Source organism: Dipteris shenzhenensis, chromosome 7 (assembly GCF_047967505.1).
Source record: "Dipteris shenzhenensis isolate YYH24624 ecotype China chromosome 7, Dip_SZ_1.0, whole genome shotgun sequence".
Classification (NCBI taxonomy): Eukaryota; Viridiplantae; Streptophyta; class Polypodiopsida; order Gleicheniales; family Dipteridaceae; genus Dipteris; species Dipteris shenzhenensis.
In genome coordinates this window covers 53,894,960-53,960,116 of record NC_141602.1, presented here as the reverse complement: position 1 = coordinate 53,960,116, position 65,157 = coordinate 53,894,960, and the positions used below count along the sequence as shown (strand labels likewise).

Here is a 65,157-nt window from a genome sequence, read left to right as displayed (position 1 = left end):
GATAATTTTAAGGCGACTATAAATACACAGTAAGATTTCACCTCTAGAAACAATACAATGAAGTACTTTATTTTTTACATAGCCATTTATTGGAGAGTGTAAGGAAAGCCTTAACAATTAAATTCAATGCATTGCTTTTTGGTACATACAAGTAGGGATCAAACACAATGCTAGTGGGTAAGACCTCCCCTCTGTCACTTTTATAGCTCCATCTTGGATATAGTTTGCACACATTTTGTTAGTTGAGATGAATGATTATGTGAACATGTCTATCAAATAGTATGACAACCTATTAATGTTTAATTTGGAGCAAACTATATTAGTTTCTAAATGCTTGATGTTAGCCATGGCCTTTCGCATGCTCTTCCCTTTCCCGTATTGAAGTAGGACTAACTGTTACTTTTAATGAGGCTTTCTTGTTGGCTTTTCCTTGCATCCATTTATTTTCTACTGAAAGAAGCCTTGAAATTATTGTCTCAAGTTGGATCTAGCCTTATACTAATAGAGTGCACCATTTTTTTGGGTAGGGATCGGCTAGTTGGCATAATGTGCTCTTGGGTAGTGGCTGCCCTCAAATCTTGGTGGGTATAGATTAAACCCACTAATTTTTGGGAACATTGGATGATATAGAATACTTGCATTCAATCACTTTCCTACACACACAACAAAATCTTAGTTGAGCAGGAAGAGGTTTAATGTTCATTACATTTAGGGGAATATCTCTAGGTAGGACTTTCCCGTAAGAAGAGGGCTGTCAAGAGTGCACATGCTGTGTATTGCCATTTTCCAAATACAATATATATTTCCCCAAGACATTTGGTGAACATGCTACTAACATGAGCACTTAGAGGTCTATGTGGGCCTTGCTTTGCATTTTAAGCACAATGACTCATAGTTCAAATTGGTAAGGCATCTTGAAGCAATCAATGAGATTTGTATGGATGTCTATGGAAATGTAGTATCCCTCATAGCTTTATAGTAGGTGCCACCATAGTCATTCAAGGTGAGGTTGTACCTCCCTTCAATCAAACTAGTTGTTGGGGGTAGGGAGGGAAGGGGTGCAAAGAATGGAGGAAAGAGGACCAGGAAACAAAAAGTGGGGTGCTTGCTGTATATTCTAGGGGTCGCACCTCTTCTATCAAGGATTTGTACATAAGGAATAGTGATAAGGTTTTTTTGAGTTGACCTTTATATGATGCAGATGTCTTATTCTAAGCTAGATAATGTGCATAAGACGAAGCTAGCTGCTAGTTGAGTCAGCTTTCAATGGAAAACAAGAACATCGTAGTAGTCATAGCGTAGGGTGTGTGGCCACTCCTTTAAGGCATTCCTAAATTGAGGTTAGGCTTTTGTGCAAGTGTATGTGTGGCCACTCATTGCGTGGGGCTAGGCTTTTGGGAAAGCGATAGGAGTCGGCAACCCCTATACAGGATCTCAATTTATAAGGATATCAATTCTTTTAAGAGGGGGTGAGTGTCACATAGTGACACCAAAAGTCATCCTTGCAGTTGGCCTACCGATGAGCTTAGTAGTGTTGGTGACAAATCGAGCTCCTTGTGCCTCTGTGCCAAATTTTACTATGTGGGAAGGTGTGAGATCTCCCACTTGAGGTGACCCTTAAGCAAACTACAAATACAGCTCCTTGTTGCCTATTGCTTCTAACTACTATCTTGGAATACAAAGGTCTTTACATGTCCATCTTGCAATCTTGTGGCACAAGCATGTACAAAAAACCAACATTGGGAGGCTTGATAACATATAAGGAATGATGGGAAACAATGAGGGCCCTTGGTTTACCACACTGTGCAAACTTGTGGCCTATGAAACGTTTGGTGACCAAGTAGTCACACAGAGGGCTACTCGAAGGGATAAAGAGGATGACCCAAGCCCTAAAAGCAAACCATGAACTATGAATATTTCAGGAGCACGTAGCTAGATAGATAGCTACACAGGAAGAGGTCGAGGAGGAGCCCCCTAACAAGTGTAACCAAACTCAGGTTGATGAGCTATCGTTGAGTAGAGCAGTCCAAAGTGGTCAAGTGCATGCCGTCTGAACAAGTGGGTTCCCAGGATCAAGTGTGAGGCCTATAAGTCTAGAGGACTGAGTCCAGACGATGAGGAAAGGTGTACAAAGGGGTGAACTTGAAGGGTACATTTGGCACAGGTAAGAGCGAGGGCAGCTCGAGCAAGGAGTGTGTCAAGTGAGCCTAAGGCTAGAAGTAGTGCAATGGGATGAGCCTAAGAGCGAAAGGATCCGAGGAGCCATGCATGGGGAGTGAGCACGCGTATTGGAGCCAGACCATGAATAGTCATTGAAGGAAGGATGCACTCGAGGTCCTGAGTAATGTGCCAAGTAAAAGGAGCTAAGGGACAACCAAGTGGTGTGTGGTTCAAAGGAACCAAAACATTAGCGTAAGATGAGCCATAGTGAGGAACCAAGGAGGTCGTCTAGGTAGGGATGTGCCAAGTCTAGGGTTAGGAAGCTAGCTTGAGGTTATAGGAACTAAGAACGAGGAATGCTGTGTCAGCCCACAAACAGGGCGAGCTTAAGCCAAGAAGCGAGCCCAAGAGCTAAGAGAATACATAGTGCTTCTACAGTACAATGAAGGATAAAGGGAGTTGAGCTGGGATTGGTATCAGACTTGTGTGCTAATGATAAAGGGATCATAAAAGGCGACCCAGCTGAAGTTGCAAACCTCTATTGTGCTTGAATGGGTTGTGAAAAGTTTAATGGAAAGGCCTGTCACAATACACTTGGAAAGAGGACACTGATTTATAGTAGCCAAATAATCTTGGTAGAGGTCTTATAGCCGCTTTCCAGACTTAGTGAAGAATTCTTCCCAAGCATGTAGCATTGCTCTACCTACATGCATATATCACCCCTCCCATCTTAGCGAATGCCTTTTCAATATATAGTTAATAGTTATTGCCTCTTCGCATGAAATCTTGGATTGTCTTAGGCCGGGTTCACACCACCCGTCCGCAGTCGAGAAGGAAGAAAAGTAAGATGATGGCAGGCGAGTGGGGTGGTTCACACCGCCAAGCACCTAAGTTATATGTTATGATGCACCCTTTAATTACAACATAGCATGATTGGTCTACTAGTTAGTCTAGGCGATCCGGTCATAGGGTGGAACAAGATTTTTTCACAAGCACATCTGGGCCTATCGGCTTCCCTATTGGGCCAAGAAAGCCCACGACCCTTTCCTCCACTTTTCTTATGTGTTCAAGCGGGTGGTCTCAACTCACCCTTAGGTTGTCAATCAAGATCCCCTACTACATGACTAGATGCAAGCTTACTAGTATTGCCACCCAAGTATTTGGCTAATTTACTTCACATATTTCCCTTGTCCAAAAAAGAAACCTTGATGTCCACATATTTATAAGTTTTTTCTTTAGCAAAATATAAATAGAATGTAGCATAGCGGTAGCTTAGGTGGTTTGGGCATTTGCTCACCTAAGCAGCTACTCGCTTTGATTCCCAAGAACCTATTGGTGGTTGTTAAAAAAGAGAGTTTAAAAACTAATAAAATGACACAATTTGTGAGGCTGATTACACACCAACTCCTCTACGACCGATGTACAAAGTGGTCTTTCTCGCCTTTCACCTCCAAGAACCAGTGTGTAACAATGGGGTGTGCCTATTCTAGACTACCTATTAGTGCCCACACATTGGGCCACCCTTTGGTGGTGTGTAAAGAGCCACCAAAAACATTGGTTGGTGGATCGTGGTGGAGGAATTTTGGTGGTGTCGGGCACCTTTTGTATCAAATCAGTGTGCGACCACTTAGCCAACACTCCTTCCATTATGGCTTAGTGAACATGCACTCAAATGAGCACGGTTAGCTGTGCACGACTTCTATGCACGTGAAAGAATTGAAGCGGCATCCAAAGCGTCATAGTGCTAATAAATGCATCCTCCATTGTGGAGGTGCCAAAAATCACTTTGATGCATAGGCCACTTTGCACTAGCAAAAATCAATCGGGGAGGAAGAACTACTCCCATTTGGGAGTTGGAGAGGGCGAAAACACCCAGCTTGTGAGTGTGCACTAGCCCTATGTGTGGACCGATACAATCAACTTAGGGGCTTATGTCATGGAGGGGAAAAAGGAGGGAAATAAGGATGGCTATTTTGGATGTTTTTCCTTGGAGGAGCCTAGTTTGGACGTTTTTCCCTTGATGCATGACATAATGATCCAAGGGAAATGGAGGGGAAATGAGAGAGAACTATAAGGAAATGTCACATCAATGGTAGAGAAATGACACATCAATGGTTCTCAAGAGTGTGGGAAATAGCACCTTGAGGTCTAGAGCATGGAGTGCTATTTCCCATGGTCCCACCCTTTTTATAATAATAAAAAAACCAAAAATGCCGAATATATTAAAAAGGGAGGTTAGCCTTGCAAAAAAAGGGGAAGGACCATATTACAAAACTTGACTCATGGAAGGGGCTAGCCGCCCGAGCCTACACTATGCCAACACATGTCACCCATCTTAAAGATGAGTCCCTATATCTATCAGGGCTTGACTCACAAAACCGGGTCCCACAACCTACTAAAATTCACCACGTACATCTTCACAAGAGCTACAATGGCGGCATATCCAAGACCAACTTGAACTTCATGTTGGAACACCATCTAGTTGTGGACGTCCCAAGTTGCCAAAAAGACTGTTGTTCTGACACATGGCCAAGTGGCAGCTAGAATGGAGGGCAGTTTGAATGAGTCTCCGAGGAGCACAATGCGCCATCTTGTACCGAGAGTGAAGCGGAATATCAAACCAGAGTTGCAAACAGCCTTTTCAACCCTTGACCACACTTCCCATGTGATAGAGCATCCCCAAAACAAATGGCAAACAAATTCGAAGGCCTTACCTGTTGGTGGGCCAAGAATCAGGGATCCTATCGTAAACCACTTGGATCAAGTCCCTCTCACCGTCTATCATGGAGAATTTAACCCGCATGTGTCTCTATCGATATCCCGTATGCTACGTGCACATCCTAGATGTCAGCCCATGTTTTCAAACCTTTTCGAAATAGGCTTCCAGCTCTTCGTTGATCGTGAAGGGAAAATGGGCTGCCCGACCTTGATAGGGCTTTACTCCACCATATAGATTCCATGAGGCTAGCATCTCCACGCAGACCCTTGCACCCTTTCCAAGTTAATTGTTCCACACAAACTTTCTAGGCAGACATCATCCCCGCGATTAAATCAGACCCTATGATTTTTATAGGGAAATTGGAAAAGAGCCTATTGTACCAAGCCAAGCCCGCAAAGCCAACACCCTTGCCCTTAGACTTGGCAATGAAGAAGTGATTACCGATGCCCACGAGGTGTGACTTTCGAACATGTGAGGAATCCACTTACTGATCAGAGAAATATTTTTCACCTTGCAGTCTGGAAGGCTCACGCTGCCTAGATTCTTTGGGGCCTTCATTGTCAAATGGAGGATACATATGTGGTCACCGCGGAGAGGATATGCTTTATGATTAGCAACCTAGAGTTCCACCTAAGCGTGACACCATGCCACCGTCGAAGTTTCACCTTGATCTTTTCTTTGAACCATTCGAAGTGTTGTCTTATCGAGACATCTAGATCTAGGGGAGCGCCAAGGTAGCGGACTATTTGGCCTCTGGGGATACATTTGAGATTCAAGTTGGTGAGCCAGTTGGGGGGGAGGAGGAACGTTTTGGACCAGCTACATTTGGAACTAGAAGCCGTGCAGAAGATGTCAAAGATTTGAAAGAGTTGAGTAATGGACTCTTGGTCTTCCTAGATCACCACAACTATGTCGTCCACGAACATTTGAGCGCATAGTTGGTCCCCAGAGGGCAAATATACTTGTAGTTCTTCCTACCATCTGCTCTCTTTTTAGCATAGTTAGTGGCGGCACTGTCGTGATAGCAAACAAGGAAGGGGCTAGGGCCTTAGCGCACAGATATGTGAAGATCGAATCTGCCGACCGCTCCACCATTGAGGCACAGGACTGCACCCGCTGTCCCAAAGAGAGGTGACACTTTTCTAGTGAAACCTTGGCTGAACTCCAGCCTTAGGAGGACTTCTTCGGTGTAGTCCTAGCAGATCCTGTCACAAGCCTTGTTCAGGTTGATCCCCAAGATGAGTAAGTTCTGGCTAGACGCTAGAGCATACTCAATTGCAGTGCCTACATTGAGTATATTCTCAAAAATACCCTGATTCCTCACAAATCCATTTTGCAAAACGGTCGACCGTTTTGCAAATGTCAGCGGTTCTGATGGGGCTAGGGATTTTTCGATGATCTTGTAGGAAGTGTTAAGCATGGTTATCGAGCCCCAGCCCCCCACTTTCAGCCTGTCTTGCAACTTAGGGAAGAGCTTCATGAGTCTTGTGTTGACATCTTCAGAAAGAGAGCCCGCTGAAACTACCACATTTGCCATCTTGGTCAAGTGGTCTCCAAGCAAGCCCCAAAAAGCTTTAAAGAATTATGAGGTCATGCCATCCGGTCCTGGGGCGCGTTCATCTACCATAGCATTTAGGGTCTCCTCTAGTTCCTACGTGGTGTGTGGCCGTGCCTAGAGATCCTCAAGTGAACTTCACAGGTCCAAGTTTCCCCACCAGTTGTCGTCCTGGATTGCCCGTTCTCCCACGACCGCATTGAGCTCGCTATAGAAGACTTCTACAATATGCCAAAACTCATTAACTAATTTGCTGTGAGAATCCATTATCTGGTCGATCGTATCCCTCTACCTGTTGAGTTTGACTGCTTGGAAAAATGTATTGGATGGGCAGTCCTCGACTGCTAGCCGCATGCGATAATACCGGTTCATGATGCTGTATGGAGGGTTTTCCCTTCGGTCCGACCACTGTCCAATTCTCCGTCACTTCAGCTGGGACATTTTGGTGCGCTGGGACGGATGTCATGCATCAGCTTCTTGCCCTTTGTAGCCTCATCTTTGGGAGTCGAGGGATTTGGGCGAGTCCCGTCTTTGAGTCTCCATCGTGTCCATTGCTCTGTCCTTCGCCACGATTCCCGTGGGCTCGAATCATTCTCCCATTGCCAGAGCGGTGTTCGACGACTTGTGAGGGCAATTCCTTGGAGTGTCCCAATCTTTTGCATACGTAACAAGCATTTCAATGCTCCGACGCTTAATTAATACTCTCCCCTTAAGTTTAATTATTCCTTATGCCCCTCCCCGTAACTAATTAATTAATTGAATTTTCACCGTAACTAATTAAATAATTGATTTTTCACGCCATGGTGCAGCACCATTTACGTATTTCCCTTCCATGACATAAGGCCTTAGGAAACCTTGGTTTTCTCGTAGATTACCCTTTGGAGCGTTGGCCGCAGTTGGACCTCACTCGGCAAAGCCTCGGGAGTGACGGAAGATCACAAGAAGCTTTCACAAGAGTGCGGACGATTTCGCAACAATCCCCTGCCCACGCGTGAGGAGCTCCTGTAGAGCAATGGTGATGGCGAAGGCTTGAAGCACTAGCAGCAGGCTTGGGAGAGCGACTTTACAGAGCTCAGGAAGGAGGAGGACGACGGATAAACGGAGGATTGAACAGAAGAGCTTAGATTTTGCACGAGAGATTGATCAAGGCGTAGGATTTTGCGAGAGATTCATACTGTCAACAGAGAACGATCGGAGAAGCTCGGCGTTTGCAAGACAGGAAAGGAAGCACGGCGAGCTATGGACGACGCTCACCAGATCGTCCTCCAAGCCTTGGAGCAAGCTGGCGTTCCCTTGCCCCCTGGCGTCGACTCCGTCCAGGATCTCCCTTCCTCCTCCCTTGTCTCCATCACTTCCAAAGCCCTTGCCCTCATCCGCGGTTCTCCGTCCCCATCCTCCCTTCCCCAATCCATGTCGGAGCGGTTTCGCATTTGCACCGACCTGGCCTCTGCCATCAAGGAACTCGGCTATCGAGGAGATCTCAGCTTCCACCAAGCAAGTATCTCCTGCCTGTCGTTCCTTCAATCCCCTTTTCTCTCACGTGCTGCCTGCTCTGCGTGTGTCCGGTCTCTTGCGAATAGATGTGCGGTTTTTGAGCGTGTTGTAGGCATTGAATTAGGAGGAGTGGATGCAGGTCGGAAATGGTGATGACACATGGTGCTCGGCGTGCAGTTCCTCTATCCTTCGGCGGAGGAGACGCACAAATTGCTTCGGTTTTTGCTTGACAATCTCTCCAAACCTTCTTCATCGATTAAAGGCCGGGGCGGCAGGAGAAGTCGGGGAAGCAAATTCGCACCCGAGAGCATTACCATTTCAAAAACTCTGACAACAGCCAAACATGCTCTTTCTCTTTGGTTAGAAGAGGCTAATCAGACAATCAACGATGAAAGGCTCTCTGCTGTCGCACAGCAAGGAACCGATTTTGCTCTCGGAGATGATAAATCGCGGCGCTTCCAGGACGTCGCTGCTCGGGTACCGTTCGTGACTTGCCCTCTGCGTCTTGGTAGCTCACGAGGACGGAAGACTCCTGCTCTAATAACTTTGCAGGCCAAACCTAGAGTCCGTTTGGTACCTTCGGTGTTGGAGCTGAATGTGAAAAATGCATTGAGCGCAGCGACATTGCTGGACGACCGGTTAGCTCATATTGCCCGAGGTCCAGACGATTCCGCAGCGGAGGTGATGGGAAGCATAAAAGTTATTTCTAAAGGTTCCCTTCGAACAGCAACTGGAACAGCACATTCTACTACCACAAGCAGCTCGTGGTCAGGTGCGGCAAGTTTCAGTAAGGAAATAGATGCGATGCTTATGCAGGAGCGAATTCTGAGAGGAGATGCCGAAAAAGGCAATTCAGAAGAAAAACCTACTTCCGATGCACAAGGGGAGTTGACAAGGCTTGAGGAAAAGCTAAGCAGTCTTACAATCGACAACTCAAAGGTAGTTTGCGTCCGCTTCCTATGTTCTGTTGCTTATGATACAGCTTGCACCTAGTCTGCAGATAAAACAGCCTAAAATGGATAAATTTACTGATGTCTACGGAAAACACATGGAGTGTAAGGATTTGGATATGATTTCCTTCTGGCAAATGTTGATTTCGGGAAAGATTTTTTGCCTAGAGGATGGTTTTTTCCCGCATGTCCTTCCCCATAACAAACTGTTGTACGCAACCACGTACTCCTTCAAGAATTGGAAACGAAGGCGATTTGATTTCTCTTCGGTTTACCTATTGCATACTTTCTTCTTCTTATGTGTGAGTTTTAAGGAAAGTTGGATACATTCTAAGGAAAGGTGCTTACATGGCAGCACTCCTGTGGTCAGAGACTTTTCCCACTGCTATGAATCCTGAGTGTTGGTTGACTCAAGCACGCTGTCTTTGGGTTTGGAAAGCTGAGTTGCCATGGCTCTTTGAATCCTATTTGCCAGCTGTTGCTGCTGTGTAATGTTCTTGCAATCGATGACTTCCTTGACCTTTGATCTCTGGTCCCCTGCATGGAGCTTTGAGTTGATCTCTGGTCCCCCTGCATGGAGCTTTGTTACAAGACAACCTTGTCTGCGTGGGTTTTGTAAATCAACGTAGTTGTTGTATCGTATTTTGTGCACCACATTTCTTTTTGTGATGTTTCAAAAGGATATTGAAACCGTGGGCCTACTGAGTGCTGTAGGTGGTGAAGGAGCTAATGCATGGGGTGGGACATCGTCACTAGTGTGTAAGCATAATCCCCCCCTCCCCCCCTTCCCGCCCCCGCACTGCCTTCCCCCTCTCTCTCTCTCTCTCTGCAAAAGAGAGAAGAGTGATCTATTATATGTGGAAGAAAGCAATACAATGCCAGCTATCTGTTCTGTGAGGTGCTGAAAATAAAATCTAGCTGTAATGCAGCAAGAAGGGGTCATAGTTAGATCAATAATAACAATTTGAGGTTACATCATATCATATCGTGGACATGGCTGTCAAGTTAACCACCATATTGATAGATGGTATTTAAGTTCCTTAAAACTCAGAGCATGGATAGCAGTCTCCAAAAACGAGCCAAAATTGTATGCATATGTGTTCATTGTGGTAACAATTTCTTGCTAATGTGCTTTTTTTTTTGTAGTTATTAAGAGAATCTGCAGAGTTGGATCAAGGCGGTAGAGAGTTGGATTTGGAGTTTGGAGTTTCATCTGAAGAATTGGCAGCCTTGAAGAGAAGATACTCTATAGTTAAGCTTGCTGTGGATATGGCTTTTGATAGCACTGTCTCTGAAGACTTGAAAATAAAAAAGCTTATGCTCTCTACTGAAGCAACCCAGCAACAAATTGCTGGTTTGAAGATGGAGTGGTGAGTACACTTTCTCGCCTTGCTGTTTTCCAAGTTGGTCACATTGGGATGTTAGTGTCTGCTTGCAAAAGATGCCTTTTTGGTTGAATATGATTTGGGCTTCTTGTTTTTCCAATATGTGTTCACCTCTATTGGGTGGATTGTTGTGGCATGTTATAAGAGTCTCTCTCTCTCTCTCTCTCTCCCCCCCCCGCTCCCCCTCTCTGTGTCTGTCTGTCTGTCTCTCTCTTCAGTCTCATAGACCCTTTGGTCTTTAGAAGGCTCTTCTTTCTTTCTTTCTTTCTCTAGTGCATGCATGTGGCAGCAATTAAAGCCAATATGAGAGTCTTTTGAAATGACAAATTTGGGATTGATGCACTGTTGCGTGTGCATTGAGGTATGGAAACCTAAATCGACGGGGATATACCTTAGACCAATTGCCTGAAGCCCCTTTAAAGAGGTGCAACATGCAGGGCTATGAACTTTTAAAAACTCCATGCAGTGATAAGTTGAACAGGATTCCTATAATGTTGCGACTCATCAATCGCTTTAACAGACGGCGGGAATGATATGTCACCAGCTGTCACCTTCTTAGGACAGCTTATGATGAGCCAGCTTACTTGGATGCAACTATGTATAGATAGTCTGTGGGTAGTCTATGACTACTACCAAGTGAGGCATATTCTATACTGTGGACAAGCAACATATTCAGCTTCAATAGATGATCAAGCAACATTCTTCTTTCTTACGTCACCAAATCACTCAGACTCCTTGTATTTTAGTGGTGGTTTGCTTGAAGCCATCTAAAAATTATTATTAATGATGATGTGGCTGTCTCCAAGAGTCTTCCACTGCTCGTGCTTGTTTTGATGAAGATCTGTTGGCATCCTCTCCTTCCATGGAGCCTACACAATCTGCATCAGTTAACCCATGCAAATCAATGTCATCAAAATTTTGGTATATCAGGCTGAGTGCATTATATCCTTTAGGTATCACATTTTTTTTTCCTCCTGCGGAGGCTTGTTCATCCTCTCCCATGAGAAACTCCAAGTTGTGGTATAGCTGATTGGCCTTCGGAGTGCACTTTCCCTTTCGAGACAAGTTCCCATTGAATGTATGCTGGGCCTGGCAAATGATATTAATTTCACTAAGGACGGCACTAACTTTCTTATTGGAGTTGAAATCCGATAAGAGATTACTTGCCTGCCCGGACAACTTGTGGCATCGTTCATGGAAAATTGAGCATCGCTACAACTATAGTGCATCCCAATAGACTATTCCCTTGCTTCAAGCTTGCAAGGCCAAATTCTATTAATGCTTGGAAGCACAGAAACAATACAAGTCGGCTGTCCCAAAGGCGCTGACCGGAAAGGGAAAGGCCAGCCTGCCTCTCGAGAACCTAGCTCACTCCCTGGGGTGTCTCAAGGACAGGGGCTAACAACCAACGGGGGACTATACAGCCAACGAATCCCTTGCGGCGTGATGATGTAGAAAACTTATGTAGGCCAGGCCTTGAAGAACCACTCCCGCCTTTCAGTGGTTGCTCTAGAGTGTTGGGGTAAAGGCACATTGCCTACCCTTATATTAAAGAATTAAAGTTAGGACACCTATGACTGTCTTAAGACAGTCATAGGGTAAACCTAATCCTAATAAAACTTAAGTGAGTTTGTGGTGTGGCTCACTCAACACTTCACACCCGCACTATTGTGTCTCTCTCTCACTCTCTTGCTCCCTTTCCACCTCTCTTCCCCCTCTCAACTGGTATCAGAGCCTACTTAGCTCCCCTCTTCCCTACCCAGCCCCCTCTACCTCGACCTAACCCGTACCGTACGGACGTACGGACAGTTCCGTACTGCCGTACTTCGTCCATACGACCGTACGGACCAGGCGGACCAGGGCGCAGAGCCGTACGGCGGTCGCGAACTGCAGGGCGGCCAGATCTGCGCGGGCATTGTCAGAGCATCAGGGCGGCGCAGCAGTCGATGGCGCGGGAGCAGTCCAAAGCGGCGGCGAGCAGCTAGGGCATCAGAGCGGCGCGTTTTCGAGGGCTTCACAGGTGGCGGCGGCGCACTTCGCAGCTAGGGCTTCACGGGTGGCGGCGGCGCATTTCGCAGCTAGGGCGAACTGCTACAGCTGTACAGCAGCTGCTGTACACCGCAACGCTGCATCTGCAGCTGTCTAGCTGCTGTGTGCAGCTATTCCTACTACAACCGTACGGGCTGTCCGTACAGTCGTACGGACTGCCGTACAACTGTACGGACGACAGTTCTTCACCCAGGAAGCTGGATCTCCTTCGACGTGCGTGTGTGCGCGTAGGGAGCCAGGCAGAGACTTTTTTTTTCTTGGGAAGTGTGCCTACAGCAAGTCGAAATTCTTTTTTTTTGGGGGAAGGTGTACCTGCTGCAAGGACAGAAGTACAGCAGGACAGCCGGAGCTTCTATGCATTTACTGAGGAAAAATCTCAGTTTTTGAGTGAAATTATCAAGGGGCTTTTGCCCAGACTTTGTTTGATTGCACTTGGGTTACCGACAGAGATCTTCAGATGCATTTTCTCCCCTTGGTATAAGGGTGATTGCTTGGGATTTATCCCATTTCCTGTTGCAGGTTTTGTGTGACAGGCTGAAGAGTCATTTACTGTTTTTGGGGTGTCAGTCAAGTATTTTCTGCAATTTGAGACAGTGACATACCTCATCTGAGGTGGGAGAAGTGATCAGTACAGTCAGTACAGCAGTGTTTACAGCAGTCTGAGTGGTTTTGTCAGATAATTATGCACTGTTAAGCTCTTGTTGAGCAGCAGCAGCAGTCTGTAATTACTGTTTTTTATGCCTCTTTGAGCACAGAACAGTTTGTCAGAAGGTACAGTACTTGCAGGGACATTTACTGTTTTGCTGCAGATTTTACTGACAGTAAAAACAGCACTTTTGAGAGTGCTACTGGCTCTTGAATAGAGCAGGCTTTTCTGAGAAATCAGAACTTTATTATTCAGTCTTTTTTTTACTTCCAGGGAGTCAGGTATTTTCCTCATCTGATATGGCATCAGGAGGAGGTGATTCTTCAATTCTGAACATAAAGAAACTGGAAGGAGCACATAACTATGCATTATGGGCAGAACAGTGCTTGAATGTTCTTCTGTTAAAGAAGATTGCTAAGCCCATAAGGGTAAAGGGTGTCAAGCCATCTGATATGGCAGCTGATGATTGGGAAGAGCTTGATTTGTCTGCGAGGGCAGCTATTATGCTTACTATTTCAGACACTCTTGTGTTCAATGTACAGGCTGAAAAGACCTCTTATGGTCTATGGCAGAGACTAGAGGAATTGTATGCCCAAAAGAGCTCAGCCAGTAAGGTTTATTGGCTGAAGAAGCTGGTCGATCTTCGCATGAAGGAAGGTACAGCTATGACCTCACACTTGAGTGAGTTCAATGCTATCTTTACACAGCTGATTGCACAGGGGTTGAATCTTGATGAGGAGTTCAAGGCCACTTTCTTGTTGTGTACTCTTCCTGAGAGTTGGGACACTTTCAAGACCACCCTGTCAAACTCAAATGCCACTCTTATTTATGCTGATGTAGAGAGCTCTCTCCTTATGGAGGAAATGAGCAGGAAGAATAATGCGGGCAGCAAGTCTTCAAATGCTTTGCAGGTACAGGATAGAGGCAGGACTCAGCAGAAGGGGAGATCTGCTAGTAAGTCCAAATCCCGCAGTCAGTCCCGTGGCAAAAAGGACATTGAATGCTTTTATTGTGGCAAGAAGGGACATGTGAAGTCGAAGTGCTTCAAGTTCATACGGGATCAGAAAGCCAAGAAGGCTGAAACACAAGATGCAGGAAATGCAAGCAAAGGCAAAGGCAAGGCCAAGATAGTTGAATTGGATGCAGTGAATGTTGCAGCAGAGGACAGTGACAGTGACATACATGATGTTTTATGCTCTTCTGCTGTAATAGCACATGCTTTAGTTATTGATGGCCATGACATGCACACCTGGCTCTTGGATTCAGGTGCCTCTTTTCATGTTACACCTCATAGGGAGTGGTTTACCTCCTACACAGGTACTCATGGAGTTGTTCATCTTGGGAACAACTATGCATGTCAGATTGCAGGGATTGGCAGTATACAGGTAGTACTTCCTGATGGACAGTCATTTATGCTTGATGGTGTTCGCCATGTGCCGGAAATCAAGAAAAATCTGATTAGCACTGGCTTATTGGATGACAGTGGTTACCACACCACATTTGGAGATTCCAAATGGGTGATTACTGATGGCCATACTGTAGTGGCTGAGGGTTTTAAGAGTGATACCTTGTACCCTCTTTATGTTTCCAGTGTGGGTAATCATGTTGTTGCCATAACCGAGCTGCCAAAGGTTTCATTGTGGCATAGCCGGTTGGGACACATGTCTGTTAAGGGAATGCAAGAACTGTCACGTTTGGGTTATCTGCCGCCTCTCTCTTTTTCAGATTTGCCTACTTGTGATCATTGTATTTTTGGCAAGCATTCTGTGACTCCTCATAAGAGGAGAACTCCCCAGAATAGAGCACCACTTGATCTAGTGCACACTGATTTGTGTGAGATGCCACAGTTATCACTAGGGGGTGCCAAATATTTTATTACTTTCATTGATGATGCCACACGTAAGGTGTGGGTCTATTTCTTGAAGCATAAGGGAGATGCCCTAAATGCTTTCAAGAGGTTTGTCGCTCAGGTTGAAAATCGGACAGGTCGTAGGCTGAAATGCCTCAGATCCGATAATGGGGGTGAGTATGTGTCACATGCTTTTGTGCAGTTTTGCCAAGCTAAGGGCATCAAACAGGAACTCACAGCCCCTCATAATGCATCTCAAAATGGTGCAAGTGAGCGGATGAATCGAACTGTTCAGGAGAAGGTTCGATGTATGTTGTCTTATGCTGCATTACCCCATGGCTTTTGGGCAGAAGCCGTGCAAACAGCAGTTCACATTATTAACAGGTCACCAAATAAGGCTTTGGAATTGAAAGTGCCAGAGGAGGTGTGGTCTGGCAAGCCACCCTCATATAAGCACTTACGGGTCTTTGGCTGCGAGTGCTTTGCTCATGTACGCAAAGATCTACGCACCAAACTGGATCCAAAGTCTATCAGATGCATCTTTATGGGCTATGGTGATGAAGGTGAAATGGGGTACAGATTATGGGATCCCGTTAAACGGAAGATTATACGCAGCAATGATGTCATCTTTAAAGAAGATAGTGTACACAAGGAACCCGTTCAACCTGTGGAATACAGGCGGGTTATTTATGATGATGTTGGACAGCAAAGAATGCCCATTTATATGCAGCAGCAGCCTGCTGCAGATCACCCTGTTCAAGAGGGTATACAGGCTGAAAATCAGCCAGAAAATTTTGCCAATAATGCACCACTGGATGTGCCAACTGATGGGGCTGTAGAACAGCCAGATACGGTGGTACAGCCACCTGTTATGCATGAAGACCAGGCTGGACAGCAGCCTAATCCGGAACAGTTTGTTAGGAGGAGCACCCGTGCACAACGGCCTCCTGTCAGGTTTGTTCCAGGAGCCAATAATGTGGCTGATTTTATCATGCTGACAGATTGTGGTGAGCCTTCCAGCTTCAAGGAAGCTATGGGAAGAACAGAGAAAAAGAAGTGGGAGAAAGCCATGCAGTCAGAAATGGACTCTCTACTTCAGAATGATACATGGGACTTGGTGCAGTTACCTGCAGGCAGAAAAGTTTTGCCATGCAAGTGGGTTTACAAAGTCAAAGTGGATTCAAATGACTTACCTCGGTATAAGGCCAGATTGGTTGCCAAGGGCTTCAAGCAGGAGAAGGGCATTGACTTTGATGAGATCTTTTCCCCTGTAGTCAAGATGACTACTTTGAGAGCAGTGTTGGCTCTTGTTGCTCATGCTGACATGGATTTATGTCAGATGGATGTGAAGACAGCTTTTCTTCACGGAGATCTCCATGATGAGATCTATATGAGTCAGCCAGAGGGATATGCTGTTAAAGGGAAAGAGCAGCTTGTGTGTAAGCTCAAAAGGAGCTTGTATGGACTCAAGCAGGGACCAAGAGAATGGTACAAGAAGTTTGATGCATTCATGGAGTCCCAAGGGTATCATAGGTGTGAGACCGATCATTGCTTGTACACCAAACGGGCAAAGGATGGCAGTTTGATGCTACTCATTCTATATGTGGATGACATGCTTATTGCCAGTAAATCTCAGCATGAGATTAGTGCTTTGAAGAAACAACTGCATAAGTCTTTTGACATGAAAGACTTGGGTGATGCAAATCATATTCTTGGCATGCGTATTACTCGTGACAGGTCCAAGGGACTTTTGTTTCTGTCACAGAAAGAGTATATTGACAAAGTACTGCAGCGGTTTAAAATGGAGGGGGGGAAGTCCATTAGTACCCCGTTGCCTCCACATTTAAAACTCAGCAGTAAGGACAGCCCCAGATCACATGATGATAAGGCTGAAATGGCCAAGGTTCCGTATGCATCTGCAGTTGGATCTTTGATGTATGCCATGGTTGCCACTCGTCCGGATATTGCTTTTGCGGTGGGAGTCATCAGCAGGTATATGGCAAATCCAGGCAAGCGGCATTGGGAAGCAGTGAAAGGTGTCTTGAGGTATCTCAAAGGTACCAAAGACTTGTGCATATGCTATGGTAGGCAGGATGCATTGGTGCATGGTTTTACAGATTCAGACTATGCAGGGAATGCAGATAACCGGAAGTCTACTACCGGTTATATTTTTACATTTGCAGGAGGTGCTATATCATGGGTGTCTCGGTTGCAGAAATGTGTTGCACTATCAACCACAGAAGCTGAATATGTTGCAGCCAGTGAGGCTTGCAAGGAAGCAATCTGGCTTACTCGGCTGGTGGGAGATTTGGGCATTACAGGAGATATGCCAGTTCTGCATTGTGATAGTCAGAGTGCTATCATGTTGGCAAAGAATCCGGTCTTTCATCAGAAGACCAAGCACATAGAAGTGAAATATCATTTCATCAGGGAGGTACTGGAAGACAAGCGTCTTGAGCTTGTGAAAGTACATACTGATGATAATCCTGCAGATTTGCTCACTAAGAGCTTGCCTACAGAGCGGTTTGCACATTGCCGCCACATCATGGGATTAGGATGAGACCATTCTTACTTTATGGTCTTTTATACAGTAACTGTATATTGCTGTATTTTTATTCTTTTCTCCCCTTTAGGCACATTGGCCTTTAGGTGGGAGGTTGTTGGGGTAAAGGCACATTGCCTACCCTTATATTAAAGAATTAAAGTTAGGACACCTATGACTGTCTTAAGACAGTCATAGGGTAAACCTAATCCTAATAAAACTTAAGTGAGTTTGTGGTGTGGCTCACTCAACACTTCACACCCGCACTATTGTGTCTCTCTCTCTCACTCTCTTGCTCCCTTTCCACCTCTCTTCCCCCTCTCATAGAGTTCGATGCCCTGCACTCCCAGGTGGCGCACAGCATGATATTCTGTTAAATAGCGACGAGAGTGGTTGACGAAGGAACCAGAAACTCGGCTCGTTGTACCTCCGTGGCCTGTGCCTTGCGCTCTCGTATTTGTCACTAAGCCACTGAGAACGAGGTTCCTGCTCCCTAATGGCGCTCGATGGAAGCAAGGTCCTGGCGTAAGGGTCTCTCTCGCTCCTGAAGGACGTGTCGCCTCCAAAGGTTCTGGGACTGCAACTCAGTACTACTCCTCTGTATCGTCTTTGCCACCCAAGAGAGCCCATCCTAGGTTTCTCAACTTGCTGCTGCTAGATCTCTGCAACTACCTGCTGCACGTCCTCATCCTGGAGAAGGCTTTCTGGTATGCAAACCCCCTTTGGGGGAGTCCTCTACGGGGCTGATCCAAGTGAAGCATCACGGGGGCATGGTTCGACACTGTGGTACCTGCCAAAATCCTTGTGGAGCCTCCTCTATGCATCGCCCAGTGCCCGACATAGAACCTGTCCAAGCTACCGAACTCCGCCTCTCTTCACAGGTCCCTGCCAAGGACCGTGAAGATAAACTGCTCCAAGGTGCTCTTTTCTACTGTCGGCATCTTTGCATATGAGGCTTCTCCGTGTTTGTCTTCTGCAAACTCTAGATTGTTGAAGTTGGCCCCCACAAGCCAGGAATCCACATTTGGGAGGCCCTTTGTCACGGGTCCCCCAAAAGCCGGCCGGTGCATACACATTCAGGATACTAATCCTAGACCCCCCATGCGGAGGCCCATCCAAACCGCTCGACCTAGAATCACCTCTCTTTGCTCAAAAACCTCAGAAGCCACTGCCTGGGACGCCGAGATGCAAACCCATTCGCTACGGCCTACTGCGGAAGACCAAACCTCTGGGCCACGTCCCGGAAGCAAGTGATGGCGGCGGCTGATGTCTCCTTCTGAGAATATGTGCTCCTAAACCAAAAAGATAGACTAACTCACTCTCTCTTGTGCTCACTACTAACTGAACTGTGAGAATGCTGCGCTCAATACACAAGTGATGCTGTGGATGTGAGTGACAATCAGAGGGAGAGAATATAGCGGGCCTCCGAAGAGGAAAAACTGAATGAATAAATGCCCAAAGGCCTGAATACAACGATGAAACCCTCACTACAAAATTGTAATGGAAACTAGAACTGTGGAGAGGAGGTGAATCCTCACCGAGATGATCCTTGTAGGTCCAGGCTGTCCTGCTGGTCTGCTGCTGCAAGTTCTGGGTGTTGAGCTGAGCATTGAAGGCTCAAGAATAGAAGTTCTTGCTGCTGAGCACTGAAGACCAAGGGGCTTCCTTTTATAGGCCCCCTTGGGAATAAAAATGGCAGATTGACCTACCCGACCCATGTTGCTGTTGCACCGAATGGAGAGAGGCGCGCCAACCTGCTACTCTGCCCCGACTTGCCACGTGGTAGCTGCCATGTGGCTACTAACGTCTGTCGCTGATGTGGCACATGTGTTGACGTCGCCGCACTGCTGTTGCCTGCGTCATTGCACGTGTATCTGCACTGGGTTGGTGCCTGCTGTGCTGGCAGTCAGCCAATATGCCCACAGGCTTATGTTGGTGACATCCCCTTCTGCTGAAATTTGAACTAGGGTAGGATAAAGCAGCCTTGTACGTGGCAAGGAGGTCTGGATAATCTGTGGAAAATTCCTCTTCACCCATGGTGCTTCGTGGGAGCCCCTGTGCTTGAACTTGATTGCATACAAGCGTTGTCAATTGTCTGTCCCTCTTTTGAATTGATGAAGTAAAATTTGCTTAGGTTCAGCAACCTCGGCCTCATTGACAATTTCAGGCTGCTCCACATCTGGTACTGTTGTAAGTGCCGGAACCACATATGACATGAGCCATGACACATGAAAATTTGGATGCATGGTCCTTGTCGAAGGTAACTGCAACTTCATGGCGACATCATTCACTACTTTGATTATTGGAAAGGAGCCAAAGCTTCGAAGAGATAGCTTTGGGCACTTCCTCCAATTTGCTTAAGGCGTTTCTTCATGATCGAAAGATAGACCCACTGCCCTTCCTTGTAGCTCACGTCACGCCTGTGCTTGTTGGCTTGCGTTCGCTAGGTCTCTTGGGTTTGGCAATGCACTCCTTTGTTGACTCCATGATCTGCTCATAGGTCTCTGTAATGCGATCGGCATTGTATACCGTCTTGGATGTCTTGAAGAGAAGGGACTTGAATTTCCAAGATTTGAAGAAGCACCCACACTTCCCCTTCTGCCTTCGAAGAAGGCCAATTCCTTCCAATCTCGCATTACCTGTGACAGTTGAAGAGCAGATTCTCTCCACAGCATGCTATAAAGGCTCAAATTAAGAACATCAAGTATATACCAGATCGTTGTACTGCCTGTGTGCTTGCTCTGAAAGCAAACCACGCACCTGGTCGAGGCACATACCAAAAACTTGTGTAATCCTGTACTGTCCCCTTTTGAAGTACAACAACCATCTAAACATGAAACCCTAGGGCACTCCGTGAATCCACCCTTGTGTCAGTATCAACAGCCACACACCTGGAAGATACCAAGCACTCCATGCTGTCCTTTACCTTCACAAAGGTCTCACAAGGTATTTCTACTATCTGCCGGATATATCTTGACTCTAGCCCGTGTGCTCCACCTCGAGCGTATGTAGACTCTCCATCCTTTGACCTCAGCTCCTTGCTGCCCTTAGGAGACAGCCAAGGTACGAGCCCTCTTGAGCTCAGTATGCAACAACTCTTTGCCCTTGCTTTGCCTCCTGAATGTAGGCCCAAAGGTGGGGCTTGTGCTGCTCCTTTTGCTCCTGGATTTGCCGGAGTGCTGGATGCAAAATGAGGCCCAGGGCCTCTCCTTTTATAGGCCCACTCCCTACCAGCCCAACCAGATCTAAGGGTCTTTCTAGGCCCTTTTGCAGCCTTTGTTCCAGTGCACAGAGCCCTCTATTTCACTGCAAGGTCCAGCCCAACCTGTCCTGTCTTGGTTCAGTCCTGGTAGGCTGGCTCTGACCAGCCCTAGCCGCGCTTTATATGGCCGACCAGGTTTCCTGGTTCCCCCTCCTTCAGCCATATACAGGCGCCTCTGCTGCCCTGCTGGTTCTGCCTCTTGCAAGGCTCCTTCCAGCCCCATACAGCCACGTGGCATCCCCCATACTGTTGCTGACGTCGCCGCCACATCAGTGGCTCCTTTCTTTCTCTGATCTCTACCCCCATGGCAGCCATGCTGCTGCTCATGTGGCATTCTCTCAGTTCTAGTTCCCCCCCCCCCCCCCCCCCCCCGCCCCACCGGTGCTCTCCTCATATGGGGGCTTACAGATGGGGAGGTGACCTTTCCAATAGACTAGGCCTAGCATGTGAAGTTGTCTGAATTTTTGGCCTCCGTTTCTTTTGCTCAACATGGCACAGAAATAATACAAATGATCTTCTTGGTATGCTTGCCATGGAGCATAGGTTGGATGGCAACCAACTATTCTCTCTGGAGTTTTATCGCTGTGGTGACACATGGGGATGAGGGAACAAGCTGCACCAGTTGAGCAAGCACAAAGCGCAAGCACCTGCATGTTTTACTCCTGAGCAGAGGATGCAAAAGCCTTGTCATTGATTTCACTTTCAAAGAAGTTTATTGTACCTCATATTTGGTCCTGTCGGGACTTCGAAAGCTGCTTGGGATATTTTGGAAGCGATGTATCAAGCTCGCAATGAGGCTAGAGTCTCATTCTTGTGCTTTAGAACAACAAAAAATCTAAATTTGTATGATTGGATATATTCTAGTCTTACAAAGGTATATCATTCTTGTGCAGGGAGCTTGATTCGGTGCATTTGGACGAAGGGGGTTTCATGCAGGACCATGTCACTAAAATTTAGGATTTGTGTTAGCAAAACTCTTGAATATAGATGAAGTTATTTCAGATGTGTAGCTAGTATCCACTAGTATGAATCTCTTCCCGGAATCCTATCTTCCTTTCCATATGTCAGTCAATTTATCGATGAGGGAAAATCACAATCCTCTCACGTTTCAAGAGTCGGTGGGACCCTCGTTGCAGGAGGAGCAGACTTGAAAGAATATGTCATCACATTCTCGTAGTCCCAAATATGATGCTGTTCATAATTTTGGGAATACTTCTACTTCTAGACATGCTAGTGCTAAAGATAAAAAGGATTCCGGGAAGAATTTCAAGAAAGGTAATGCCATTACTGTAAGAAGTTGGCCTAGATCAATGCGTGCTCGAAGAGGATTGCAAAGGAAAGAAGAAGAACGTTGGTATGGATGTTTCAGGTTTAGCACATAATGTAGGAAGAGATGATACTTGAGCATGGCTGGGCATTTTTTACTTGCAGCTATGATGTCTCTTGAGAGTGTGAAGATCCACACTTTTCGAAAATGCAAATGTGTGCAATGCATGTAGAATTTGAATGCCGATTGGCCCTCCAATGGGGAAGAGCACCCTCGTGAGAGTACTTGTTTCTTTTTCGACCTACATGCAAGGTGGGAGAGAGATGACGGATGAATGCAATGTGGTAGAAAGAATGCTACGTGAGATTCACAATGAAAGGGTGATACCCTTTCATTAATGTCCCTTGAGATCACTCAAGTTCCATCTTCCCATTTACACCTACCCTTAGCCTATGACCCATGCACCTACCATTCAATGCACTCTAATGCACCCTTTCCCTTTCTTATTGCCCCTAGGACCTAGACACGTGTGTGCACATCTTTATTACTAATCATTGGCCAATGTTACATAGTTTTGGTGGTACTATTTACACCGCTTGATCGATCATAAATACAAACATATAACCGCACCATCAAATTGGCGCCTAACAATAATAAAGTTCTAATGACTATTAATTAACTAAATAATCAACTCTCTTGTCATGACACTCCCTCCTGCTTGAATGAGCAGAAGTCCTCTTCTGGATTATTGCTTGTCTCTTCCTCTATGTGCACTTTCTCTTGTTACTTCTGCCATTGCATCACCTCTTTGTAATCTGCGAGTATCTGTGGAAAATCTGTAAAGAACTCTTCTTCCATCCATTGTGCTGAGATTCACAATGAAAGGGTGATACCCTTTCATTAATGTCCCTTGAGATCACTCAAGTTCCATCTTCCCATTTACACCTACCCTTAGCCTATGACCCATGCACCTACCATTCAATGCACTCTAATGCACCCTTTCCCTTTCTTATTGCCCCTAGGACCTAGACACGTGTGTGCACATCTTTATTACTAATCATTGGCCAATGTTACATAGTTTTGGCGGTACTATTTACACCGCTTGATCGATCATAAATACAAACATATAACCGCACCATCAAATTGGCGCCTAACAATAATAAAGTTCTAATGACTATTAATTAACTAAATAATCATTTCTCTTGTCATGACAGAGAGTCACACAGTTTTTAGCGTGAATGAGACGAGAGAAATATGGTATTTTGATAGCGGTGCTTCCGACCATATCACGTTCAGAAAACAGTTGTTTGACCCTTGTGAGCCCCCAAATAAAAAGGATATGGGGGAGGATGACATGTAGTAGAAGAAGGGTCCAGAGAGAACCCATGTGGGCAGAGAAGAGGGCTGCCATGGGGCATATCAGAGAGAAAGAAAGTCAATATAGTGTTGGGTTTATCTGGGCCACCTGTGAGCCCCCAAATGAGGACATGTGAGAAGTGTACCAGCAGCATATGGGAGATGGGCAGAGAAATGGTATGCCAGGGGGGAAGATCTGAAGGAATATACAGGGCTGCCACATGGACAGCAAGAAAAGCTGTCAGAATACGGCGACTGAGGCAGCAGCAGCTTGGAGCACAAAGACCCTGCAAGGACTGCCAAACGGGGGCTGTCAGGGCGAAGTCAGAGGGCTGGAAACAGATGTGAAGCAAACAGGTGCATGTTGGAGCAGATAGATCGGTCAGGGTAACTCAGCAACTTGCAGCAGACACTGCGACGTGGCAGAAGGTCACAGAGTTTCAGCAGGACTGGGTTGGGCCAGAGACTGATTGGCCAGCAGTCTGCAGACTGGCATCTTCCAGGGGCCTCCAGCCCTATATAAAGGGCCCAAGCCCTGGGCATTTGAATCCATTATCTATGCCTCAGAATAGGCTGTCTTAGAGAGCAGCAGGTAGGCCAGCTGTCAAGAGTGGCAACGGAAGATGTAAGCAAACTGAAGCTACAGAATCACACAGAGATCACTAGGGACAACAAGATGTGCCACAAACAGATCTGCTGTAACTCAGCCCATAAACCAGGGCAGCAACTGTAATACAAGGAGTCCTGAACAGGATGAGAAACAGGAGCTGCAAAAGGGGCTGAACTGGAGCAGAGGATAGGGGCACAAGGAGGCTGGAGCCTGAGAGCACGGAGGCTGGAGGAGCCTAAGGCGAGGAGGCTGGAGCCTAGGAACGAGGAGGCTGGAGCCTAGGAACGAGGAGGCTGGAGGAGCCTGGAGCGAGGAGGCAGGAGCCTGGGAACTAGGAGGTTGGGAAAGTGAGAGATGTGACCCAGGGGATGGAGGTGTATATATACCCTCCAGTGGGAGGGTCGACTAGAAGGGGGTCGGCCTTGGGAGCTGGTCGGCCAGGGGCTGTCGGCTAGGGTAGGGGCCGACTGGGCTAGCCCCAGGTTGGGTGCCTCTGGGTGCCCCCTCTGAGTGTAGGAATAGCCTCCGACCGATGGGAAAATAGTGTCAGATACAAGTGCGGAACCGGGAATGAAAGAACCTTACGAGGGGCGGGCACACCCACAAAGAAGCCCTCACTCAGAGCAGTGTGCACACAAGTACACTGTAGACAAGAGATGCATATAATGCTAACACCCCCTCTCAGCTCCTGTCGAAGAAGCAGGGAGCTGGGTGAGTCCGCAAGAAGCTGGTACTGTCGATGACGAGCCGGACTGTTGAAGGATGGTGAACGGGAGAGTCCCCTTTGAGAGAGTATGTTCCCGGTTGGAGCCATGTAAAGAAACAATCCAAGACTCGGAGTTTAGTGCAAATGAGGAAGGTTTGTCGGTGAAGAGAATCCGGTAGATGGGAACCTGTACGAGAGAGTAAATGGAGAAGAGGATGTCTGTCCCCCTCTGAAACTGCTACTCAGGTTTGTATTGGCTTGCAGGGCTGTGGAACAAGAGCCTAGGCAACACGAGGAGTCGGCCTGGGAGCAGGGAGGCTGAGGTGGGCTGATCAGAAGGGTGGAGGTAGAGAGGAAGCTGCAGGGGTCGAGTCATCCTTTTTGTTGTAGACCCTCTCAAGGTATTCCCAAAGTTCTTGTGCTGACAAGTACAAAGGTAGCTGATGAAGAACTGGGAATCTGGATTCAGGGGCAGGATGGATGCCGACCAAAATTGGTGCACAAGAGGCACTGCCGACCAAGGAACTGGACAGATCTCGGGAAGAAGCAGGCTGCCGACCAGAAATAGAGGCAAGTTTGGAGCAGGAGTAGGCTGGGGTACCGCCGACCACCACGGGGACCACCCAGGGTACTGCCGACTGGGAACAGGGGCAGATCACGGAGCAGAAGGTGGCTGAGGTGTTGCCAACCAGCACTGGGCATGCAGGAGGTACTGCCGACCAACAAGACAGGTGCCTAGGAAGATGCCGACCAGCAAACTAGGAGCCTGCAGTGATGCCAACCAGAGGGAGAAGTGACCAAGGTGCCGATCTCAGGGCAGGAGGAACAAAGACTGCTAACCAGCAGAAGGAGAAGGCAAAGGGCTGATCACAGAGGCAGGAGGAACATAGGCTGCCGACCAGCAAGAGAGAGGCAGAGAAGAAATCACCCAGGTGTTGGTGGATGCTTCAGTAACCAAGAGGATGGGGAGCACCTAGTGCTCTGATACCATGTCAAGAGTGGCAGCGGAAGATGTAAGCAAACTGAAGCTACAGAATCACACAGAGATCACTAGGGACAACAAGATGTGCCACAAACAGATCTGCTGTAACTCAGCCCATAAACTAAGGAGCAACTGTAATACAAGGAGTCCTGAACAGGATGAGAAACAGGAGCTGCAGAAGGGGCTGAACTGGAGCAGAGGATAGGGGCACAAGGAGGCTGGAGCCTGAGAGCACGGAGGCTGGAGGAGCCTGGGGCGAGGAGGCTGGAGCCTAGGAACGAGGAGGCTGGAGCCTAGGAACGAGGAGGCTGGAGGAGCTTGGAGCGAGGAGGCAGGAGCCTGGGAACCAGGAGGCTGGGAAAGTGAGAGATGTGACCCAGGGGATGGAGGTGTATATATACCCTCCAGTGGGAGGGTCGACTAGAAGGGGGTCGGCCCTGGGAGCTGGTCGGCCAGGGGCTGTCGGCCAGGGCAGGGGCCGACTGGGCTAGCCCCAGGTTGGGTGCCTCTGGGTGCCCCCTCTGAGTGTAGAAATAGCCTCCGACCGATGGGAAAATAGTGTCAGATACAAGTGTGGAACCGGGAATGAAAGAACCTCACGAGGGGCGGGCACACCCACAAAGAAGCCCTCACTCAGAGCAGTGTGCACACAAGTACACTGTAGACAAGAGATGCATATAATGCTAACACCAGCATCTACTGTTAGTGAGACAGAGATTGCGCATCAGTCAGGAGCAGCAAAGAAGGCGGCCACGCAATAGGCAGTCCAGCCTGCAGATCATCTGAAGGGTGAAGGCAGAGAAAAGTTCAAGGAGTAAAGGAGAGCAAGAACTGGACATTCCAATTCAGCACACAATTGATCACCTAGTTGAACCAAAGGCATATATATATTTGTGTGTGTGCGCGCGCGTGTGCGCGTGTGCACAATTTTCTTAAATAAGCAATCTTTACGGACAATCTTCCAAATTGCATACTCTTATATTGTGACACACTCATATGTGATCACATTGAAGGGCGTGAAGGGGGAAGAAGAGCAAGAGGGAGAGAGTGAGAGAGAGAGAAGACTCCAATGTGCGGGTGTGAAGTGATAAGCCACACCACAAACTCTTTAGTTTTATTAGGATTAGGTTTTACCCTATGACTGTCTTAAGACAGTCATAGGTGTCCTATCTTTAATGAAGGGTTGGCAATGTGCCTTTACCCCAACAACCTCCCACCTAAAGGCCAATGTGCCTAAAGGGGAGAAAAGAATAAAAATTACAGCAATATACAGTTACTGTATACAAGACCATATAATAAGAATGGTCTCATCCTAATCCCATGATGTGGCGGCAATGTGCAAACCGCTCTGTAGGCAAGCTCTTAGTGAGCAAATCTGCAGGATTATTATTAGTATGCACTTTTACAAGCTCAAGTCGCTTGTCTTCCAGTACCTCCCTGATGAAATGATATTTCACTTCTATGTGCTTGGTCTTCTGATGAAAGACCGGATTCTTTGCCAACATGATAGCACTCTGACTATCACAATGCAAAACTGGCATATCTCCTGTAATGCCCAAATCTCCCACCAGCCGAGTAAGCCATATTGCTTCCTTGCAAGCCTCAGTGGCTGCAACATATTCAGCTTCAGTAGTTGACAGTGCAACGCATTTCTGCAACCAAGACACCCATGATATAGCACCTCCTGCAAATGTGAAAATATAACCGGTAGTAGACTTCCGGTTATCTGCATTCCCTGCATAGTCCGAATCTGTAAAACCATGCACCAATGCATCCTGTCTACCATAGCATATGCACAAGTCTTTGGTACCCTTGAGATACCTCAAGACGCCTTTCACTGCTTCCCAGTGCCTCTTGCCTGGATTTGCCATATACCTGCTGATGACTCCCACCGCAAAAGCAATATCCGGACGAGTGGCAACCATGGCATACATCAAAGATCCAACTGCAGATGCATACGGAACCTTGGCCATTTCAGCCTTATCATCATCTGATCTGGGGCTGTCCTTACTACTGAGTTTTAAATGTGGAGGTAACGGGGTACTAATAGACTTCCCCCCTCCACTTTAAAGCGCTGCAGTACTTTGTCAATGTACTCTTTCTGTGACAGAAACAAAAGTCCCTTGGACCTGTCACGAGTAATCCGCATGCCAAGAATATGATTTGCATCACCCAAGTCTTTCATGTCAAAAGACTTATGCAGTTGTTTCTTCAAAGCACTAATCTCATGCTGAGATTTACTGGCAATAAGCATGTCATCCACATATAGGATGAGTAGCATCAAACTGCCATCCTTTGCCCGTTTGGTGTACAAGCAATGATCGGTCTCACACCTATGATACCCTTGGGACTGCATGAAGGCATCAAACTTCTTGTACCATTCTCTTGGCGCCTGCTTGAGTCCATACAAGCTCCTCTTGAGCTTACACACAAGCTGCTCTTTCCCTTTAACAGCATATCCCTCTAGCTGACTCATATAGATCTCATCATGGAGATCTCCGTGAAGAAAAGCTGTCTTCACATCCATCTGACATAAATCCATGTCGTCATGAGCAACAAGAGCTAACACTGCTCTCAAAGTAGTCATCTTGACTACAGGGGAAAAAATCTCATCAAAGTCAATGCCCTTCTCCTGCTTAAATCCCTTGGCAACCAATCTGGCCTTATACCTCGGTAAAGCATTTGAATCCACTTTGACTTTGTAAACCCATTTGCATGGCAAAACCTTTCTGCCTGCAGGTAACTGCACCAAGTCCCATGTATCATTTTGAAGTAGGGAGTCCATTTCTGACTGCATGGCTTTCTCCCACTTCTTTTTCTCTGTTCTTCCCATAGCTTCCTTGAAGATGGAAGGCTCACCACAATCTGTCAGCATGATAAAATCAGCCACATTATTGGCTCCTGGAACAAACCTGGCAGGAGGCCGTTGTGCACGGGTGCTCCTCCTAACAAAATGTTCCGGATTAGGCTGCTGTCCAGCCTGTTCTTCATGCATGACGGGTGGCTGTACCACTATATCTGGCTGTTCTACAGCCCCATCTGCTGGCATATCTAGTGGTGCATCATTGGCAAAATTATCTGGCTGATTTTCACCCTGTATACCCTCTTGAACAGGGTTATCTGCAGCAGGCTGCTGCTGCATATAAATGGGCATTCTTTGCTGTCCAACATCATCATTAATAACCCTCCTGTATTCCACAGGTTGCACGGGTTCCTTGTGTACACTATCCTCTTTAAAGATGACATCATTGCTGCGTATAATCTTCCGTTTAACGGGATCCCATAACTGTACCCCATTTCAACTTCGTCACCATAACCCATAAAGATGCATCTGATAGACTTTGGATCCAGTTTGGTGCGCAAGTCTTTGCGTACATGAGCAAAGCACTCGCAGCATACACGTAAGTGCTTATATGAAGGTGGCTTGCCAGACCACACCTCCTCTGGCACTTTCAACTCCAAAGCCTTGTTTGGCGACCTGTTAATAATGTGAACTGCTGTTTGCACGGCTTCTGCCCAAAAGCCATGGGGTAATGCAGCATAAGACAACATACATCGAACCTTCTCCTGAATAGTTCGATTCATCCGCTCACTTGCACCATTTTGAGATGCATTATGAGGAGCTGTGAGTTCCTGTTTGATGCCCTTAGCTTGGCAAAACTGCACAAAAGCATGTGACACATACTCACCCCCATTATCGGATCTGAGGCATTTCAGCCTGCGACCTGTCCGATTCTTAACCTGAGCGACAAACTTCTTGAAAGCATCTAAGGCATCGCCCTTATGCTTCAAGAAATAGACCCACACTTTGCGTGTGGCATCATCAATAAAAGTAATAAAATATTTTGCACCCCCTAGTGATAATTGTGGCATCTCACACAAATCAGTGTGCACTAGATCAAGTGGTGCTCTATTCTGGGGAGTTCTCCTCTTATGAGGAGTCATAGAATGCTTGCCTAATATACAATGATCACAAGTAGGCAAATCTGAAAAAGAAAGAGACGACAGATAACCCAAACGTGACAGTTCTTGCATTCCTTTAACAGACATGTGTCCCAACCGGCTATGCCACAATGAAACCTTTGGCAGCTCGGTTATGGCAACAACATGATTACCCACACTGGAAACATAAAGAGGGTACAAGGTATCACTCTTAAAACCCTCAGCCACTACAGCCTGGCCATCAGTAATCACCCATTTGGAATCCCCAAATGTGGTGTGGTAACCACTGTCATCCAATAAGCCAGTGCTAATCAGATTTTTCTTGATTTGCGGCACATGGCGGACACCATCAAGCATGAATATGCGTCCATCAGGAAATACTATCTGTATGCTGCCAATCCCTGCAATCTGACATGCGCTGCATCCAAGTCATCTGCCTTGGCCTTGTCTTTGCCTTTGCTTGCATTTCCTGCATCCTTTGTTTCAGCCTTCTTGGCTTTCTGATCCCGTATGAACTTGAAGCACTTAGACTTCACATGTCCCTTCTTGCCACAATAAAAGCATTCAATATCCTTTTTACCACGGGACTGACTTCGGGATTTGGACTTACTAGCAGATCTCCCCTTCTGTTGAGTTCTGCCTCTATCCTGTACCTGCAAGGCATTTGAAGACTTGCTGCTCGCATTACTCTTCCTGCTCATCTCCTCCATAAGGAGAGAGCTCTCTACATCAGCATAAATAAGAGTGACATTCGAATTTGACAGGGTGGTCTTGAAAGTGTCCCAACTCTCAGGGAGGGTACACAGCAAGAAAGTAGCCTTGAACTCCTCATCAAGATTCAATCCCTGTGCAATCAGCTGTGTAAAGATGGCATTGAACTCACTCAAGTGTGAGGTCATAGCTGTACCTTCCTTCATGCGAAGATCAACCAGCTTCTTCAACGAATAAACCTTACTGGCTGAGCTCTTTTGGGCATAGAATTCTTCTAGCCTTTGCCATAGACCATAAGAGGTCTTTTCAGCCTGAACATTGAACACAAGAGTGTCAGAAATAGTGAGCATGATAGCTGCCCTTGCGGACAAATCAAGCTCTTCCCAGTCATCAGCTGCCATGTCAGATGGCTTGACACCCTTCACCCTTATGGGCTTAGAAATCTTCTTTAATAGAAGTACATTCAAGCACTGTTCTGCCCATAATGCATAATTGTGTGCTCCTTCCAGTTTCTTTATGTTCAGAATTGAAGAATCACTTCCCCCTGATGCCATATCAGATAAGGAAAGTATCTGACTCACTGGAGGTAAAAAAGACTGAATAAAAAATTCTGATTTCTCAGAAAAAACCTGCTCTATTAAGAGCCAGGAGCACTCACAATAGAGCTGTTTTTACTGTCAGGAAAATCTGCAGCAAAACAGTAAATGTCCCTGCAAAGACTGTCCCTTTTGACACACTGTACCGTGCTCAAAAAGGCATAAAAAACAGTAATTTCAGACTACTGCAGCTGCTTAACAAGTGCTTAACAGTGCATAATCAGCTGACAAGGCACAAACACTGCTGTAAACACTGCTGTACTGACTGTACTGATCACTTCTCCCACCTCAGATGAGGTATTGCACTGAGTTAATATGCATAAACCACTTGGTAAACTCCCAAAAAAAAAAAAAGACACTTCAGCCTGTCACAAAACCTGCAACAGAAAATGGGATAAATCCCAAGCAATCACCCTTCTGCCAAGGGGATAAAATGCATCTGAAGATCTCTGTCGGTGACCCAAGTGCTATCAAACAGAATCTGGGCAAAAGCCCCTTGATCTGACACCTGAACCAAGTGAAAAACACCTCAACACTGAGGTAGTATGCAAAATGAAAGTCTCTTCGACAAAATGAACCAACAGTGTAATGCATATACTGTCCTGTGTAAAAATGACATACACAGATCCCAACGTACAAACACTCAATGAGGAACCTTTTGAGCACTGTCAACGATGGATAGTTAGGGACCGAGTAAACTCGATGCGCCTTGGCCAAGCGTGGCTCAACTGAGGTTCTCTGAGTGTTGCACAAGAAATGTGACCTGCAAGAAAATGTCACCTCGACACTGCGGAAATCAAGACAAATGTGTGCTCTCTGGCACCACACTGCCTCAAGGCATACAAAGCATCACCTGCCGGGCAAAAGCCCTATGATCTGCTCACCTGTAAACTGAGATTCAAACCCAGTAAAAGCATATGTCCTCTTGCAAAATCAAGGCATTACCTTCCCAGAACAAAATAACTGTGCAATCAACCACACACTGTGGTTCTGTTTTCCTCAAGCACGAGGTAAATGAAGGTACTTGCTGTACTTTCAAGAAAAACACAGTTCTGAAAACTGAAAGATGATCCTGAATCAAGAGGAATGAAGAGCAGAGTGCTCTTTCTCCTCTCTTTCTTCCCCAAATAAAAAACAAAACTGCACCTGCTGAACTTCTTGTACCTGCGCAGTGTACGGAATCCCAGAAGAGGGAAAACAAAAAATGTCGAAAGTTTGCCCTGATGTAACTCCCTGCAGGTGCGGCGGCATCGTCCGTACGACGGGCGTCCGTATGATGGCCGAGAGCTGCTATACAGCTGCTGTGCAGCTGCTGGTGTGACGCGTTGCTGCGCCGCCCTGACCTGCGCAATGCGCCGCCGCCCTGGCTGCTCGACACGCTGCCGCCTTGCGCCCAGATCCGACACGTGCCCACGCTCGTAGCCCGCACCCGACGTGTCCACGCTCGTAGCCCGCGCCCGCTCAATGCCCGTCCGTACGGCTGTACGGACGACGTACGTCCGTACGGCACTGGCTAGGTAGAGGTCAAGGGGTGAGGGCAAGGCTAGGGTAGAGAGGAAAGGTGGCTCTGATACCAGTTGAAGGGCCTGAAGGGGGAAGAAGAGCAAGAGGGAGAGAGTGAGAGAGAGAGACGACTCCAATGTGCAGGTGTGAAGTGATAAGCCACACCACAAACTCTTTAGTTTTATTAGGATTAGGTTTTACCCTATGACTGTCTTAAGACAGTCATAGGTGTCCTATCTTTAATGAAGGGTTGGCAATGTGCCTTTACCCCAACACACATATCAATACTCTATAATGACACCAACTCAGTCAAGTCAATAGACCCTTCATGGACATAGTCCATCTTCAAGTCTTAAAGACATTCAAACATCAGTACAAAAGAAGTCAACCAAAGCTTCTTAATCAAATGTAGATATTTGATCTAGGAGGAAGGCAAGATAAAGAATTTATGGTTGAAACTCCACAAAAAATGGTTCAAGGTGAATGATCCTCAACATCAATAATTTTCAGCAATACAATCTTCCTTTGCAAAAGAAGGTTAGCCATTGCTGACTTTGCCAAGAGGATGGCTTTCCCTCCATAAATTTCAGTCTTTTAAACAATAGGGGGGCTATGAGAGAAAAAAATCAATAGTAGATGGGTATGGGGGGCAGGGGGGGGGGGGAAAGGGGCAAGGGGGTAATAAGGGGGCGATTCACGTGTCTCCATGGACACGTGTGCGCGCCTATCCATATTAAGCAACTAACAATCCCCAATTTCTGGGGCAATCTAACAGCCAATACAGCTTACAGGCCAGCCAAAAGGCCAGCCACCTCAGCCAAACAAGTGGCCAGAAAGACCAGCTGGTCTGGCCGACCAGAATTGGCCGACCAGCTGGCCGACCAGCTGGCAGGTCCACCGACCAGCTAGCAGGCCCACCGACCAGCTGGCCGACCAGCTAGGTCTGGCCTATAAAAGCACAAGCCCTCACACTCCTTCAGACAGGACAGGACCTGCAGCTGCTCCTCTTCTCCTCCATGCTTTGCTGCAGCCCCACCTGCTCCACTTCTACCTCTCCTCTTCAGTTCTGCTCCTCTCTGCCTCCTGGCTGCTGCCTTCTCTCTGCCTCTCCTTCCTGCCTCCTGGCTGCTCCATCTTCTCCTCCAGATCTGCCCCAACTTCTCCTCCTCTGCTCCAGATCTGCTCCTCTGCTTCAGCTTTGTCCCTTCTGCTCCAGATCTGTCCCATCCTCCTCCAGATCTGTTTCTTCTGCTCCTCTGCTCCAGATCTGTCCCCTCCTGCTCCAGATCTGCTCCTTATCTTCATCATCATCAAGCTACACGGAGGACTGCGTTACGCTCCCTCTGCTGCTATATCTCCTACTGTTTCTCTACATGGAATCATCTTTCTGATTCACCTCAGCCACGGTCCTTGAGACACGACAGCTTGAGGTTCTTGTATTCAGTTTTTCATATTACCGATAGGGACTATGTTTTCTGAGTTCCGTTCTTCGGTTATGTCTGAGTATTGTCTACTTTTTGATCGCTCCATTGCAAACCCTATCGTTTCTCTATAATCCATGCAAGTCTAGAGAGTTCCAGTGCAAGGTCTAAATACCAAGAGACCCTATCCTCCCTCAGTGGTGCTTGGCTTCTCTTGCCACCCCGTCCTTGCCACCGAGAGGTAGGATCCATGCAGCATTGCAGCTTCAATCTCGCCTCGCTTCTGCTTCAAGCCTCCATCCTTCCTGCCATCTGCGCACTTTGTTGAACCTTCAGGCCTTTGTCCTTGGCATCCGCACACTTCCATTGAGCATTCTACTCAAAGAATTAGTTGTCAGGTACTATGATGCAATGATCCAGCGCTCCACAGATTCTTGCTCATTTAGCAGCAGCCTTCAGATCCATGCTGGTGATTGTAGATGACTGCTTGGCAGCTTGCAATCGTAGACGGGTCAAGGAGGAGGAGTGGTTATGCGAGGAGGTGATTGGCTTGTGGAGGTGGGTAGACGCACAGGGGGGAGAGCAGGGTGGCTGAGAGTGAAAAACATTGTTGAAAGGCTCCAGAATCTGGATTAAATCACGAGATTACAGCAGCTCTGCGTGAACTGTAGTGAATAGAACTCAGGGTGAGCGATGCAAAGGGGGGGGGGGGGGCTGAGTGGAGGGGGAGTGAGAGTTGCGGCAGGGTGAGCTAAGCGGACGGAGTGAGAGAAAAGGAGGGACAGCGAGGTGGACGGGAGGGAGCAGCTGTTGCGAGGGAGTGAGAGAGGGGGGGATGAGCGGAGGGTGACGAGTTGCAAGGGAAGGGAGGGTTAATTTAGATTAGGTAAATCAGATTAGATTAACGAAGGGCTATTAGAGTTACCAAACTTTTTACAAATGGATTTTCCAAACATTCCTTTTGAATTGTTAATTTTGCTTTTGTAAATCTAATTCTTGAATGCGGAGTGAATTAAAGCACAAAATTATGAAGCAATTGCAACAAATCTTATGAAAATCTGATGTGGGAATGCAGAGAAATGGAATTTTTTAATAAAGTAGACCCATTAGTCACTTAAACTCAACAATTCAAGAGGGGAAAATGATGGTGAAGTTAAACTTCTTGTGTAGACTTCAATTGCGTAGTCACTTTGCTCAGTCACATACTATGATCTTTTCATTATCAATTGCAATTTTTCGTTTTAGAAAATCCAAAGCGATTTTTAAGTGCACTCTCTACTTATGCAATGAAATTTAAGAGGGGGTGTTAAGAACGGTGTAAATTGCACCATAGACTAAGGTCTAGAGAGGACTCTAAAAGTGGATGTGGGAAAAGGATGTTTGTGAAGGCCTTTGACTAAAAGGATGTTTGGGCATATGCATGCTAAGCATGAGTAGGGATGAGATTTGCATAAGCACGAAAGGAGCCTGTGAGAAAGAAAGAGAGAAGTAGACAAATTGGGATCAAGTGTTGGAGAGCCAAAACATGAAAGATGCAATAGATAAGATTAGCTACAAAGTAGTGTGGAGGTTGCTTTGTCTAAGTGACAAAACCACACTAACCCACTAACTGTGGTTAGGGGGAAAAACCTCTAGTGAGGGAAAAGTGCCTCTAACTCACTTATGGATTACATTGGTCAGTGCCTAGAGTTATGGCTTCTAACACCCCCCTGCAGTGCCAATGTCATGATTTACAAGGAAGTGATCTATCACCAAAAGGAGATAAGTTCAGGGCACTGCGAAATGCCTCAAACTTCTCACGTGGAAGTGCTTGGTGAAGGTGTCTGCAACATTGTCATGTGTTGACACATAGATCATACTGATCTCCCCTACATGCTACTTCTTTCTGACATAATGATAATGAACCTCAATGTGCTTCGTGCGAGCATGAAACATAGGATTCTTTGGCACTGCTATAGCACTTTGACTATTAGTGAGAATCGGAGAAGGACCTCCAATGAGAGATAAAGATCATCAAATAAATGACGCAACCAAACACATTCAACAGTTGCTATGAAAGCTGCGCTGTACTCAGCTTCACATGAGGACGTAGCCGCAGTAGATTGTTTCTTGCTCAGCCAAGAAATGCAAGCTTTGCCCAAAAAGAAACACTTACCACTTGTGGATTGTCTAGTGTCATAGTCTCCAGCCCAATCTGAATCACTGTAAGCATGCATCTGCAAGTCACCCCCCTTGGGAAACATCAAGCCATAAGACTTTGTGCCTTGCAAGTAACGAAAGATGCGTTTCATAGCCTGCCAATGTGTTGTCTTTGGGCTGTGCATATATTTGATCACCTGAGATACTGCATAGTGAATATCGGGCCGTTTATTGCACAAGTAAATGAGGCATCCAACAGCCTTGTTGTAAAGTGTGGCATCCACTGATTCACCTCCATCATACATAGTAAGCTTCAGCCTTGGCTCCATGGGAGTGGCTGTAGGCTTACAATCTTGCATGTTGAATCTATCCAAGAGCTTTTGCACATATTTGGATTGAGACATAACAATGCCACGCTTGTCTTTCTTTGGATCCCCAAATAGAAATTTAACATGCCCAAATCTGTCGTCAAATTCAGCTTTCAATTCAGCCTTAAAATCGGCAATTATTTCCTCATTTGACCCTGTGAGCAGCATGTCATCTATATAAAGAATGATGACTAAAATATCCCCCCCCCCCCACCATCCTTCTTGATGTAGAGGGTGCTTTCAGTGGGACTATTGTGTAGCCCCTTGCTTGCCAGGAAGGCATCAATCATTTTCGTGTCTTTGGATGTGTTGCATATGCCCTTGTGCCTATGGAGTTTCGACATAGGTTGTCAGATAAGTTACTAAAGTGTATCTTTGTTGGGTATAGTGCAGAAAGCAAAGGCTATCGTCTCTACAATCTTGCCACACGCAAGATTTTTGTGAGTAGAGATGTATTTTTTTAGAGAATTCAGCTCATACACATGCTGAATTCACTATTCCAGCTTCTTCAAATGATGTTCTTGAGGGGTTCCTTCCTATTGCTTTTGGTTCCCCAGCTGATGCGTACGCTGAAAATTAGCATTTACAGCAGCCTTCTCTTGCTCCACATGCCCCGATTCAGCCACCTGCTGATTTTGTTCCTCCACAGGCAAAGGATGATGTTGTCAGGCAAGAGATTCAAGAGATACATGCTGCAAAAACAGTTCTGAACTGGTTGCTACAGACTCTCAGGGAGAGTAGACTTGAGGCATCTTTACCTGGCAAGACTCGTAGTGCAGCAAGACACGCAAGGGCGGCTCTTACTGTTGAATCAGCTTATGCAGGTACTCTTCTTGATGAAGAAGAACGTGATACTTTCGAAGAAGCCAAGGATAATGTGCATTGGATGAATGCCATGCACAATGAATTGTAGTCCATTGAGATAAATCCAACTTGGGATGCTGTGGATTTACCACCAAGAAAATATGCCATTGGTACCAAATGGGTTTTCAAAGTGAAAAGGAAGCTAGATGGGTCCATTGATAGGTATAAGGCACGGCTGGTTGCCAAAGGCTATGCTCAGAATAAGGGCATAGATTATGAGGAGACTTTTGCTCCTACATCCTGGATGACAACTATTAGATCAGTTATTGCCATGGCTGCAACTTTTGTTTGGAATGTTCATCAGTTGGACATAAAAATAGCTTTCCTTAATAGGGGACTTGCAGGAAGGCTTTCTCCCATGCCAAACCTCATAGGTGGTTGTCTTCAAAGCCTTTGTGGGAGCCCGATTCAAAACATAATTGGTACACATGAGCCCTTCGAGCCAGAATCTGTGAGGCAACTTCTTGCTAGTGAGCATGCATCCATCTCCATGAGAGTTCTATTTTTCTGCTCAGCTTTACCATTTTGCTGAGGGGTAACCCTCACTGCAAGCTGATGTGTGATGCCTTTCTCCTTCAAAAATGCCTCAAACTCATGAGACATATACTCCCCCCCTCTGTCAGTGCGAAGTGTCCGCACCTTGAGTCCTGTCTCATTTTCAACCTTGGCCACAAAGTGACTGACACGTTCCAGCACTCCTGAAACCCCTGATTTGCAAAATAACCACACACAACATCAGAACTGAGCAGGCTGCTCACCACCCAACCGTGACATCTACGGGATGTGATCCCGAATCAGAAGATGTCCCCCCGAGCCACGAGCTGAGCTACCGGAACGAACTCCCAATCAGATCCAAACCAGCCTGGTGTCCCATACCAACCAGGTGGCGCTGTGAAGCCCTGGATCTGCCACTGGGCCTTGGGCTACGGTAAGATGCAGGCGCGCGTCCGCGACACAATCCAGGATCAGACCTAGCACCTGGGAACGAGACTTGCTCCCAACTGCACACTGAGAACTGAACCCCCTGGGCCTCTTTTATAGACTCGGGCCCCGGCGCCAAAAATAGCGAAGACCTATAAATAGTTCGTACCCTTGCCACTCAACCCGAGAATCAAGCCTGCCTAGCTCTAAGCCTCCCCAGGCTAACCTGAGCTAGTTCTGTGTAACTAGTACACGTCAGATACCAATCCGTGCACATGACATACTCCCCCTCCTCTAAGAACTCACTCCTGAGTTTGCTAAGAAATCGGGAAATGTTCTTTGGAGGTTTTGTAATGTCTCCCATGTTGCATCCTCCTCAACACGATCCTTCCACTTAATCTTGTATTCCGTGATAGTACGATTTCGAATCTGTCTTTCACGGAATTCAAGAATAGATTCAGGTTCGTGAGGAATAAAAGTTAAATCTGTAACTTCTATAATCTCATGAGGAGAAACAATTTGATCATCTGCACCCAATACTTCTTTCAGTCTACTGACATGAAAGACTGGATGTACTTTAACATCAGGAGGCAATTCTAGTCGATATGCAACTGGTCCAATTCTTTTAATGACCTTGAATGGGCCACAGTATCTGGGGGATAATTTCGGAACCAAACCAGTACTTAGGCTCTTGGATTCCTTAGGAATTCTCAAATATACCATCGTTCCTTCAGAGAATTCTCTAGGTGAACGATGTCTATTAGCATAAAATCTGTCCCGATCTTGGGCACTTCTAATAGACTCCTTGGCAAACTGCAACATTTCCTGCATGTCTTGCAAGAAGTTCTTAGCAGCATCATTTTGAATCCCTTTTAATCCTACCATAACTGGTGACTTAGGTTGAAACCCGTACATAAGCATAAAAGGACTATAACCTGTACTAGAATGCTTTGCAATGTTGTAAGCAAATTCAATCATGGGTAGATAATCTTCCCATGAAGACTGTCTCTTAGATACATATGCCCGAAGCATGTCTTCAACCAACTGGTTGACCTTCTCCGTACTGCCATCGGATTGTGCATGATCCGAGGAACTCATACTTAGAGTAGTTTCCAACTTCTCAAATACAAGTGTCCAGAAGTTACTTGTAAACTTTGAGTCCCTGTCACTGACTATGTCAGATGGCAAACCATACAGCTTGAACAAGTGGTCCACAAACTCGTGAGCCAACTGAACAGCTGAAATAGTTGTTCTTGTAGGTAAGAATCTAGCCATTTTTGTCAAACGGTCGACTATGACCCAAATAGAGTCATGACCCTTGCGCGTTTGAGGTAAACCAGTAATAAAATCCATGGAAATACTTTCCCATTTATTACCTGGAATCTGTAATGGCTGTAATAAGCCCGTGCTCCTAAGGCGTTCAGCCTTAGTAACTTGACAAACTCGGCAACCTACCACATAGTTCTCTACAAATGCACGCATCTTAGGCCAATAAAAGGTATGCTTCACAAGAGACAGAGTCCTATGTATACCTGGATGTCCCGCACTAGGAGCATCATGACACTCCCAGAGAATCTTGGATTTTAGGTCCAGAACTTCAGGCACACAAATCTTTTCATTCCGGAACAGCAAGCCGTTCCTAATCATCCACTGACCTCCCGCCGCCTGTATCCTAGGTGGCACAATCCCTAAGTCCTGGTCAACCATGGAATTCCCATCCTGGACTCTCTGCCAATAAGAACTGAAATGACTATCAGTTGCGTATAGCCCTCTCAAGGATTGAAATAGGTCTGAGGATATTTCCGTAAATGACAAAGCATTTACAAACTTAACTTGACTTAAGGCGTCCGCCACACTATTCAACGAACCCTTACGATAACGTATTTCGAAATCAAAATCCTGCATTAGCTCTGCCCATCTAGCTTTCCTTCCTCTCAATTCTGATCCATCACACACATACTTAATTGACTGGTGATCAGTCAATACAAGGAACTTTGAACCATACAAGTAGTGTCTCCAAACCTTGAGAGCATACACTACCGCATAAAGTTCCTTCTCCAGTGTGGGCCAACGATACTGAGTGTCGTCTAGCTTCTTACTCTCAAAAGCTACAGGTCTGCCCTCTTGGAATAGAGCTGCCCCAATCGCATAATCACTCGCATCGGCCTCTAAAACATAAGGCCGGGTAGGATTGCGTAATGCAAGAACGGGTGCTTCCTTGATAGATAACTTCAAGGTTTCAAAAGCCTTGTTCATTGCATCATTCCAAGGGATCGGTTGAGTAGACTTGCGTCCACGACCTTTCAATATGTTGGTCAAGGGTACCGTGATTCGTGAATAATCACGGACTGACTTCCGAAGAAATACCGTAAATCCTAGGAAAGAACGAAGTTGTTTCACAGTCTGAGGGATAGGCCATTCTAAAACCTTCTGGATACGATCCAGATCAATGCTAATACCTTCAGAAGAAATCTTGTGTCCTAAGTAAATGATCTCCTTCATAAAGAAGTCACATTTACTCATCTTGGCATAAAGCTTATGCTGTCTTAGAACAAGTAAGACAACCCGGAGGTGTCCTATATGATCCTCAAGCGTTTTACTATATACCAAGATGTCATCTAAGAACACTACAACAAATTTGCCCAGATAATCTCTGAACAAATCGTTCATCATCTGCTGAAAAGTAGCAGGAGCATTGGTCAAACCAAAAGGTAATACGAGGAACTCGTAATGACCATACCTAGTCCGGAATGCGGTCCTATCTATGTGTTTAGCATAGATAAGGATTTGGTGATAACCCGTACGCAAATCAATCTTAGTGAAATACTTCGCTCCGGCCAAACGGTCTATCAAATCATCAGAACGAGGTAAAGGATAGCGGTTCTTAATTGTAACTTTATTTAGTCATTTATAATCTATACACATCCTCCAGGAAGAATCCTTCTTCTTTCTTAAGAGGACAGGTGCACCCCAAGGAGATTTACTTGGGCGGAAATAGCCCATATTCAGGTAATCCTGAAGCTGGATAGCTAACTCATCCTCCTCTACCTGGCTCATCCTATATGGTGGTACACTGATAGGTTGAGCCCCTGGGACTAAGTCTATGCGATGATCTACTGCCCTTTCTGGAGGTAAACCTTCCGGCAGTTGAGCTGGGAATACGTCTTTAAAATTATCTAACAACATTCTCAATTCTCGGTGTTCAAACACACTTAATTCATTTTTGTTAATGACCGAAACAACAAATGAAGAAAGTGGAATCAAAACACACTGATAGACATCATAATGAGAATTGTTTAATATATTCCGAAGCTGCATCGCAGATACAATAGGCCCCTGAGAAGGGGAAATCTTATCACACTGAATACAAAATTGGGTGTCCTTGTCTACAAAAGAAAGCGTATGCTCCGTCCATCCGATCTGGATATTGTGGGTTTTATCCCAGCTGGAAGCTGCACCTCGTAGGTGTGGTCGCTAGGTACTGTGGACAGCCCCATCTTCTGCACAAATTTGTAATTAACAAAATTGTGAGAGCTGTCCGGATCAAAGAGAATGTGAACCTGTTGGTCCCTAACTTCTCCATAAACTCGGAAAAGATCATGGGAACCAAACAACGAAGTATTAAAGGTACAATTACAAGAAAGGGGGTAGGTAATGACATTTACTGAAATACCTGTCATCGTAACCTGGTTGGCTCCCTTGGCTGCAGTACGTGGACCTGCCTGGAGCTTCGGTCCTAGCACCAATTTTTGGTTCTTCCGCTTAGGACACTCATTCTTCGTGTGGTCCCGCTCCTCGCAATAAAAACATCGGCCTTCTTTCTTGAGCCTGAGAGTGCGAAGGAAACGGGCCTTACCATTCTTCGCAGGAGTTAAGCTTTTCCTGGAGGCATTGTCCGTAGACTTCGTCTCCCCAATACCAGTCGCATGCTGAAAGAACTTGCGTTTGTTCTTTCCGCTGGTCTCGGTAACTGTGGTTGCCTTGGTACCGGCCATGGTATCATCATATATGCGCACATATGTCATGGCCTCCTGCAATGTTGTGCACTTGTTATTCTTAATCTGTAACTTATAGGAGTCTGGCAAACCATCCACGAAAAAACCTAACAAGGTTATAGGATCCATTTTAGTGGCCCTGGTTTGCAGATCCCTAAATCTTTGAAGATAAACTTCAAAAGTTAAATTTAATTTTGACATATCGAGGGCCTTGAGCTTGCCGACGATATCGTAGTCATCTTCCTTCTTCAGGAACTCCTTCCTGAAGATACCCTCAAATTCTGTCCAAGTATCAGGCTTAGGCTGGAGTTCTTTCCACCAAAGCAAGGCTTTACCTGACATAAACCCTGCTGCTAGCTGAATCTTTTTCTCATCTGGATAGGGGTGAAATTGGAAGTGTACTTGCCACTTGTGCAACCAAGTGTCAACCACCTCCTTTGTTCTTGATTTCTGGTCACCTGGAAAGGGATCCGGAGTGATATTCGGGCCTAGCACGGAAGCCATGGCATCCACATGCGTGAGTGCCTGAACCGTGCTAGCCAGAAGAGTCAAAGTTGCTTGTATCCCTTGGAGTTGCTGTGTCAACCCCGATTGATTAGCGTTGACCTGCTCAAATTTACCATCCAGAGCAGTCGTGAACTCACTGAAGGCTTTCTTAGTGATCAGGTCGTCATAGAGACCCTGATCATCCTCTCCCACTGGAGTGTAATCTAAGTCCTGCTCTCCCATAGCAAACTCGGGATTTGGAGCATCAGACATGGCTGAAATCTGATTTGATTGCAAACTGAGAGAAATAACTGACTGAAACGAAGCACGGAGGGAGATGGAGCAGAAGAAAACCGTCCCAGATAAATCTGACAGAAGAGATGCTGAAATTTGGAAGACCACGAGTCCTGGTGCCTCCCCGAATCTGCTAACCGGATGCGCAGTCTGCAATAGGAGCTGTGCGGACTGCTGACGTGGCCTGTACGGCTGCTGACGCAGGCCGTATGGTGGCTGCTGGTGCTGACGCAGCTGCTGTTCGGTACAGCAGCAGATACAAAAACAGGCAGGACAGTCCGTACAGGCTGTACGGCTGTCGCTGGAGCTGTACGGGCTGGTACGGCAGCTTCGGGAGGTGCGTAGGGCTATCGCAGGCAAGGGCGGATGCAGGAAAGCTGTTCGAACAGGGCGCAGGCTGAAGGGCGAGGCTGGCTGGCACAAATTTCGAGGTAGCTTCTCGAATCTTGGGGCTGCTTGTGGGTTGACTAGCACCCAGCCCCCACCTATATAGGGTGCAGGGCTGCCTGATTTGGAAGCTAGGCTTCCAAAAAAGGCTAAGCCCCTCCAGCTTTGGAGGGGTGCTTTTTCGAAAAAAGCACCTGAGCCCCTCCAACTTTGGAGGGGTGCTTTTTCGAAAAAAGCACCCTGTTTCAGCGCAGGCTGCTCGCAGCCCTAGGCGCAGGCTGTTCGCAGCCTGTTGCGCTGGCTGTGGACAGCCTTTTACACAGGCTGTCCCGCCACACTGCCTCGCCTACAGCGCCCCTTCCTAAGCTCCGCATCCCCTACTCCCTGGCTGTCTATTTCCTGCACTTCTCTCCTTCTTTTCTGCTCCCTCAAAACTTCTCTCTGTAGCCTTCAGAAATTTCGATTCTATTTCACTCCCCTTCTTCTTCCTTTTTCAGATATTTCTTCACCCCTTCTACCCCAGGTAGACAGCAAAAACGCAGCAGGAAATCTCGAATTTTAGGGCATACCTGGAAGAGAAATCCGTCAAATTTCTCGCATCAGAAGTTCCTACCTCAGGAGTTGGCTCTGATACCAACTGACACGTCCCAGCACTCCTGAAACCCCTGATCTGCAAAATAACCCCACACAACATCAGAACTGAGCAGGCTGCTCACCACCCAACCGTGACATCTACGGGATGTGATCCCGAATCAGAAGATGTCCCCCCGAGCCACGAGCTGAGCTACCGGAACGAACTCCCAATCAGATCCAAACCAGCCTGGTGTCCCATACCACCAGGTGGCGCTGTGAAGCCCTGGATCTGCCACTGGGCCTTGGGCTACGCTAAGATGCAGGCGCGCGTCCGCGACACAATCCAGGATCAGACCTAGCACCTGGGAACGAGACTTGCTCCCAACTGCACACTGAGAACTGAACCCCCTGGGCCTCTTTTATAGACTCGGGCCCCGGCGCCAAAAATAGCGAAGACCTATAAATAGTTCGTACCCTTGCCACTCAACCCGAGAATCAAGCCTGCCTAGCTCTAAGCCTCCCCAGGCTAACCTGAGCTAGTTCTGTGTAACTAGTACACGTCAGATACCAATCCGTGCACATGACAGTGTTGAAATGCATAAACACATCTGATTTTTTCTTTCCCAAGTGTAATTTGTGTAGCCATCTATAAATGTGACATAATATAGATAACCACCCGGAGCAAGGGTCCTCATGGGACCACAAACATCACTATGTATGAGCTGTAATTTCTGGACAGCTTGTACTGCACCATCCTTTTTAAAGGGAAATCTATGCATCTTACCGAGGATGCACCCTTCACAGGCATGAGGAGGAGGTGATTCCAAAGGAGGCAATGCATCAACCATAGCATGCTTCTGAAGTGTCATCAAACTGCCATAGCTCATGTGTCCATATTTAGCATGCCATAACTCCGCATTCTGCATGGTAGCAGTGGGAGCAAGTGCAAGATTGGATCTTTTTTAATAAACATCAAGCTGAAAAAGACCCCGATACAAAGTGCCAGACAACATCAAAGCATAATCATTTTCTTTGTCTTGGACTGCACACTTGGCATCTTCAAAGATGACCTGAAATCCTCTTTGATTGAGCGAGGACACTGAAAGTAAATTCTTCTTGATACCAAGCACATAAAGAACATCAGAAATTCTGAAATCTGTGCCATCTGTGGAGGTAAGTATAATGTCACCCACTCCACAGATTGAATAAGAAGAATTGTTTGCACAAGCCACCCTCTTTCCAGCGAGTGGTGCTTGCAGAGATGCAAAACGACTCTTTCTAGAAGTGATGTGCTTGGATGCACCACTATCAAAATACCATGTGTTCACTGTCTCATTTCACTGAAAGTGCATGCATCCTTCGAAGGGTCATAGCTGCAAGTCAGGAAAGCATTAGAGTCATCCTCAAGAGTGGCTATAGTATCTGAACCAGCCACTTGAAAATCTGAAATGCAAGACAAAAAGGCATAATCTTCTTCCACAAAGTTGGTTGTAGCATCCGCTCCTTCATGTGCACTAGTGGCTGATGCATCTGAGACAGCCATACCCGAATCCTTTTTCTTTTCCTTTTCTATTCTCTTCTTGCATTCACCAATATAGTGACCTGGCTTCTTGCAATAGTGACAAATACCCTTTCTCTTTGGCTTCTCTGCATCACCTTTAGCCTTGTGAGAGTGCTGTCCAGAATCAGCTTTATGCTGATGTGTAGGCTGATTTGCATGTTGCTTTTGCTATGCCCTTTCCCTTTGGGCTTGAATTTTGAAAGCATAGCCTGCTCGCCAGCCCGTGTAGCCATGTTCTTCTTGGTTTGCTCCTCCTGCAACAAGAGTCCTACCAACTGGTGAAAAGAGAGAGGATTGCTACCTCCCCTCAATGACAAATTCAGCGAGGTATCAAAACCGAAGCCTATGCCTACGCTCTACGCTCTGGTAAGCCTACGCTCTACGCTAAGCCTACGTCTACGCTCTGCTAAGCCTACGCTCTACACTCTACGCTAAGCCTATGCCCTACGCTCCCTACGCTCTACGCCTCCGCTCTACGCTCCGCTCTACGCTCCCTACACTCAGTCTCTACGCTCCCTACGCTCAGCCTTCCCTACGCTCTACGCCTCTCCTTCCTACGCTCAGCTTTCCCTCCCCACGCCCCCTACGCTCAGTCGACCCCTCTGCTCCGCTTAGCCTACCCCGCTCCGTTTAGCCTCCTCTCCTACGCTCTCCCTCCGCTCAGAGCCTACCTAGCCTGTAAGAAATCCTAGATTTACTATATTTATAAATGTGCCAAGGAACAGAAAGGAGACTGAAATAGCAGAGAACAAGGAATATTTGTATTGCTTGAGTGTCTGTAGTGTGTCATCCATACAGTTGGGCCTCTCTTATATAGAGAGTGAAGAGACACATGAAAAGGTGTGTACTCCAAAGTGTATGTGCATGAAGAGGTGTGTACCCCTTGTGAAGGGTGTGACCCTTGATGAGAGGGTACATTACAATGGGAGTGTCTCTTCAATAGAATGTCTCTTGTGAAGGGTTGTGCCTCATAGGAAGTGTCCCGTCGAAAGGGCATACCCTTCCATAAGTGTCCAGTCATCAAACCATCCATGAGTCTAAGATATAGAGAAAGGAATACGTCACAGATCGTGACATCCCCTCCCACTCAAAATAAGGCCCTGGTGGGGATAATGAAATGATGTAGAAAATATCACAGTAAGTTCTGAAAATACTACTGTAAAATGTCAGGGTATTGCTGTAAGTCTTCATCAGATTGCCAAGTAGCGTCGGAGTCGTCCAGATCTCGCCAAAGAACAAGGAATTCCGTGATAAGTCGATGTCGAGTCTCTCACTGATGATGGTCCAGAATACGCTCAAGAATAAGGAGAACATAATCGTCTTCGATTTCTGGGACATAATCACCTGCAGGAGGAACTGCTTCATCGCCTGGAATGAACATCTTTAGCCAAGAAATATGAAATGTCGGATGGATTTTACCCCATGATGGTGGTAATTCCAATTTGTAACTTAAAGGTGAATTTTTCTTGACGATTCGGAAAGGTCCATAGTATCTGGGTCGCAACTTAGGAAACACAGACTTAACCGTCTTATAGCGATGTGGGGCTACAAATAATAGCACCATGTCACCAGTGTCAAATTCTAGGTGACGTTTATGTTTGTTGGCAGACCGTTGATACCGCTCTTGCGCTTTTCGCTTATGATCCCTGACTTGGAGTAGAATGTCTTGCATTTCTTGAACCAGTTGATCAGCTAGGGCCACTCGATGTTGAAGTACAAAATTCGTTGGTACAATCAGAGTGTGTCCATAAGCTGCTTGGAATGGAGTCATTCTGGTGGCACTATGGAAAGAGTTATTATAGGCAAACTCAAGGAGTGGTAGATACTCTTCCCAAGGTGCTAGGCGTGACTGAATATAATGTCGGAGCATTTCTTCCAAAACTTGGTTGACTCTTTCAGTCTGGCCATCTGATTTTGGGTGGTAGGCTGAATTGAACAGTAGAGTTGTACCCAAAGATTCGAACAGTGAAATCCAAAAGTGACTGGTAAACTTAGGATCTCTGTCGGATACGATATTCTTGGGCAATCCATGGTGTTGGAAGATGTGTTGTATGAAGAGTTTGGCGATGTCCGGAGCCTGTGCACTTCTTTTGCAAGCAACAAAGTGTGCCATTTTGGACAATGGATCAACAATTACCATAATTTGAGTGTTACCTCGGGAGGATCGTGGTAGTGTGGTAATGAAATCCATGGAAATACTTTCCCACCTTTCAGTTGGAATTGGAAGAGGCTGAGTCCTGCTAGAAGTCGTCGGCTTGCTTTCATTTGTTGACAAGATAAGCAAGATGTAACCATTTTGATGACGTCGCTTTTCATCTGAGGCTAGTAGTATGTTGCACTGAGTAACCTATAAGTCTTGTTGATGCCTGGATGGGCAGCATAAGGAACTACATGATGCTCTTTTAACAAAAGACGTCGAACATCCTTGTCATGTGGTACACAGACGCGATCTTGATAATACAGAAGGTCGTGCGTATAAGAATAGGATGAGAAAATCTTCTGTTCGGAAGTCGAAGGTTGATCTTTTGAAAGAACTTGTACTGCTGTGCCGAAGTCTTTATCATTGAAATACTTCCCTTTGAATGAATTCGGAACATCCACAGATAATGTAGAGATTACCATAGCTGATGCTAGAGGTAACCTGCTGAGAGCCTCTACAACTACATTGCGTAGTCCTGGAATGTACTCAATGGTCATATGAAAGTTGGCCACAAACTCAACCCAGTGTGCTTGTCGAGCGTTCATGACTGGCTGAGTAAAGATATACTTTAGAGAGTGATGGTTTGTCTTGACCACTGAGTCGGCTCCCATGAGATAATGTTTCCAAGAGCAATAAGCATGTACAACGGCAAGAAACTTCTTATCATAAATCGGGTATCGGGTTTGGATATCGGAATGTTTATGGCTGTCAAAAGCAATAACTCTGCCTTCTTACATCAAGACTGCTCCTATAGCGATGTCGGAAGCGTCGATCATGACCTCAAATGGAAGGTTTGGGTCAGCAATAGCCATAACTGGTGTGGTAGTGAGTGCTTGCTTGAGTGGTTGGAAACTATACTCTGCTTCGGGAAGCCACTGAAAAACTGCTGTACTTTTCAATAATTCGGACATAGGAGCTGCGATTTCGAAAAACTGATAGACCTTTGTATGGTAGAAGTTTGCCAATTCGAGAAAAGAGCGGACATCATGAACATTCTTAGGAGTAGGCCAGTTTTGGATTACCTCGACCTTCTTGGGATCCACAGAGATGCCTTGAGCTGAAATAACATGTCCCAAATATTCGAGTTGGGTCTTGAAGAACTCACTCTTCTCAACATTGATGTAGAGAGAATTTGCGCTGAGAACTTCAAAAACTTGGTGAAGATGTTGTTTATGCTCATGTAGGGATGTGCTGAAAACGAGGATGTCATCGAGGTAAACGATGATGAACTTATCAAGGAAAGGCCTGAAGATGTCATTCATTAATGTCATGAATGTGGCCGGGGCATTGTTTAACCCAAAAGGCATGACTAAACATTCATAGTGTCCATACTTTGTTCGAAAAGCTGTCTTGTACTCATTGCCTTCTTGTATGCGAATTTGATGATAACCTGAACGAAGATCAATCTTTGAGAATTGTGTGATCGAAGAGATCATTGATGCGAGGCAATGGATACTTGTTTTTGATAGTGAGCTTGTTGAGGGCTCGGTAGTCAATGTAGAGGCTCATTGACTTATTCTTTTTTTCCACAAGTAGTACAGGAGATTCGAAAGGGTTGCGACTGGGCCGAATGTGACCTTTGTCGAGTAGTTCGGTCACCTGTCTTTGGATTTCTTCACTTTGAGTGTAAGAAACTCGATAAGGAGGTTTCGACGGTGGATTATTGTCGGGAATAAGTTCGATTGGGTGATCCACTGGTCGTCGAGGTGGTAATTGCTTTGGCAATTCCTGTGGAAAAATATCCAGGTAGGGCTGGAAAAAAGGTTGGTTGAGGTATTCAGGAGGATCCTTTGTTGGTGTTTCCTCTACTGCCGTAACCAACAGAAGTGAAGTCTTTACTTGACGTTTATGAACCCACTTCTTTACTTGTAGGGCAGAGGCAACTGGGGATGAAGGAGAGTCCCTAGAACTAGCTAGCTCAATAAGTTTTCCTTGGTGGACAAACTGGATAGTATGGCTGCGAAAACTGATTGATGGATCATAGTCGTAGAGCCATTGTTGTCCAAGTATGACATCGTACCGAGAAAGAGGCATGATGTCGAAGTTCAACTTGTCCGTAAAATGTTGGATGCGAAAAGACAAGTTTTTGATCCTGGTGTTGCACAAGAAGGTAGTTCCATTTGCGAGTTCAATCTGATAGTCCATGGGACTAGGACGGGTGATCAACCGAAGTTTGTCGACCATAGAACTAGCTAGGAAGTTATGAGAGTAGCCACTGTCGATGAGGATAGTGACCGTTGTTCCACAAATCGATCCTTGGACATTAAGTACTTGAGTGGCCAGGGAAGGTTCGGGGTTGCTGGCAAGGCTCATGTGGATGGTATTAGCCATTCAAACAGCTTTGCCTTTCTTGTCTTGTGTTGGGGTAGCTTCTTTTGTTTGGAAAGTGCTAGGTTCTATATTGGAATTTTGCTTTGGTCGCTTGGGACAATCGAACCATCTATGGTCGCCTGTAGAGATGGTACAAAGTCCTTTTGTGCTAGAGTTGTTCTTCTTGTCAGTGGCCGCACCTTTATGTTGGGATGACAGTGATGACTTTGTGAAGAAGAAGAGGCGCGATCCTTGGAGGAGTGCTTTTGTTCGGATCTAGCATACGATTTCTAAGACTCGTGGGGATCTTGAGACTGTCGCTGACCTTGATTACCCGAGTTTTTTCTAAACTTAGGGTTATCTTGAGGGCGAGTACCTTTGGCCATAGTAGAGTTTTGTGTTCTATTAGCACTCTACTTTCCTGTGTTTTGGAAATCTGTAATGCGCTCTGCATAAGCAATAGCGCCAGCTGTGGTGGTGATGTTTGCTTTGAGGACATCAATGCGTAACGAGGGGTACATTACCAATGTGGTGAACTGAGAGATGTAGGAAGATAGGGAGCCTGTTTGCTCCAACTGTTTGATTTTTGAACGTGCTTGGAAGTCTGCATTGGCAGGTATGAACTGCTTACGGAGCACGTGTTCAAAACGTTCCCAAGTTAACACACTTTTGTTATCCTTTAAGCGTCGTTGCCACCATAGGAAAGCTGTATCCTTGAGGAGGGAGGTTGCTAAGGCAATCTTTTTGCCTTCAGTGAGGTCAACAGTATCAAAGTACATGCGCAGTTTTGCGAGCCATTGGTTAACTGTTCGGCGATTTCGTTGACCAGTGTAGGCTTCCGGAAGTTTAATGTCAAGTCTTTTAGTTTTGGAAGCTTGGAGTAAGCGGTAGAGGGCACGGAGTTCAGTGTTTTCTACCTCAGGTGGGAACGAGTCCACATAGTTGTCTAGTGGCATCACGTCATCCTCTATATGTGTATTACTGCGAGAATCTTGGAGTTGTTGGACTTTCGGGACCAAGTCGGAGATGCTGTCTTGAAGTTGAGAAATTTGAAGTTGAAGTAGTGCTTCCCCTTGTAAGTTGACTTCAGGGGTCTTTTTGGACTTGAGTCGCTTATCTCAGGAGAGACTGCACGCGAGCGTTGCGACATATCGGGGGTCCCTATGAGAAAAGCACGAACTTGCGCTGTAGTTTGTACCATTCTTGGAAGAAAATCGGGGCTGCTCCCTGAGGTTGCTCATGTTGGAGGGGGCAGGTGAGGCAGGATGGAACCACCTATGGAAATCTGGTAAAGGAGGTCCTATCTAAGGTAACAATGGTGATGCCGAAGTGGGTGTTACTGCTCGTGAGAGTACAGGGGTAGGTTGTAGAGTCAACGGATCTGAGAAGGGATAAGGAGTTGCTGTTGGGAGTGGAGGATATCTAGGAGAAGGAGTGCCTTCAGAGTGTAAATACTGTCTTGGGGAAGGTAAAACCTGTGTAGGAGGATATCTGGGAGCTGAAAGAGGTGGAGAGTACCCTGGAGATGTTGAAGCTGAGGGGTAAAAGTCTCTCCAAAGATGGACAGCAAACTTGTGAGGAATATCGGGTTCTGGGTATCTACGTGTCTCGTGGAACACAACCTGGACTGTGCTGAGGAAGTAATGTAATTGAGGTGCCTCACGCAAAAGGTATAGGATTAGGTCCAAGTCACTTGAAGGGCACGTGAAACAGAAGACCCATGATGCAAAAGCTCCAAAAATGGGCTGGTTGTGCAATCTGAACACGATATTGTGTGGTAGATGATGCCTGAGGTGTCCTTGAAGGGACTGGGGAATTACCAGGGGTTTCCATGCTTTAAGGAGGAGGCTTTCATTTGCTGTAATTTGATAATGAGCGTCAAATAACAATACGAAAGAGAATCCTTAGAAATAGATTGGAAAGAGTCCACCTGGCATAGATTAGATCTGCCAATTATTTGCGTAGAAAAGGCCTGCAGATCACTGTCCGGAGGTCCATGTTGCTGTCCTTGCAAGTCCACGTGGATGTGTGAACAAGAAAGAGGTACCTGGCGAGATTTTCGAGCCAGATGGACGTTGGCAGAGGCGTTTTTCAGATTGCGTGAGATCTGGCGCACTTCTCCTGCGTTGAAATCCGTGGCCTGATTAAAGTGGCCTGCGTTGAAACCTGTGGGGTAATAGAAGCAGGACCAGGCCTGGCTAGACGGAAATAGAGGGCAGCAAAGAGCCGCTGTTCACAGGCTAAAAGTGGCGTGATGAGCAGCAGGGGCCAGGCTAGTTTGATTCGAGCAAGGGCTGCTGGTCACAGATAATCATGGCGATGAACCAACAAGAACTGGCTGCTGTAGAACGATCTAGCGTATACCAGATGGAAGCCTGAATGAAAGTGCAGCCTGCTTGAAAAGGAGAAGGCAGAAATCACGTACGGCTGTTTTGGAGCGGAATAGACTGACGTGAAATCGCGATTGAATTTCGCCCTTTTTCCTTGCTGGTTGGTAGTTGCCAAAAAATTAAAACGTGGGTTTAATGAACCCTTGGGTAGTCTAGGGTTTGGCCTTGGGTGTAGGGCTGGTTGCCCTTTTTAGGTCCTCTAGGTACCCTTTTGTAAGCTGGTGCTTTGTGCCAAAGGGTGTGCCTATTCTAAGGGGTGTGACCCTTGGAATAGGTGTACCTTTTTATGAAGGGGTGTGACCCTGTTTTAAAAAGGGGTGTCCCCACACGAAAATATGTCCTTTTTTCCAGGATGGGGTGTGTCCCTTGGGTGAGGAGTCAAAACTCTTCATCAAAAGGTACGTTCGATGGTGAAAAAGGTGCGTCCCTTGGTTTGTCCCAAGCACATCAAAAGACACGATTTTTGTCGTGTCCATTCACATCAACTCCTGATGTGGGGGAGATGGAGAGGCCATTGATGACTTTAGGTGGGGTTGGCGCTAAAAATTTTTACGCTCATTCTCTCCATCTCTTCCATGCACAATGTGCGCGGATATCCTTCTAGTGGAAAGAGATATATCACATAGGCGCTAGAAGGTGGGGGGCATTTCCTACAGGCAGGAACGAAATTTGTCATTGCATATGGGATTAACCTCCTAGCCTCGATCTTAGCAAAGCTTTTTAATGAAGCTGTTTGTTAGGGGTTTCCACACACTTGGACCATTAACACTATCTCACCCATCCACAAGGCAGGCCCGATTCCGGCGCAATTATGGAACCATGGATCACATTCTCATGCTCAGATGTATCATTGAGGAGGCGAGGTCACGGAAACAGAGGCTTTATTGTTGCTTTGTGGATTTTCGCAAGGCATTTGACACGGTTATGAGAGCCCGTCTCATACGGCACCTACAAGACTTGGGTTATGACCAAGAGATCATTTGGGCTGTCATGGCACTTTACGAGAGAGTTTCAGGCAGAGTTCGGGCAGGATCTAGGTGGACAGACGAGATCATGAGCACCATCGGGTCAAACAAGGGTGTCCTTTGACGCCTACCTTGTTTGGCCTCTACATTGACGAGCTTGAGACAATGATGTAGACATAGGGGGGTGTAGGTTGCTCTCTTGCGGGCACGTTGATCCATATTTTGCTCTACGTAGATGACGTGGCTTTCTTGTCTTCCTCAGCAGAGAGGCTCCAGAGACACCTAGATGCACTACAGTCCTTTTGTGAGTCTCATGATTTGAAGGTCAACTTGGGTAAAACCAAGGTCATGATCTTCAATACATCTCGAGCCATCATGCATCAGGAGTAGTTCACATTTGAGGGGTCAGCTGTTGAGATAGTTTCATCATACACTTATCTTGGGGTTATCTTCTCCGACCTAGCTTCACTATGAGACCCGTGATGCAGGCACGTTGAGCAGAGAGTATGCTTCACTGGCCAGACTAGAGAGGCAGTGCTTTTGCTCGCACTTTCAGGATCCACACACCAAGGGGTTGCCTTTTGACTCCTTGGTTTGCCCAATGGGTATGTATGGCAGTCCTTGTTGAGGGCCAGACTTGTCGGATACAGAGTGGGCTCCGCTCGTGTCGAGCGGCTACAAGTTGTCATGTTATCACGGATGATTCGTGGTAAGCCATCCGTTCTTCACCAGATTATTCAAGCTGAGTTTGGGTCACTCCCTTTACAGCTAGATGCTGCATTTTAGGTCATCACGTATGTGTACCGAGTTAGGGAATATGGGGATTATACCTTGGGGCGTAGCAGGCTACCATGGATAGCTCTATCCTCTTCTATGGCACTTGGAGCAGACCAGAGGTGCTGGTATGCACGTACAGAGAGATGGTTTGAGCGACTGGGGCTCCACATGGATAGATTACCTGCCTTCTAGTACAGCATGGATGCTCCGTTTTCTCCCCTCCTATCACACAAGGTCAACCAGGTTATGCGTGAGGATCTACTACAGCTACACACATTTCGGACCTGGTTGGGACCGAGTTAACTCCGAGTGAAGCTTAGTTTCTATAGAGATCACTTCTTACATATCACAGCGGAGGGTTCATTAATCCACCAGGATATACGCAGATTCACCTACCCCACTCGCTGAGGATCTCTCTTGGGCAGTTTTGGATCTCTTCACACAGACTTCGCATCGAGAGCAGCAGAGAAGAGCGACTACCTAGGGAGAGGCGCATATGCATAGTGTGACATGCAAGAGGTTGAGACAGAGGAGCATTTCATCTTCAGGTGTCCTGTGTACTATGAGATCTGAGGGCGTTTCCATTGCCTCTTCAGAAATAGTTGTGGGATTTTGGCCCGTTTTCTCTCCTACCCAAACCAGCGGTGTTTGACAGGTTTCATTTATGAGGCACTTGGACACCGCGAGAGGATACTCCGAGCACGGAGACAGGAGCAGACTTCTTCCTTAGTTGATCCCTCTCATAGCTCTATTACGGAGTTCTTTCAGCTAGATCACATGGACCCCCACGAGATGAGGCCTCCACATGATCGTGACCCGGAGCATGTGACCCGACAGCTCAGATAGAAGGTTGACACACAAATCACACTTGGAGACATCCCCTCCTTGTTTAGAGTCGGAGCCCAACCGACGGGGGTCACAGTAGCCCTGGTCAGAGGTAGAGCTACGACCAATAGACGTGCCAAGACTGCAGCTCTGAGTGGCCGACAACACTCTATTGCCGACTTCATGCCTCCACTGCCTCATCCATCCTGACATCTTGTTGTTGCCGATGATGATGATGCTGAGATTGATATATAGTCAACCATCGACATTACTATGTTGTACTTAGGACTTAGTACTGTTGTTGGAAAGGTCACCTCCCCATCTGTAAGCCCCCAAATGAGGAGAGCGTGGGGGAGGGAGACCTAGGGCAGAAGATGCCCAGAGAAGAGAAAAAGAGGGGGCTGCCACATGGGCAGCACCTCACAAGAGAAGGAGGCTGCAACAGATGGCATGAACTACAGTGTAGATGGCAGGGCATCCAAGTGATGGAGCGGGCCTGCAAGTGGGCAGATCAGAGTGGCACAGCAGAGGCGGGCAGACCAGCACATGGGTCGGCCAGGAGAGAGGCTGGTTGGGCTGCTTTAAGGCAGCCAACCAGGCCTTATATAGGGCTGACCTAGGGGCTGGGCCCTTGCCTAGATTGGAGGGCCAAAGGCCCTAAAAGTGTGGGCCATAAAGGCCTAGTTTTGTGAGCCCTTAAAGGGCTGGACCAGCAGCAGACTGGTCGGCTTTCTCAGCAGGCCTTAGGGCCTATATAAGGAGAGGCTCTTGGCCTCATTTAATATCCAGCATAGCCAGCAGTTCCAGGGCAGAAAGGAGCAGCAGGAAGCCTACTCTCTGGGCCTATCTACAGGAGGTGAGAGAGTGCAGCAGGTGCTGCAGACTTAGCTCTAGGGAGAGGCTGGGGACCTTGGCTGTCTTCTAGGGCAGCAAGGTGCTGAGATCATCAAACCTTTTGGAGTAGCCATTCACAGGTTGGAGCAGTGGAACAGGGACCTGTGTGCTGCAGACAAAGCTTGGCAGGGGCTGCCCACCTAGGCTGATTCACAGGCAGTAAGGTGGAGAAGAACACACTGGAAGAAAAGTCTACAGACGCTCGAGGTGGAGCACGCGGACTCGAGTCTAGAGATAACTGGCTGATAGGAGGAGGACCTTGTGGTAAGATCAGAGGACCACACCATTGGTGGGACTGTGGATCTATATCTTTTGTATTGTGTCCATAGTTTTGGACGGAAATATATTTTTGGTGGTTTCTCTATCTGGCTGGTTCATTGTCTATTGATGAGTCTGCACATCTAATCTACGTGACGCACATTAAGTAAAGAAGTTTGTGATTCCACACCTCACACGCACACTGTGTGGGCTCCTGGGCATTATTGTAAGTCTTCCGCTGTGCATACCCTCTGTTGGGTCATTTTCTAACATGGTATCAGAGCCCAAGTAGGAGGCTCACAAGTGTGGGAGCCTGAAGGTAGGGACCTTGCTGAAGGACGACCATGATTCAGAAGCTCTAGGGAATCAACTTCCACGACTGGAGGATTGTGCCCTTGCGAGAAGAAGGGTGACTCAGGTTCAGTCAGGTACACTTGAAGTTCACGGCAGGTTATCTGGAGATGTACTTTTGTTGCAGACCTTGCCAAAGGAAGGACGGGTTGAAACAGACCCTCAGAGCATGGTGCCTGGAAGACTCCAGGTTGTTCACTCATTGTGAGGGGGACAACTGGAAGATCGTGGAGGCTGGGTTGCTCGAGTTCCAAGGCGGGAACGTGACTGAAGGAGGTGGTGCAAGGAGGTGCTACCAAAGATGGACCTGTGTACCAAGATGGTGTGCGGAAGTGGAACCGGACTTGGTGGAGCAAGAGCCACTGGATGAAAAGCCAAGAAAATATTTTGACACCGAAAAGTTCCAGAGGACTACGACCAGGGAGTTAGTGGAGCATCTTCATCGATGTGTTGGCATTGGGCCGAGATGTGTTGGTGAGAGGGGGTGTTGGAAAGGTCACCTCCCCATCTGTAAGCCCCCAAATGAGGAGAGCGTGGGGGAGGGAGACCTAGGGCAGAAGATGCCCAAAGAAGAGAGAGAGAGGGGGCTGCCACATGGGCAGCACCTCACAAGAGAAGAAGGCTGCAACAGATGGCACGAAGTGCAACAGGTGCCGCAGACTTAGCTCTAGGGAGAGGCTGGAACTTGGCTGTCTTCTAGGGCAGCAAGGTGCTGAGATCATCATACCTTCTGGAGCTGCCATTCACAAGCAGGTTGGAGCAGTGGAATAGGGACTTGTGTGCTGCAGACAAAGCTTGGCAGGGGCTGCCCACCTAGGCTGATTCACAGGCACTAAGGTGGAGAAGAACACATTGGACGGACAGTCTACAGATGCTCGAGGTGGAGCACGTGGACTTGAGTCTAGAGATAATTGGCTGATAGGAGAAGGACCTTGTGGTAAGATCAGAGGACCACACCATTGGTGGGACTTTGGATCTATATCTTTTGTATTGTGTCCATAGTTTTGGACGGAAATATATTTTTGGTGGTTTCTCTATCTGGCTAGTTCATTGTCTATTGATGAGTCTGCACATCTAATCTATGTGATGCACATTAAGTAAAGAAGTTTGTGATTCCACACCTAAAGAAGTTTGTGATTCCACACCTCACACGCACACTGTGTGAGCTCCTGGGCATTACTATAAGTCTTCCGCTGTGCGTACCCTCTGTTGGGTTATTTTCTAACAACTGTCACTCTGCATTTTTGCATTTTGCATTGGTATGGATGCTCGTTTGGTAGCTCTGCTACCACAGCTTGTTGTATCATGATTTTCACAGTCTCATGGACCCATCGGTCTTCTGAAGACACTAATAAATTTTCTTTCTTTCTTTCTCTCAAATCTTGAAGCTTGGTGAGGTGAGCATTCATGGAATCACCCTCATCCATATGTGTGTGAGATAGCTCTCTCTTCAGGAAAGAGACCCGGGCATGGTTTCTAGCTGCAAACTTGCTCTCCAAAATATCCCAAGCTGCCTTCGAGGTCTTGCAAGACCGAATGTATGGAATGATAAACCTTTTGATAGAAAGGGAAATAACTGAAAGAGCTTGTGCATCACGTGAATCCCACCTTTTCCGTTCATGTGTGGGAGGCACCAAAGCAGTAGCTGCTGCACCGAACACATGTTTTGCACCTTGTGCTTGACCTCCACCCCTTCCTCCACCTTTTTGAGGAGGAGTGGCAGGCGCAACCACAGTCTCTGGCCTTGTCTCATCTCTGTTGACACAATTCCATAGATGTTTGCCAACTAAGATATTGCGAACCATAAAGCTCCATAAGGAGTAGTTTGTGCCATCCAACTTATGTGAGGACACCAAAAACCTCATTAGGGTTGTTTTGAGCCATATCTGCCAGATAAAACAAAAATTGCAGCAAAACTAACAAGTTAAATCCCTTCTTGGGATCAAAGATGCACAACCAAAGTGTACACAAAAATCCACTCAAAATGACAGCTTGCTGTCACAGCCTATCAAAGGCTTTAAATGCACCAGAATGCTCTGCATATACCCAAAATCTGCCAAACCTGTTTGCAAAAAAATGGCAAATGTCTGCAACGTGACTGAATGTGAGTCCAAAATTGCATGCAAAAATCCCGAAGTGACTGTCCACTGCCAATCGCATCTGAAATGCAAAAGCCCCAAATTCTTGGGGGAAATTGCAATTGAAAGAGGGCAAATTTTTGATAACCCCCAAAATTTGCAATTATCTGCAAAAGCCCCAAATTTTTAAAATGTCCAATGCTCAAATCTGCCTTCAAAAAATTGCCTGAATCCAAGCCAGTCAATGATTGATTCCCAAATGCTTCGAATCTTGAAATGCACCTGCTACAGAAAAGAGCTGTACGGACAAAGCTGTACAACGGTATTGTAGTGTAGGAAACAGTTGTACAGACAGCAGGTAGGCGGGTGCACAGGACCGTACGGCAATGTACGATTGTCAATGCATGTACGGATATCAGTGCATAGGTACGGATGTCAGCGCAGGTACGACTGGGCTGTACGGCAGCACAGTATGGGAGAGTACGGACAATCTGACGTAGGCGTTGTACGGACTGGCGACACAGACGATGTACGAAAAAAATTGACGTTGTACGGACGAGTTGCTGACTGAACAGCTCACAGGCTGTGTACGGACGACGGGTTGGAGCTGTGTGGGGTGGAAAGGGATACAAGAGCTTAGCTGCTCTGATACCAAATGTGAGAAAGAAAGAGAGAAGCAGACAAACTGGGAGCAAGTGCTGGAGAGCCAAAACGTGGAAGATGCAATAGATAAGATTAGCTACAAAGTAGTGTGGAGGTGGTTTTGTCTAAGTGACAAAGCCACACTAACCCACTAATTGTGGTTAGGGGGAAAACCTCTAGTGAGGGAAAAGTGCCCCTAACTCACTTGTGGATTACATTGGTCACTGCCTAGAGTTATGGCAATAATTCTAACAGAGCCAACGTGGAACGCTATTACTTGGATGTGACTTGTCGGTATGATGTTTGTATCTGGGTTAACTTCTGGGGTGTGGAGATGGAGAGGTGGGCTCTATGGATGCTAGCGAAGTGCACCCGATTTTCTTTTCTTTAATGGGCTATATGGAGAGGTGGGCTATGTGGATGCTAGTGAAGCATACCCGTGTGTCTTTTCTTTGATGGGATTGCTTTATATGTGACACAGTCTGAAGGGTGGTTTACTGGCTCAAGATGTTTAAGGATCTTTTCTAGATGGTGAAAATTTCCTAGGGATTTGGAAAGAGGGTTCTAAGCTCCAAACCTTATGGCAATTAATTTCTCCCAAGACCCTTCTAGTTTGTTGAGATATATTGTTATGGGTTCTCTAGAAGGAGGGTGTGGGTTCTAATATGGCAGATGGGACTAGGATTTGGTTGTTAGTAAGTAAGATTGTACGAGGAGGATTATTTGATGTGGTCATTGCAATACAAAAAGAGGGGGAAATCCTGTAACTTTTGCTAGGAAGCAGACAATTTTGGGACAATTGAGAGTGTGGGAGTGTTTGGGGACAAATATCTCATAGAGGTTGCTCATAATTTGATTAGACATGCTTGAACTTCAGGTGCAACTGTACTACACTGAGCTGCAGGCTGACTGTTTCGAAGGTGCCACGAGGAGGTAGGAGAACTGTCCTGTAGTCACAGGGGTTCATATCTAGGCAGCACCTTGCTGCTGGATGGTACGATTACCATGGATTGGACGTGGTATGATATTGGGACCCTATTACCTATGGGTCAAAATAAGTAAAAGGGGTAGGAATGGCCCCTTAGGTGCTAAGGAATACGATAATCCCATATATAATGATGGCCTCTATGGGCCTTAGATATAAATTAGACTACAAGCCCCTCTGAGTAATCTTGGGAGCTCAGAGGCGGCATAACATGGCTAGAGGGTGGGGTGTGGGCCTCCATACCGAATGCTTCAATTTCTGATGCTTCTGCTGATCCCTTGGTCTTCCCAAGTCAACATATTTGGACCCTGGGACATAACAGCTTTCCAGTAGTTGAAGTTTCCTTTTCAGAGTGTTCACATGCACCATTCACGTTTTCACTTTTTTGTTGTTTCTTTACAGGGAGTCCCTTAACAAGCAGTTGGAGGAGAGAAAACTTGAGTTGGAATCATTTGCTCAGAATGGAAGAGAAGAGCTACAAACAAAGTTGAAGCAAGTGAAAGATACACGTCAGCAAATCAAGGATGTAAATAGCAAAATAAAACAAAGGTGCCCTACCAGTTCTATCAATATGGCTTGGGCAGGTTAACATTCAGATTGTTCATGGAAAAAGCATGTTAAGATGTCTTCCCTCATACCAAGTTAAGGACAGTGATGTAGGTTTTGAAGTTAAACTCTTTATTGGAGTAATCTCTGAATGAGGTTGATCATCTAAATTTATGGCACTTCAAATAGAGGTGATTACCTTGAATAGTACCTGTTTGTTTTTTGCATGACAGAGAAGAGCAGCTTGCTGTTTTGTCTATGGAGCTAGAAAATTCTGCCAAAGGACCCTCAAGGAATACTTACGTTAGGCGTATCACAGAGTTGATCAAGAACAGCAAAAAGCAAGATGATGACATTTCCCGCATCATTCATGAGATCCGTGATTTGCAACGTGAGAGCAATGCCAATCAGGGGCGTCTACGACGGACACATGCTCTGGTTGATGAGCTCATATTTAGGTGAAGACCTTGCATCGTCTTTAGATGCTCTCATCTGATTTTTTGTTGTTGTATTGTCAGGGTTCAATCAGCAAGAATTGGGCTACGCAATGCCAGGTATCCTGATATCAATTGACTGGTGGGTTGTGCAGGGATGCAAAAAAAGATCCTGGTTATCGCCAGGCGTATAGGCTATTAAGCAGCATTCATGAAAATTTTGCTGACTGCTATGAGAAGGTTTTTACAACTGATAAAGTACGTCGAGAAATTTCTGAACTACAGGCAACGTTGGAGACATTAGAAAAATGGCCAGTGGATCTGAAGAAAGTCCAAGCCGATGTTGATGCTATAGTGGCGGAAAATCAGTCTCTAGAGAAAAATCTACAGTTAAATGGGAAGTCCCAGTAAATTGTCCTAAAATCAAATAAATTTTTTGTATGTATTTAGTCTGCAGTCTCTTGTAGCCCAATTTGTGCAAACTGCTTAATCATTCATGATGTTGCATGAACATGAACTGTGAATGTATAATTATTTTAGTTTATAAATTGGCTAATTGGTGATACATTTTTTGAAGTACAAACGCCATTATTTTCCCAATCTAGCTGGCCCTTTATTAAAAGTGGATTTCTATGGTTAACAAACGTGAAAAAAGGGGTTACAAAGATTGCCATAGTTGAATCTTTTAAGCTTACAAAGGGATCTGGCTAGTAGGCTAACTCTGACTTGCTACTCCGATTCATTTTGGATGTTATTGATGTGTGACAATCCTATATATCTGGTTGCTGCTGTCAGTTCTGTATAGATTATGTGTGAATGCTGATTTTATTATCTCTTCAAAATGGTTGATGACTCACTGTTCTTGGGCCGATGGGGTGGATAGTCCCATACAATAAGGCAGTAGGGTAGGTTAGTCTCATGGTTTTTTTTTGGGAGATTCATGTCCACCCATGTATTCTGCAAGGTCTGTACAAGGGAGGGCCATATCAAGTTCACCTTTTAGCCCCAAAAGCAGATCAATTTTTACCAACCTGCAACAGCCTTGCGTTCATTAGGGGAGTTTGGGACTCCAAAGAGCCTCTTGGGTTAGAAATGTAAGCACCTGCTCAATTTATAGATTAGGGAACTAGCCAGGCCTAGGTGTCTAGAATTCGGAGGAAACCACATTGGCTTCTCATTAGTAGAGAGACCTTCCCTTGTCCCCACTCTGCCGCCTAGCTTCCCTTGTCCTTATAACCACATGTAGCATTTACTCACATGATAGGGTTCCACATCTTTTTTGGGTGGGATTCCCCAACCTCCACATCTGTCAGTGGGTTCCTAATCTTGCATTTTACTCTCTAAAAAAGGTTTTTTTCCAAAAGTGTTACAAATTGCCCAAAAGTTTCTGAAAAGCCCTCCCAAACTAGTTCTCTTCTTAGGTGAAAAGTGCTTTTTTTAAAGCATGAGATCATAATGAGCCTCTTCTTCACTTTGCTTGTCCTCATCCTTCCCAAGATGGTGGGGAAGATGGTGAGCAATTAAAGCAATCAATTCAATCTGGTGTAGTTACAATTTGAAGGATGAAGATGATGTTTGTATGGCTCAAGTTTAGGCTCATCTCTTGGGTTACAATGCAATCCTCTACTTACTCCATTTAGGGTCTCAAGAAAGAATAGAGCGAAAAAAGAGAGGCATTGAAAAATGTTGCATTAATAAAATTTTTAAAGGGGAAAAAAAGTGATGGTTTTAGCACGTGCACGTACATGACATATGTGCTTATTCTTGCAAGCTATTAAAGTTTGTGTGTGTGTTGAGAGAGAGAGAGAGAGAGAGAGAGAGAGAGAGGTCTGAAAATGAAGGAAATTAAATACAACAAAAGTCAAGGGGAAAGCGGACATCCATTTCTAAGGCTGATGTCCTATATGAGAAGAACAAGTAATACGTATATCTGATGTCTTAGTAGATGGCACACATGCCTAGCATAACTATTTTAGAATCGTGGGATATGGGGGGATCTATGCAATTGATCAGTTGTCCTCAAAGGCGTTCAAATCTCAAGAAAGATTAAAGCAAAAAAAGAGAGGCATTGAGAAAGGTTGCATTATTAAAATTTTAAAGGAAAACAATGTGATGGTTTTAGCATGTGTAGGCTTGTGACATAAAGTTGGATTTTGTAAATCAAGCTATAACTTTCCTTCACATTGTAGGCATATTAATGCAACAAGATACTCTTCTAGATTGCTATTTTTGCAAGTTATTGAAGCCTATATATATATATATATATATATATATATATATATGCGGGCACGTTTTGTTAATCATTCAAAGAACTAGAAGGCTATAATGCATCTTGACTTGTCATGCTTGGCTATGTTTTTTACTATGCAAGTGCTTATAAGCATTATGACATTTTACTTAATCTTGCGAGCTATTGAAGTTTGTGTGTGTTTGAGAGAGAGAGAGAGAGAGAGAGAGAGAGGTGGCCATGAGAATGAAGGAAATTAAATACAACAAAAGTCAAGGGGAAGGCAGGCATCCATTTCTAAGGCTGATGTCCTATATGAGAAGATCAAGTAGATAAGTATACCACGATGTCCTAGTAGATGGCACACATGCCTAGCATAACTATTTTATATGAGAGTCGTGGGATATGGGGGATCTATGCGACTCATCAATTGTCCTCCCAGGGGTTTGAATTTGTATAGGTTGTCTGAGGGATAAATTTACTAGTTGGTTGACGACGATAGAAGAGATGATCTTGGTAGCAATGTGGCTCTGATGAAGGCTTGCATTGTTGAGAGAGGAAAGGTGTATTGGCAGGATGCTCTTGATGCCCAACTTGGGCAGTTTGTCTAGGTCCCTTTCTCCTCCTTTGTGGTCTCTGAGAAGAGCTTGTTATTTGGCAAATGCCACTGTCACTCTTGTCATCAGTCTTACCAAGTTAGACAGCAAGGAGGAGATACATGTAGTTCTCATGCGTGGGCCAGGCGATAGGTCTGTCCTATTGTTCTCTTTAGATCTTGATTGTGCCATTTTTCTTTAGGCCTCTAGATAGGATCTCTTGATTGGAAGAAATTTGTGCTTGTCCTCCGACTTGGCTCCACTGGGCCCTTCGAATCTCGCCTGTACGTTCAAATAAGTTGATCCCTATGTCGCTAGGCCTCAAGTAAGAAAAGGTCACCATGCATCATTGATCAAGATGGGTGAAGGAAATAGAGTGGTCCAAATCCACTCTTGAATAGGCAAAGGTGGTGTCCTCATCTCTCATAGTATATGGGGCATCTGCATGCAAATTGCTCCTCTGACTTATTCTCTTTCATGTCGCATAAGATCTAGATTCGTCCCTCACACAGGATGCCCTTTGCTCTACTTATCTCAATATGTAATCGATGAGAGGAGACTTGATAGCCACCCAATTGACTTGCAAAAAGCATGTGCGAGATGGATCCGAGTATAGCTATGGGGATTGAGAAAACCCTCCTCCAGGATATGTAAAAACAATAATCTCTATAGAAGTTGAGTTTTATCGAAAGCCCGTAGCGTGATATTCAAAGCTATCTTATTTGACCTTGATCATGCTCATGAGCTCCTTTGTTCATCGAGTCATTGTCCAAACTCTACCTAATACCTACTCATAGAGAGTCATGAGTGCCCAAACGATGTCCCAAAGCAATATTAAGCCCTTTGCTTTTGTGCCTTTGCCTCCTCAATGTGGTCCATTATTGCATGGTTTGCGCCTCCTGAACATCCAATGTTGAGGCAAATTTTGGACATGGCACATAATCATAATGGTTCTATAGCTTTCAAGGCTTATGGGATCCCCTGCCTTATGGATCGGGACTCAGGCGTTTAGGGTCCAAATGTAAAGGAAATCAATGCAAACCACTTTGTTAATTATCTCTGCTAAGGTTGGGGCTAAGATACTTAGTCCGTACGCAAGGTACTCATTGCATAGCCCCTCATGATCTTTGGATCGGGCATTGTTCAGATGGGGCTGTGTTAGTAAGGGAGGACAAGGACCTTCATCTAAAAGTCCTTAGAGCTACTACTAGAAAGAACTTTAGTAATTCCTCATTTTGACAAACGAAGTCCCACTTCTTCCAATTGACTAGATGGTTATGTTTCCCCCTCAATTGAAAGGTGGTGCTTGGTTTGGAATCTGAGTTAATGAAGCAATGCCTTTCATAATCACACTAGTTATTGCTGGGGATGGATCCAATCGGCGGT

General features: G+C 46.1%; 1 protein-coding gene across 1 annotated transcript; it reads left to right on the top strand.

Moving 5' to 3' along the window:
- Positions 1 to 7,895: 7,895 nt before the first annotated feature.
- On the top strand, positions 7,896 to 61,505 carry LOC147900504 (coiled-coil protein). The gene is made up of 6 exons (XM_087377528.1): positions 7,896 to 7,932; positions 8,068 to 8,867; positions 10,025 to 10,248; positions 60,371 to 60,517; positions 60,748 to 60,972; positions 61,104 to 61,505. The coding sequence occupies exons 2-6, from the start codon at positions 8,088 to 8,090 to the stop codon at positions 61,357 to 61,359; spliced, it is 1,632 nt and encodes a 543-aa protein (XP_087233654.1). The 5' UTR covers positions 7,896 to 7,932; positions 8,068 to 8,087; the 3' UTR covers positions 61,360 to 61,505.
- Positions 61,506 to 65,157: the final 3,652 nt, after the last annotated feature.

Bases quoted from the DNA above. Each gene is read 5' to 3' on its own strand.
- LOC147900504 (XM_087377528.1), top strand. From the start codon at position 8,088: ATGGTGCTCGGCGTGCAGTTCCTCTATCCTTCGGCGGAGGAGACGCAC. The intron at 10,249-60,370 runs GTGAGTACACTT...GTTTCTTTACAG, and splicing joins GCTGGTTTGAAGATGGAGTG to GGAGTCCCTTAACAAGCAGT. The intron at 60,973-61,103 runs GTGAAGACCTTG...TGGGTTGTGCAG, and splicing joins GTTGATGAGCTCATATTTAG to GGATGCAAAAAAAGATCCTG.